Here is a 72,089-nt window from a genome sequence, read left to right on the forward strand (position 1 = left end):
AAACTTCCAGGTTACAGTAGTGATTCCACAATTGTCACAACAGGGGATGAAAGGACACTTGAAAATCATTGCTTCTCAGTCAGAGAATGTAAGGAATTTTTGCCAGTATTTCCTTCTGTGGCTTTCTTCCTCCTTCCCTCCCTCCTTCCCTTCCTTCCCTCTCTTCCCTCCCTCCTTCCTTCCTTCTTTTCCTCCCTCTCTCCATCCTTCCCTCCTCCCTCTTTCCCCCTCCCCTCCTCCTCCTCCTCTTTCTTCTTCTTTTTGTTCTTCTTCTTCTCCTTCTTCTCTCTCTCTCTCGTTCTCTCTCTCATCTGTCAATCACATACTTTCAAATTTTAATTAATTAATTAATTAACTTACTTAATTTTAAGGTTTACTGACTGGGCAACAGCCATTTCGGTTCTCAACTACATTTCCAGTTACTTTCTAGGTCAATGCAGCCCCTGGTCTTGAACCAGGACCACAAACCCTATAGCAGAGGCTGGCCTAGTTTTGAGAAGTAGAGCACTACCCCTGATGGAAATGACTGCTCCCTCCCCTGATCCTGGAGCTCAGGTCTCATCCCTCACTTAATGTTGACAGCCTGGCCTGGTGGATTTCCCTCAAGACATTCATGTCTTCACAACTAAATTCCAAGCCATTGAAGAGCACAGATCCTGTCTTTCTAACCTCACCAGCATTGCCTGGCCCAATGTCTTGCATATACTAGGGCTCACTACCCAGAGGTTTGGCTTAGATCAGGACTCTTGGTCATCCTTGCCACAGAGACAGGACCAAAGACACCTCAAGGCAGAACCATGACAGTGTTGCACTTTCATAACCAGCTACCCCTGGAAAAACTCTTCCTCAGTAGAACAGAAGTCTTTATCCCACCTTTGCAGGGGCAACCATTCTGTCTGGTGAGGAAACGTACAACGTACTTCCTATCCACTTCTGCTGATCCCGAAAAACAATACAGTATTTACAATAATGTACATTAATAGAAAAAATTCTTTATGTGTCCCTCCATCCTTCAGGATGATCACATTAAAAACATTTTTTTCTAGTTTTATTGTGAAATAGTTGACATACATCACTGTATGAGCTTAAGGTGTACAGCATGATGATTTGACTTATATATGTTGTGAAATGATTATCACAATAGGTTTAGTTAACATCCATTATCTCATATAGATATAATAAAAAGAAAAAAAATTCTCCTTGTGGTGAGGACTCTTAGGACCTACTCTCTTAACCGTTTCCCCATATATCATACAGCACGTTAACTATCGTCATCATGTTGTGCATTACATATCTAGTACTTACTTGTCTTGTAACTGGAAGTTTGTACATTTTGAGCACCTTCTTCCAATTCCTCCACCCACAGGTTGTTCACAGTTTAACTGTGAAAAAGCCCCTGTTAAATTCAGACAAACGAATGGAGTGATAATTATGGGAATTTCAGGTATCAGCGATGTTTTTCTTTTGGGGATGGTGGTGTGTGGGTGTAATGTGGGAGAGACAGCTACAGAGGGTGGCTAGGGAAGGGGATCTTTCTGCAATTTTTGAATTTATACCTGTAGGTGACCACTTTCTTGGACAAGATACCTAGAGGAGTTTCCCTTTTGGATCATGTTTTGGCTTTCCTATGGCACTCTTATCCATTACAATTAAAATTCTTGACCTTTTCCTGGCTAAGTAAGGAACTGAATGGAAAATATGGGGTGGAGAGTTTTTTTTGTTGTTGTTGTTTTTGCTTTTGGTATCTGTGATTATTTTTTCTTTCCTGGGATACTAAAGAAAGGCTTCACCCTTTGTTTCCCATTCAATCCCCTTCCTTAGCCAGCTATCTTCAGCTTTTGGCTGCCTTGTCCTTTATGGGATCATGATGTTTCCTGGGGCAGGTTGAAGAGCACTTGATTAGGTCTAAGATAGCACCCTAAGCATAGTAAATTTATTTTAGAGTTTGAGTTATTTTGTTACCTACTCTGAGCTCTGTCTTCTGGAGGGAGTTCACGATCTCTATTCGCTGACTTGACATTTCCCTGCCCTTTCCTCATTCCCAGCTCTTCATTACTCTGATTCCAGAGTGACCTACTTGTGTTTGGGCTTTTATTCTTGCACGCTTTACAGTGACATCTTTTATTTTGCTATATAGAATCATCTGTCTTTAAAGAATTTCTCTAGTGTTCCTGTCTCTTCTGTGGAATGTAATTGTCCAGGCCACTTCTTTCCCTCTCTCCACTCAGTCTTCTCATAGAGCCTCTCTCATGATGCTTTCAGGAACCCTTTGCATTTCCCTGACTGCTCATCACCTTTCCACCTTATTACCTGATCCATCTCATCTTTCCTTTCTCAATGGGAACCATGCTTACTGCCATTCTGAATTACTGGAGATTCCCTGGAAACACCACACCCTTACATAACTCTGAACAGGTAATCTATATGCCTGGAATAACTTCTAGGTCCCCTTCTTCAAGAACTTTCTTCTGCAGACACAACTTCCCTCCTTACCTGATCCCACTAGGGTATTGCCCGACTCTGTGAATTCCTCTGCAACCTGCAAGTGTTAGATAGCTCTCTCCTCTGATCTTTCTTTTTGACCATCTTCTTATATCCTACTGTTTCCTTCACACTTAGTCCCTGGTAGACTATATATACTATCACTTATCCCAGGATATCTTAATGACTTATGTGCCTGTCTGCTTATTGAGCAAAGACCTTGTCTTTTTCAACTTTGTACCTGGTCCATTTAAATCCCTGAATAAATAAATGAATGAACTAAGGTGATACACCAGCTATATCTGACTATCTTGATGACTTCTTAGTGATGGAGTGAGAATTGTTAAGGAAGAAGGAAGCCTTGAGTCCTGGACAAACTCCCATTAATTCCATGTTAGTTTTTCTCTAGGGCTAGAAGCAAAAGACTGTGGCTATCCCTAAGCAGACAATTTGGTAAAAAATGGACTAGTTGAAAACGTATTGGACAAAGTAACTAATTGGTTAAGACTGACCATGGGGACAACAAAATGAAAATTTCATTTCATTGGAATTTTTGTATTTTGACAAAATTTTGCGCTCCAAGTAGATGATATTACAATATCATACATACTTTTAAGCATTATTATCCATATTCAGGAATTTTAAGGGGTTGTGGTTCAGTTTTGTGAACTTTGAAGAATCCTTATAACTTTGTGTTATGGCGTTACAGTCCTTTTTGGGTGCAGTAAAACTACCAATATACCATCTAGTAGTTGGTAACATTGGAACCATTCATTTGCCCTATTTCTGTCAAGAAATTAAATTTGAGCAATAGTCAATAGTTACATAATCAAAACATTTCCAAACCAGTAGGGATATATTTGACTGAAAATTAGTTAGAAATTTTTAAATGTCCAATTTTGAGAAATGAACAAAATGCTAAAAAAGGATGGGAAAAACTTGGGCCCTAATTGGGCCTCCTTCCTCTCACTCCTGAGGCAGACCCTGGGGCATTCCTATGGAACTCAAGGGCTCTGAGCAACCTAGTTTGAAAACCAGTGACCAAGCCCAACCTTCTCATTTTACAGATGCAGAAAGTAGAATCCAAAGAAGGCAAGTGAGCCACAGTGCAAACCTAGGATTTCATATTTCCAGGCCAGTGATAGAAGGAAGAAACCTGCCTTGAATCCACACTCACTTTTTCTGAGAGGAAATATGTGGTATCTTTACTTCACTAGATGTGAGTAGAGTTGTCTACCCAGAGACTGTTCTTTAGGCCCATTTAAAGCACGTTGAGTAAGGGGTCACTCTGTACAGGATGCATGACCTCACTCTGTGCAGGGAAATGCCCCAGTCATTGGTAGAACACATCTGTGGGAGTCCACACACATGACTTTGGTTTTTACCCATGTTCTTAGCACACCTGTGAAGTCATGTGTGTCATGTCCCCTGTCTGAGCCTCAGGCTTTTATTTTTAAGATAAAGGGTTGGGAGATATCATTTCTGGGGTCCCTTTGGTTTTGGGATTCTGTGATGTTAGGAGACATGAGACAGTTTTGTAGCTGAGTACTCTCTTTATGAGGGGTCCCATTCCATTTTCCTAGCACAGAGGGATGCATAACCAATCTTCTCAGTTTAGACTGTCTTACACAAAGGTAAAAATTCATTTTGTTATAAAGAAAATTAAGAAAATTTGATTTGTAAAGGAAACATGGGTTTAATCTTTTCATCTTAGGCTTGCTATGGGATTCTCTGGGACTTGAATGATGCTTTCATTTATTAATGTATCTTGAGTGGATGATCATGCTAGGCTCTGGGCCAGGGACTAGGGGCTAAAGAGGTGAAGAAGACTTGATCCTGACCTTAAGAAGCCCACATTCTTGTGGGAGAAAGATTCTTATAAACAAATATTAATTCTTAGAACCAAGGTAGGATATTCATAGGACAGTGATAAAAATGACCAAGTACTTTATATGCATTCTTCTACAAGTCCTCTCAACTATTAAACCCATTTAATAGATGAGATATATAAGGAAACTAAGGCTCAGAGAGGTTAGAGACTTTCCCAAGGTCACCACTATTAAGAATGGATTAAATGGGATAGACTTTAGGCCTTGATTTCCTAGTAAGGAAATTACTGCAAAGGTGTAGGTAGGTAATGGTGTGGTTTTGAATTCAACAGAGGCCATGAGCATGATGGTAGGACAAGCCTCAATATGCTACCTTGCTTATATTTTCCTTTTGTAGGATTCCAGCTACAACCCTCTTTCACATAAAGCATCAAGTTGATACAGATAGTTATCTGTTAGATCAAGAATAGATGCTTAACATTTGTGACAGCATGGATGAACCTAGAGGACATGCAGAGTGAAATAGGCTAGACATAGAAGGACAAGTACTACATGATACTGCTTATAAGAGGAATCTAAAATAGTCAAACTGAGAGAAGCAGAGTAGAATGGTGGTTATTAGGTGTTGGGGGAAGTGGGAAATGGGGAGTTATTAGTCAAAGGGTATAAAGTTTCAGTCATGCCAGATGAAAAGGTCCTAGAGATCTACTGTACAGCATAGTGCCTATAGTTAATAATATTGTATTGTATACTTAAACATTTGGTAGGAGAGTAGATCTTATGTTAAATGTTCTTACCACATACACAAATAATAATAATAAAGAAGGTGAGAGGACACTTTTCGTGGTGATGGGTATGTTTATGGCATAGATTGTGGTGATGGTTTCATGGATGTATACATATTTCTGATCTCATCAAGTGGTATTAATTAAATAAGTACTTTTTTATATGTTAATCATACCTCAATCAAGTGATTAAAAAAAAGAATGGGTGCTTAATCTAAGAATAGCCTGTCTATAGACTTGGCTAATAGTCAGTGGGATAGTCTGGCACAAAAACCATGACCAATGGTGGCAGTAGAATTAGACCTTGTGACTTGAGGAACTTGAGAAATAGAGAAAGAATTAGATAGAAGTCATAGTGAAAGTTGAGAGGACATAGAAAGAAGCAGAATCACTGTGTGGTGGAACAGTAGGGCTGTGATCAATAAATTCTTGATGGCTAGATACCTTGGTTTCTAGAAGCATATTGGATCCTGAATGAACTTCACATTCCCCAAGCAAGTTCTGACCACTTTGAACCTTGCTTTGAGCCAAATCTCCATGGTCAAGATTCTCATCATCTTCATTTCTACATGTTATCCCCCAAATCCTCTTTGCCTGAAGTAAACCAAATTATATTCTGGTCCTTGCAACTGAGAAAGCTCATTTAAAATTGGGGTTGAGAGTAGGAACAAAATTCAGGAAATTTTCTAAAGGAAAAAAGCTGATGGGATTTGATAACCAATTTTTATCATTATTGATTATTCTCGAAAGCTAGAGGTATTAGAAGAGAGGAGGCCACTGCATTTTTACAACAAACCACACAGAAACAAATCTGATGCGTGTGGTTTCAAACCATTCAGAGTCTGAATTTCCAGCCAAATTCAGGAGGCAATAGACTAAAGAAATATCAGAGAACATAACAACCAGCAGTAACATAAAATGGAAAATGCATCACAAGAAATTAAAAGAACTGGTATGGCTTGGAGCGACCACGATTGAACTCTGCAGGAGCTGCCTTTGTTTCTCCGCCTTAAAGTGTATTTGTTACTGCAGATTAATAGCCTCCGTTTGGGGAAGAAATGACCCTGGATCACTCTTCCATTTTAGGAACCACAGGTGTTGTTGTACACATTCTGTTTATAATCTTAGGGGTGAGTGTAAAACGACACCTAACCAAGAAAACAGTGACCATGGACCAGAATGAGCTTTGCAACATTTCCTTCCTGATCATTCCTACACAATCAGATGCATGATAATGAACACAAAGTTCCACTGTCTACATGGAATGCGAATTTTAAATAAAAATGAGGGCATGAGTGTGTGTGTGTGCATGTGTATGTGAAAAAGAATTTAAAATAATTTAGTGTGACTAATCTACTCATGTCTTGCATATTAAGTAACATTAAGACTTCACCTCATTGAAGGGGCCACTAATTTTGAAGAATGTAGATTAATAAGGCTCCTTGCTTAAAAAATGAGCTTCAATATTTGTGTGAATCATAGAGTCAAAAGAAAAAATCGATGGGCTATCGACTACTGGGGATGATCACATTCATTTTGCCCTTTGTGGTTGGTGAAATCCATGCTGCAATTACAGAGACAGGCTGGCAGCAAAGAGCCTCAGTCGGGCTTTCAGCTCCACATTAATCCAAAACTCCCTATTTTAATGCAGATATAGATTGCCACCAGTCAATAGCTGACTACTTGAATTGTGGAGTAGCACTCCATGCAGCTCAGGCAGGCCTGAGCTTACAGTATTTGGGAATTTCAAAGCTTTGCTGTGTGAACCAGCATAGCTAAGGCTGGAGGGGAGGTGTGGTTGTGCTGATGCTGTTGAAAAGATCTGTCTTTGGGATCTAAAACACAGATAATAGCAAATTCAAGGTGGGCGGGTCATAGAATCATAGGATTGTAGAGCTGGAAGGGCTCTCAGAGGTCGCCTGGTCCAGCTCCTTACTTAAAGATGAGGAAATTGAGGTCCTCAGAGGTTAACTAACTTGCATGTGGTTACACAGCTAGTCGGCAGAGAACCCCATACTAGAAAAAAAAGAGGTGTCCTCTTGGGCTTTTTGCTACTGTACATGGGTTATGAAAAACCAAATTTGCTTTATTTACTGGGTCATACGTGTGTGTGCATGCAATAGGTGCATAACTGAATAGCTTTTATTTAATCTATTTTTAGTATTCAACGATCTATGAAATGGGGTAGTGAGGAAATCCTTCTCACCACTGGGAGTAAGTATGCAGCAATGCCAACATTAAAAACTGTTACAACTGAGGGAAGGGTGGGATCCTGTGTTTGAGGCATTAAGTGGGACATGATTTAAAAAAATGCTTTGTAAGTGGTAAGGCACTATACCCATGTTAGAGTTAAGGATTATTTTAAGGCATACATTTTTAGGGGCAGATTTCTATTTCATGCAGTATTTCGATTGTTACTTACATCAAACTACACTGCTAATGCATTGAGAATGAGGAACAGCGTCTTGCCTCTGTCATCAGCAAATAGCATAATGCTTCGCATGTGGTAGGCGCTCAGTAAATATTTGCTGAATGTTGAATGTTGTCTATCTAAATCCTTGTAGTAAGCACCTTGTACTTAAAGTGTGGTTTTGTGGTCCAGGAGCATCCACATTGCCTGGGAGTTTGTTAGAAATGCAGAAACCTGGGTCCCATGCCAGACCTACTAAAGCAGAACCTGCACTTTAACAAGATCCCTAGGTGCTTAGCTGATTCATGAAAGTTTGAGACACCTTGCAATAAGCTGTTCTGAGCCAGGTTTCTAATCACTCAAACCCTATTACAATGAGTTTAGGTATAGAGTCTGCACAGGAGGTGACAATGGTAGGTGGTCAAAATTTTCCCAAATGAATGGCCCTAAAATCGTCCACACACCACTATAGGATGGTTTTGTGTGTGTGTGTGTGTGTGTGTGTGTGTGTGTGTGTGTGTGTGTGGTCCCCTAGTCAATGGAGGGAACAGTGAGTTTACATCTCCCATCTCATTCCTAATAGGAGTGTGTTTTCAAGCAGAATGCACCACTAAATGATGGTTTCTCTCTCCCTAACTCATATAATGTAATTTGAGTTAAATGCATTTATGATGAGCCTTTACTGTCCACGGGAAATATTTCTTTTAAGAATAATGATGTGCTTCTTAGTGTTATGACTTGAATATATTTGCCCAGTTGAACATGTTCAGTTATAATAGCTAGTCACATTGAAATCCATGGTTTTCACCCAGCTATGTTGCACATAACTGGAGAATTATAGCTATCTTCTTTCAATTGGAATTTTGAAACAAGGTGATGGGGCATGAATCATCAGTCTCTCACAATGCCCTTCATACCAGTGGGCTTTGTAGGTTATTTATTGCCTGAGTAGCTCCCTGGATGCCACACATATCTTGAAAGAGTCAGAGAGTGGCCTTGCCTGAAGAGCTCTGAATATGAATCCCATGCTCCTTCTGTACGTATCTGTGGGACCCGAGCTGATGCTTGAATGACCAGACCTGGGCTCCAGCAAAGAGCTTTATCATCAAGTTTTTCTGTCTTCTTACATGATCCAACAACAGAAAATCTGATTTGAGCCGAGGCTGAGCCAAGGCTGACATAGGGTGAGAGTGTCTCCCTGCCCTGTTCTTGCCCTGGGTCCTCTTTGTCTTCCACTCTGTTGGCGTTAGCTTTGCGACCTGTACTGAAATACTTTGAGAAGGCAGGTACATGGTTGACGAAGTGAGGGTCATCTGTCTCAGTGATAGGATGATCAGAATGTAGCCACTTAAATGGGACGTCCTAGCAACAACCATGAACTTACTTTCACTAGCTTTCTAAATAACTCCAGGACTCTCTGGGCGTCCATGGAGAGGAGTGAGTTTGCCCTGCAGAGAAAGCACAGGGAGAATTGATCAGGAATAAAACAGTTTGTCTAAGGGCACGTCTGATCTCTGCAACTGCTGCCCCCACGTTTCATCCCCGCCCTAATCTTCCATCTCTGCCCTGCACTCTGCTGTGCCTTTTTCTTTTTCAGGCTCAGTCACTTTTGTAAAGTCTCCCTCTTGTCTTCCCTCTCATGCCTGCCTCTTTAATTCTCTAATAAAAAATTGATGCAGTCTGGGCTGAGCATGCTCACTAGTTGTAGGCAGGTTGTGTTTGTAAGTGGGTAGCTACAGCAGTATCTCTCTATGGTGTTTCTCTTGTTTACATGAGAGTAATTCACCAGATCAGCAAACAGATCAGCTGGAAACCTCTTGCCTTATGACAGAACAGATCAGTTCAAACCTCACAGTTTACTGGAACGTATTGCCAGGCGGCCTAGCTTGGCTGCAAAGAAAGCCTCTTCTGTTTCCACTGGTGCTGACCAGTTCATCTCAACAGCTTGCTTTTAGATACCAGTGTATATCCTGAAAAAAGAATAAAAATTGGAGTTGGCCTACACTGTGCTGACTTATAACCAACCATGACCCTGTGAGTGGACAGCTTGCTTTAGGGAAATAATTTGCCCCAAGCAGAATTTAGACATTGTTTTGATTGAAGCAAAGGCAATGCTGCATAATGACATAGCCACAATCAACTTTTTTGGCTGTAGTTCCTATAAACAAGATCAATATCAATGTCATTATTTGTCTCTTTTTCCACTTACACGCTTGTAAGATTATGGTTAAAAACCAAGATGTTTAAGATGAATCTGTTATTTAATTCCTCCAGTCCCAAATTTCCATGGAAATGGATGAACGAATCTGGAAATGGCAGTGTGTGTGAAGTAAGGGAAAGGCTGGAGACTTTAAGGAGTTTCTTCAAGCCAGGCTGGGATTACTGAATCGAGGGGAAAGAGAATTAATCTGTGATTGGCCTGGGAAACAACTGGAAGGAACCCTTCAGTAGATGCCACTGGAACATGTATCTCACAGTGGTAGAGACTGCGGGCCTTGAAGCAGTTGTTAAGGGTCTCGATCATAAGAGCACCTTGGGGAAAGGCATGATGTGCTAGGGTCCAAACAGAGTGAAGTACTGTGGACTGGACTATGTACATTCAGTTCTAATTGGCCCTGCTGGAGTGGGAAGGAATGCCAGTGGAGAGTGGGGACTCTGTATTAACAACCTTCGAACTATCTTAACAAACAGAGAAGACTCTTTTACCTAGTGCTGGAGTATAGCTGTCTCCTTTCTACTGGCAACTGGACTGGTGATCTAGCAAAGTAAAAATGATAGGATTTCTAAAGTTTTCCCTCATTCCTTCATCTCGTGTGAAACATGCAAATAGAAGCCAGCAGCATGTCTGCCAGACTCCATCTCAACTCCCAAGACAAGCATATGTTCTTATGTCTAAAGAATGAACAAATTGAGGAAATAATTGTATACATCAAAGGATCTAGTAATAAATAGCTAACACTTATTGAGCACTAGCTGTGTGCCAAGCCCTTGACATAAATTGACTCTTCTAATCCTTAAAACAATCCTAAAATCTGGGAATTATACATAGATCACACTAAAGTGAACAGAGTTCCCTCTGAGGTTAAAGAACTTGTTCAAGTAAGTAGCAGAACAGAGATTTGAACCTAGTTTTAACTCCAAAGCCAATAAATGATTGGGAACAGAGCAATTACCCCTCAGTGAACAAAGCTATAGAAAGAAAAAAAAATAAGAGAAAACTTTAGAAAATCTCTAATTTTTATTATCAGTGAAATTTAACAATGATATTTTCAAAAGGTGATAATAGTCAATCAGAGAAGATTGCTTTAAGACAATTAAAAAACCCGTAAGTGACAAAATGAAAATACAAAGGAAGATGTGAAGTGAAGATTTGTTATAATTAACAATAAGATACATAATGAGTGAAGATGAAAGGTAAGTCCAAAAAATTTTCCAAGAATTTGGTGAAAGGATACGATTAAATAGGGACATAGAATAGATAACCACATGAAGAATGAATCCCAGCGTTTCTATATACATGTAATAGAGACTCTAGATAAATGGAACAGAACAGATGGAGGAAATGCACTGAAAATTAGTAGAAGAAAATTATGTGTTGAAAAAAGACATGAATGTTTGGATTAAGTATGCTTCCCAACTACCAGGCAAAATTTATGAAGAGAACCCCTGTGAGATATATCCTGGTGAAGTTTTTTAATTTAAAGGAAGTAAAATGTTTCTATAAGAACATAGGAATTAAAAACAGGCTGTCTAGTAAGGCAAGTCTGGCATCAGGTTTTCCCAAAGAAATGGAGGAATGTCTACTAAGTTTTGGGTGAAAAAGACATTGATCCCAGAATTCTATATCCAGCCATGCTCACATTCACATGCGAAGGCAATGGAAAGACATTTCAGACACCCAAGTTCTCAGAAGTATGGGGACCTTGCAACCTTTTTGATATAATCCCTTGAAGAAATACTTGAGTTGAATGAGAAAAAGAAAAAAAAAACAAAACAAAAAACAACCAAGATCTGAGGAATGTGACATACAAAAATGTATCTTAATCTGTGAAACCTCTAAAATTTGGCACTGTTCACGTAACATTCATTTATGTCAATAAAATTTTGTGAAAACATCAGAAATAATTTTCCCAAACTGTGCTTTCCAGTAGAACTTTTCTAAGATAAATATCCTCTGTGCTATTAGGGCAGCTACTATCCATATGTGACTGTTGAGCACTTTCAAAACAAAAAGTCAATAATTACTGTGTAAAGTTGAAATGCAATAAAAAACAAGCTATGATGGCTCCAAACCCTTAAAACTGTAGATGATTCTTTAGAAGGTGATGAAGAAATGTTTAACTGAGTCTAGCAATTTCCTTGATTTCATTTCAGGTTCTTTTTCTTTGATTAAAGTCAGGTACAATTTATCTATCTCTCATCTGTTTCTGTTTGTGTATTAATGGCTATAATAATTTTCACTCAAGTTTAATGGAAAATAGATATATCTTGGTGGTAAGATGTTAGGTAAATTTTAAATGTTTTCCAATATAGCTTGATTTAAAAAAATAATGAGTCAACATCATTTTTTAAAAGGTCATTATATTAAAAAACACAAAATGAAACAAAATGAAAATAACTTCTACGGAGTAGGAGATGTTCTTAGGATTGTGATCCTTTCTTATTTAATCCTCATAGGGTTTAGCTGTATGTCTTAAGAGATTCTGTGTTGCTTTGTATGGCACTTGGTCTTTATAAAATTATCTAATTTTCTACTGCTAGATCTTGAGCTCTTTGAGAAGGAGCTACATCTTATTCACAGGACATAGGAGGCCCTAATTCATACATATGGTAGGTGTACTTCTTGTGTTACTTAGTCCTGTGCTTTGAGGATTACAGACAACACATTAGATATCAAGTTTAATTGACAGACTCTTTTGGAAATTAAGCTGATTTTTCAATAACCCTCAAGGTCAGAAATCTTCTCAATGTTGACCAGCTGTAAATAACTCATAATTTAGGGATCCTGACTTATTTTTAGAGTATATAAACAATACTTATTTTAGCTACATATCTTTGGGTAAATTACGTAATCAAAGCCTTAGTTTCTTCATTTGTAAAGTGGGGACAGTAACAGACCCTAAGTCTTATTGTAGAGGATGAAAAGAGCAGCTATGTAGTTATTGGTGTATAGTATGTCCTCAGTAATTGTTAGCTGTTGTTTTTCTTTGCAGAAGAGGACCGGGAGTATAGCATAAAGAGCATTAGTCTAGAGGTCTGGGTTCTAAACCCAGCTCTGCCTATCAGTAACTGGGTAACTGTTGGGAAACCACTTTTCTTTTCTGGGTTTAATTTCATCTTGTAAAATGAAAAGAAGGGAGTAAATTATCCCAGATGGCTTTTCTGAATCAGTCACTCTGTGAATTTGTGATCAGGATAGTTAGTCCAGTTAGCCGAATAAAAGAAATTCAGGTTGAAAAATGATTGATTTAAATTATCTTGATTGTGTCTATTACCCACAATAATGGATGTCCCAGAATAATTGTTCTCCCTTATTTATTTTGACGTATAAACTTGACCTAAAAATATGTATTTTTTTTCTCTGTTCCTTTTATCCTTCCTTAACCCCCATCAGATTTCCTGACTGGTTCATTTCATGTTCTGATCTTCTGAATTAGGATGAAATTTTGTCACTTTAAACCTGTCTCATTCCAATATTATTTACAACAGAATCCAGCACTTTGAACAATCTCCGATTGGAATAAGAAGATCCTCATAAACCCTGCCTTCTTACAGTGTGTACATGGGACCTCATTCTGTAGCTTTTCATTACTCCTTGTTGTGATTTTCTTTTTATTATTAGTTTTTAACAAAACAGAAGGAGAAAGAGAAAATTGTTATAATCCCCTCGGGCATTTCTTAGTTACAGGAATGGAAGTTTAACTATTGGTGGAGACTCCATGGGAATTTGAAATAGTTTTAGTATTTATCCAAACTACCTCTTATCGAAAAAGGTAACCTTTGCCACCGATTTAATAACAGTTGTTTAACTCAATTATGTAAACACTTGGCACTTTTGATCTTTCTGGAGTATTATTGAATTAAAAAAAATACCCTTTAGCATACTAAGGATAAAATTTATCCTGTCTGTGTATCTGGAAGCATAATGTAATATGAAAGTAAGAAATGTTTGAAAAAGACCTTTCTTTTAGATATGTAAACAATCTAATTTTTAAAAATTTTGATTTTATTTTATTTTTTAATTAATTAATTTTTTAGCTGCGTTGGGTCTTTGTTGCTGTGCACAGGCTTTCTCTAGTTGCGGTGAGCGGGGGCTACTCTTTGTTGCAGTGCATGGGCTTCTCATTGTGGTGGCTTCCCTTGTTGTGGAGCACAGTCTCTAGGTGCGTGGGCTTCAGTACTTGGGGTTCCCGGGCTCTAGAGCGCAGGCTCAGTAGTCGTGGCGCACAGGCTTAGTTGCCATGTGGCATGTGGGATCTTCCCAGACCAGGGCTCGAACCCGTGTCCCCTGCATTGGCAGGTGTATTCTTAACAACTGCACCACCAGGGAAGTCCTAAACAATCTAATTTTCACCTTCAGTTATCAATTGCATGTAATTGTGTAAAAAATGAAGTTAGCTGAAGTCTGCTAAGCTATCGTATACTTTGGCTATAATAGCTGTTATTTGTAAAATTTGCTATGTGTTGTTTTAGTGGATGGGGGTCTAACTGCACAGGAGTGAATTAAATACCCACTGTGGTTATCTGGCACCAGGTGAACTGTGGTATCTGTTCTTGAGCTAAAATATATTGATGTCCTTTAGTCCAGATAAGGAGAAGGAGGGCCAAATCACATGGTCTATTCATCTTCATTATACAAAAATATTAATTTCTTATATACTTAGAAACCCTGCAAAACAAGAGTCCCAAAAGTGAATGCTCCCTTTTAAATTTATCTCTGATCATTTTTTCACTCTGAAGAATGAATATCATCTTAGGTTTTCCTCCATTTCTGAAGGAAGGTTGTCCAGTTTGTTTCCAGTGGTCAGGAGTGTCCTACATTCCTCTTCCTTGTTCTTTTCTTTTTTTTTAATATTTATTTTTGGCTGTGTTGGGTGTTTGTTGCTGCTCACAGGCTTTCTCTAGTTGCAGCGAGCAGGGGCTATTCTTCGTTGGGGTTCATGGGCTTCTCATTGCGGTGGCTTCTCTTGTTGCGGAGCGCAGGCTCTAAGCGTGCAGGCTTCATTAGTTGTGGCACGCGGGCTCAGTAGTTGTGGCTCATGAGCTCTAGAGTGCAGGCTCAGTAGTTGTGGTGCACGGGCTTAGTTGCTCCGCGGCATGTGGGATCTTCCTGGACCAGGACTTAAGCCCGTGTCCCCTGCATTGGCGGGCGGATTCTTAACCACTGTGCCACCAGGGAAGCCCCCTCTTCCTTGTTCTTGAGGATTCAAACTGTTTTAATTCTTCTTCCATGAGCCTTGACATTAACTCAGACTTGAAGAAGAGAAATTAAGAGCATCTTGGTTTGTCTCTCCTTTTCAGTGACTTTCAATTGCCCTTCTCAAAACATAGATGGCTTACCCTGGATTGGCTTTCTCCTTTGCTGCCTGGGTCTGAATTTACCCACTCTTGTTTCTTGATGCCTGATTTCTCTGTTTTACAATCTGTATTCTTAAAAGGGCTTGGACATTATTATTATTATTACTATTAGTTGGAGTTTATAAAGTTGCAGTGTAGGTTTGCTACCTGGCTATGCAGGTTTTCTTTCTTTCTTTTTTTTTTTTTTTTTTAACTTTGCAGACATTCTCAGCCATGAGGACATATGTTAAATTGTAAAATCCTCTTGGATTTTACTTTTAATTTTCTTTCTTGTGACTTTTAAATTTGTGGTTCCCAGTAGGGTTGCGTAACAGAATCACACACACAGATTTTCAAAAATACAAACAGTAAGAATTTCCCGTAGAAGTACTGAATCGGAAACTCTAGTCTTGAGGATACAGCCCCAGCATAACAAGTGAGTTGGAATAGTAAAATTCTTGCTCTTGGGAATGTGATCCAGAAAACATGGACACTGCGGCAGAGCTATGACAAATATTGAAATAAGGGATTTATCATAGGAACTGGATCTCACACAAGTGTGGGAGGGACTGAGAAAGTGCAGTCTGGAAGGGGAAAACAGTCACTAAACAGTCCTCTGAAGCACTGGTAAGGGCAGACAAGTCAAGACTTTCAGGGAAATCAGAGAGAATAAGCACATCTGGCTGTAGAGTGGGCTATACAGGGCAGTTTGTGGAGAGGTCTATGGAAAAGCCACTCTGGGGAAGTTTGTGGCCCCTCAGCCAAGTTCATGGTAGGAGGACTCTCTGGACTGCTGTTGGTCAGCAGGATCAGCAGTTGGGAATATGAACTAGATGTGTTGCAGAGGAGATCAAGAGCATGCTGGATCCCACCAGCACCCCTGCACGATGTCTGGCTGTGATGGGCCCCCAAGAGCAATGGATTCTATTTCACTGCTTCCTTCCGACTCTTATACAGGTTCTTCTTTTGATCAGTTCTCAATCAGACCCACACATGAAAAGAGGTTTTGAGAAATGCAGCTCCTAGTCTTAGCAAAGTTGATGTCTTGCAATGTAGCATGGTGGTCACACAGAAAAGTTGTGAGGGAGCAAGAACAATGAGTGGGGAGGGGAGCTGGGCCAACAGAGAGAGGGGGAATGCATCACATTTATGAAGAAGCAGAGGCTCATGTTTCCAGAAAGAGATGGTAAAAATGGCTGGTCCTCAAAGCCACCCTGGTTTTCAAAAAATTATCAGTTTCAGATTCTGTATATCAGAGTTAATCTCCATTTTTCTGAAGTATTTGAGTGCGTTATCCTGGAAACAAAAGAACCTATTTATCTAAAACCTGTCTCTAAAATAAAACTGGACAAGCAGTAAAGGGCTTTTAGTTTATTGCTCAAAGTTTTGTCCTAACTGACTAAAAAATGTATAGTCAGTGTCTAGTATAGCATATATTGGCATATTGTTAGTACTCAAAGAGTATTTGTAGAATGAATGAATAAATGAACTAATGAATGAATATAGGCCATTGGATGTTCTGGCAGTTTTTGTACACAAATCAATAAAACTGTGTATCAGAACACAGTGTGTTAGACCCTCCATCAAGCTAAGCAGGGGCTATGAGTCAGTTTGTCAGGAACAGTAATTACCTTTGTTGAGTCTTCTTTGATATTCCTTGGTGTCCAGTGTCATGCTTTAGATAAGAAGGCTCGTCAGAGTTAGGTGAGCTGTGTGGAACCCAGAACATTCTGAAGACTGTAGGCAGATACGGCAGCTAGATCAAAGGCGTTAGTTTCATTACCTTACTACTTGGAATAGTTGAGCTAACCAGTTCTAGAGGCTTTGTCTAGAATATTATTAACTTTGAAATGCCTTACTCAAGCATTTTGTTGAAATGGCCTTTTAACTCTAGGGTGATCAGTTTTTCTTTTATGTGAAATTTTATTGCATACTTGGGCATATAGAATGTGAAACCATGTGAGTAACACACCTTCTTCTTTATGCATTTCCCATATTATAATTATCTGAAAGGAACAGACTTTGAGCCTTTATAATTCACATCTTCCCCTTTGTTACTGTGGTATATGGGAAGGTGAGAGGAGTGAGAAACATACATGGGATGGTGCAGAGAAAGAGCTGCTAGCTTCCCTTTCTTCATTAAAAACTTGGCGAAAGCTGTCTGGACTTGTTGTAGAGAAATATGATCCCAAATATAAGTCTGAAATTCAAATAGATTAAATTCTTCAATATTAGACCAAAACCAAGTTTGGAGCCATGAGGGTTCAGAGCAAAACCAACTTTTCTCACTCAGCTCTTGGCTTGAGAGTACAATAGTGCATGGTTTGTAAAAAGTCACATTGAACTATACACATCAGAGCTGGTGAAGGGAATTTACCAAATAGACCTCAGCTACTACACTGCATGGTATATATTCCTTCCAGAGAAAGTTCTTAAAATGTCTTCTCTGAATTTTTGCTTGTATTTTGGTGCCTCTTCATACAATTAAAAATGTTTTGAACTTGCTTTCATAAATATTTACTCATTTGGATCTTACAGAATTAAAACATAAAGGACATTTAATTACAATTATTTTCCCCAAAACCAAATAAAAAGTTTACAAAATTTCCTTGTGAATACAATAAATTCATGCAATCATGTAATGTCCTATTCATTTCTCCCCCATCCTATTAAGGGTTTGTATCTTGTGCCATAGTTGTGTATTCCAAAGAATAATGGAGGAAGGCTGGAGGGAGTTCCAGAAATAATGTGTCTATGAAGATTCTTCTCAGGTGGAACAAGACTTGGGCTCCATGAGGCAGGGCTGGACTTGTAGGGATGGATATCCTGTGTCTCTTAATTTCTCCTTATTTTAGTTCTCCAGTTTCCTTTTATTCTGGAAGTCCTTTCTCCTCCGGATTTACCATGGCTTGCTACTGTTTGTCCTAGGGTGAGGTGTCCACATGGGACACAATATTCTAGATGTGTCTTGGTGTAGAAACCAGAGGAACTTGTAGCAACTTTGATGTATCTCCTTCAATTCTAAATATGCATTAGGCATTTAAAATTCTTTTCCATGCCAGAATTACGGCCTACATTGCACTTACAGTTACCTCAGCTCTCAGAAAGAATATTTTTCAAGGAGAGGGAAGACTGTAAAATTTTGTAGGTGAGAGTCCATGGTATGCTCAAGGAACACTATGGTTACTGCACTGACTGAATTGACAATTCCTTTCAGTATGTTACAGATTTGTTGAGTAAATCTAACATGAATATTTGTTGAATATGTCTAAAATGTCTTCATCAATTTTGCTGACAAAAACATGGATTACAATAGGTCTAGGCCCTACGGCATATCACTACAAATGCCTTTTCTTGTTGATTTTGATTCTGATCAACACTTTAAAAGAAAAGATATTTGTTCAGATATAAGTTTTCCTAACTGTATTGTCATGATCCCTAACTTCTCTGTCTTTATCACAGGATGTATGAAAATCCATCATATATTATGCTAAAATCAGGATAGTAATACCCTATAACTACCCTGGGGCTCAGCAATTCCACTCCTAGGTATTTCTCCAATAGAAATGAAAAAACATGTCTATTAAAAGATGTATAAGAATATTCATAGAAGGTTTAATCATAGTAGTCCCAGACTGGAAATGACCCTCATGTCCATTAATTAGAGAATGGATAAATAAAATGTGGTATATACATACAATGGAATACTACTCAGCAATAAAAAGGAACGAACTAATAATATATGCAACATGATAAATCTCAAAAACACTAAATGAAAGAAGCCTTATACAAAAGAGTACCTACTATATGAGTCCATCCATTGGAGTTCTAGAACAGCTGAAACTAATCTATGGTGCAAAAAAATCAGAGCAGTGATTGCCTCTGGTGTGGGTAGGATCAGGTATTGACTGGAAAGGGCACAAGGAACTTTCTGGGGTGATGGTCATGTTCTCTATCTTCACAGTGGTTCGGGTTAGACAGGTATATGTGTAAACACATCAAGGTAACCACCCTGATGGTAGTTTCACCCTGATCAGGAAATGAAATATCACAGTGTGCCTGAAGGATCTCCTTGTGCTTGCTTCCAGTTACTACCTCCCAAGATAAACATTGTCCTGATTTTTAACACCATCAGTAATAAGACTTGCCTGTTTTTGAACTTCATAGTGCCTGGCAAGTATGGCTATTTAAATATTAGATCTATTCTCTTAGCCTTTTCTTCTTCCTAGTCACAACACCTGAAGAAGGTACTGCAATACTTAATGTATCAAGTGGTTTAATGAAGCAAATTCTGTCTACCTGACCTCCATGAAAAGTCAACAGTCCAGCTCACTGACCAACTGATCTTCCACACATCTGGGTCTTTGAGCTGAAAGCTAAAATAGCTGTTTGCCTGATTGAAATGTCCACGTTCCATTCAGATATTTAGACTTTGATTAGGCACTCACTAAATGAGGCATGTGAGTGCAAAAGCATTCCAAACTGAGCAGATACAAAGAAATATTATCCTTTAGAACATATTTGATCCTTTTTTATAACCCAAGAAAACATAAATTTGACTGTAAATATTATCTAAGTATGTCCTTTAAAAGCCAAAGGAATGTCAGATACAATTTATTTTCCATCAGAGCAAGCTGAGACATTAAGTGGCAATTCTACTTCCATTAGCTAAATCTGGCAAATATGCAACTGTTTAAAGGCATTGTCGATAGCCATTGCACAATTAAGTATTTGTACGGATGCCTTATTAAATTACACTTTTCAAGTAGGCATAATAAACTAGGAGTTCACTGTACAGATTTTCATGGGGAAAGTCAGATCAGTATGGGATTTATTTAGAGTGAATTTAGTGCACTGACTAATGAAGTAAATGTCATATGTTTTGACCAAATCTTAATTTCCTTAAAACTTTTTTTTATGGTCAAGAAACAGCAAAACAAAATCCCTGCAAATATAATTGCCATGATTTATAACATTACTGAAACCATTTTATAATTGTGATTGTCTTTGTAATAACAAAACCTATTTTGTTTTAAACAGAGCATTGCTCTACACAGAGGTTTCTAATCTTCCTGTAACAAGCTGATACTTCTTCCAAACTCTAAGATCCCTACAGGGGCTGAATGATAGATGGGTGAATGGAGAGGGGGATGATGGAGGAAGGTGATGGAGGAAGAATTAGGAAAGGAGGCTGTGGAGGAAATTGTTAAGCACTAGCTAAAGAAGGCTTTGAGATCTACTGGGGGATCCTAATCTTTTGGATGGACCCTTCTGCATCTTGTCTGCAAAGCAATGTTAACTAGAAAGTTTTTTATTTAGTGATACATTGGTCCCTCTTTTCCTTTCATCATTGGATATGGTTCTCGTCACATAATTCTTAAGCAATGGTTATGTCTTTCTGGGTCTGGTATCACATTAGTTTCTATATAAAAATAATTCACCCTTGTCCTCTTTCCCCATCTACTCAACAAACTTAAAAGTATTTGGTTCCTGATAGGCCTTTAATTGCCGAGTCTTCCAAATAACAAAGTTTCTAGCTCTATGGTTTGTTCTTAGAACACTTAGTGATTATTTCTAATTCAGTCTGAATGAAATAAGTGAATTTTTGAATTCTCTTAAAATATTAGATGATGGTATATTGTATAGTAACTGTTTGGATACATAGCTGAATTTCTATAATTTTCATCTGGCTGTTTGATGTTATATAAGGACAGTTTCTATGCCTTTCTTGTTGCTAAAATTTCCAAGAAGAATAGTTTTGCTTTCCAGTTTGCCATAATGTAAAACATAATCTTGGGAATAGTTGCTGTAAAGGAACATTTCTATAAGATAGATTGTATTTGGGATCTTTTAGGGGAGGTTCTTCAGGGAATTATGGTAAATCTTTTTGTAATGGAAAGAATCACTTCAGTTTTCCTCTCCTGAATACCTTTCATTTTCATTTGTTGAAGGTGAGAGTATGTTTGTACTTTGAAGTTTTTGAATGCTGATTATAATATTTAATTGTTTTTACTGTGTTTGTCTGGGGTGATGACAGATAAGGAATGGATTTTTTTAAAGTGACCTCCTATACAGGTAGAACTAGGATTAGATATCAAGACTACTAGTTTTAGATACCAAATAGACACCTGTATTACTTCTGTGTTACAGTTCTAAAAAAGTTGTGATTCTTTGAATCATGTAAAAATCTGCCCAGGCTTTTTCAGAATTTTCTAATTTTTTAATAAATGGTGTCTTTTTATATACAAATATACAGGTTTTATTATTCTTACCACCTATTGTCGTATTCAAAATACCTGAGGAAAGGAAGGTGGTAAGTGGCAGAGGAAAGAACTAGGTGGGAGGTATGTGTTGTAGTCGAAGACCCACCACTAACTTTGAAAACCTGAGCAAATCATTTGCTTTCTCTGATCTCAGCTTCCTCAGGGTGGTTGAAGTAGGTAATGTGTTAAGAACAAGTAGAGTTAAAATTTTGTTGTTTTATCTTTTCAGTCTGTTCTGGGCCCAGGGACACAGACTAATCAGTCAGGGGCCAATGTTGAAGTAGAAACCAGGAAAAACCACATAGAAGTCTTTCCGGAAGTATAATCAGTGACTACCTTTTAAACAATACAAATCCCTGCATTCTATCATTTGGAGACAGAATTTTCTAGAAGGGGATGAAAGTGAGGTTGGTCTATAATTCTAAAAAGACATCAAGGGATTCCAATGCTCATTGAAATTTAAGAACCACTTTTATGAGATAAACGTTCTGTTTTCCTGAAGACACTCTTAAAAATCACATACAAAAATTAGTGTTTCTTACAGAAAACATGGGATATAACCCTTAGCTCCTTTTACAGTAATAATGGTTAGGGGGTGCCCAGTAGGTATCATGAGGCCATGCTGGCCATTGTGAACAGGGACACCATGGACCTTTGAGTCTTTTGAGGAGGGTTCTGATCAAATAACAAGAGAAAGGAGCTTGCTTAGAAGGTGATGGGCCTGAGACCTGGCTCTAGGAGATGGTCGTTGAAGCGAGTGCAGTATCTTAGTACAGAGTTAACATGGAGAGTTAAGATGAGCACCAGCATCAAGTGGTAGGCTGGGGAAGACAGACCCTAGGCCAGGGTCATGGAAAAGAGAGGGCAGAGCAATACCAGTGACAGCTCAGTTCCTCCCTGCAGTTAGAGCTGGCAATGTGTCCTATAAGTAAGTCCTTGGGATCTTTGGGGACCCTGAAACTAGCCAGCTGAAATGAGATTCTGCCTGTAGCTTCCATGGCTGGAGCACTACAGAGCCCAGCAAGGACACACTGTCACAAGACTTCCTGGGTCTACATCATGTGTGGTTTGGTTTCTCCTCTTCTCACCTTTATATGTACAGAACTGACCCTAAGTATTGTTTTAGATCTTCTCAACTAAGTCTTTTCATGGCTTTTACAACATTCAGAGTGAGAGAGATCCTTCAGGTAGTACAGATTAATATCTGCACTAGGTGATCCTCAAAAAAAAAAAAGTCACTACAGGAGCATCCAAATTGGGGCAGTTTCACAGTTGGCTTCCAGATAGAAACTTCCTGCCAAAAACTGCACATATCAACCCAGAGCTTCTTATACTGTGACACTGTAAGAGGTGGCTGCGGGGTTGAGAGTCTAGGCTTTGGAGCCAGACTTCTTGGGGTTCACAATTCTGCCCAAAACTTCCAAGCTGTGGAACCCTGAGCAGTTTCTCCATCTGTAAAGTGGAAATAAAGGTAGAACCTAATCTGTAGAGTTGTTATGGTGACTTAGAAGAGTAATATGTATCAAGTGTTTAGAACACTGTTAGCAAATATTGCTATGGTTAGCCCTCCTTTGTCCAGAGTAAAACAGGGAACTGTCTGTGATACAGAGCTTGAAGGCTTCCCAAGCCTCATTCCTATTGAGCAACAATGGGGCCTGAATGACTACTCTTGATGCTCTGGGTTAAGATAGCAACAATTCTAAAATTGTTGAATATGATTCAGGAGGAGTACATGTAAAGCCATCACGCTGTGATGCACTTTGACTTTGTCAGATGAGATAGCCAGGCTCAGAGGGAATTGCCCTTCGACTAGCACAAGTGGGAGCAAGTCAAGAAAGTTTCAGCAGGACATACTGAGGTGAGGACCTCTATGAACAGCACAAGGATGCATAAGGCAAGAGGTAAGGCAGGGAGCATGCTCTCTATTTTACCTCCTCCAGCCAGCCTTGCCTAGGAAAGAAATCAAAGAACAGTGACAGAGGTATTCTGCCACTTAACCAGAATCTAGGTGGGTTTGTGTCTCAGGTGAATAAAATACTTATAGTTTTTCTCCCGTAGTTATAGAAGACTGCATCCCTCTGTCTTTATTAGCAGCTCTGTACAGCACTAGGCTGAAGTCCTCTGTTGATCTCCAGGTAGCACAGCCCGGCTCCCAGCTGCCCTGACAGTCAGGCCCTAAGAGCTGGCGAACATTGTTGCCTTGGTATTCACTGGGAAGACCTCTTGCTCCCATGGACACTGTCCAATCCTGTGCAACGTGAAGCAAAAAAAAGGAAAAGGCTCCTGAACAAGAGCTTACAATTGTAGGAGGAGCGATGGAGGGAGTAACGGCAGCCGTCTTATCCAAGTAAATGAATTTAGGGTTTCTTTGAACCACTTAGTCCACCTCTCGTCTACATGATATTCTGTCACGTTGAAAGAAACCAGTGCTTATTAATTCCACTAATGCTCAGGATCTTGACTTTAAATCAGAGAATCCACAGGACCTCTTTTCATCTATTTAGTATCTTTATTGTTTCAGATAACATACTCTTGGCTGTTGTAAGATTCATATCCATAACTTGTATAGTTATCTATTTAAAATTATAATTTGGTATATTTAGCTGGTTTATTTTATGTGCAGCATTTAAGTGGAATTCATTTCATTGACATACTATAATGCCTCCCTAATATTCTTGTTATTGATTTCAGTATTTCAGAAGTATTATTCATAGTGACACCTTACTGGGAAGCAAATTTCAGTTCTATCAATAGACATTATTATAATATAGAAAACATTAATATTTGATGGTGACATACGTATGACACAAAGGCAATAAACTCATTAATAAACACACACGTGTCATTAATAAAACATCCCAAGATGGCAACAAAGAATTTTCATCTCTTGTTCTTAAAGTTCCCCATTCATTTACCAAGTGTATATTGCACGTTGCCCATTGTTCACAAAAGTTATTCTCAATTAATGACACTGGCTCTCTTTTAAAGAAATACAGAGATTGAAAATAATTATAATGATAATATCAGTATGAAATTCACAAATTTTCTTAAAAAAAAGAGATTTATCGAAACATAACAATGCTTCCCTCCCTTTTTCTTTTCTTTTCTTGTGTGTGTGTGTGTGTGTGCGCGTGTGTGTGTGTGTGTGTGTGTTGCTTGGCAACCAACATTGATCTGTCCAAAAAAAAAAAAAATCACATGACTTAAGATTGCTAGTGGCAATATTACTCTGTCATTTTTCTTTCTCATACCAAGCTGATGAACGTACTACTGACTGGAACACCTATTAATTGTTTCTTCTTTCTCTGAAGTTTAATTTCCATGTATTTATCATGCACTGGGAATGGTTCTGCTAAAGACAATGACCTAGAAGGGATGGTCTGAGAGAGAAATGAGTGGGAAAGACTTCTTTGAGATAAAAGAGAGCATTATCACATTCAGTTTTTTATTCATGATTCATCAGGTCAATCTTGCTTTCCCAAAATACCAATCATGGCAGAATCTCAAGTCAGGCAGCCTCTATTTCCTCTCACTTGTATTTGGAAACTGTACCCAGGAAACCTGCTAATTGCCTCCATGAGGCTAATGGGTGTTTGTGTTCAATGCATTTATTAGAACTGTCTTCCTGATCTGCTCCAGCAAAAATGCACACTGCTTTGGATCTTCCCATCAGTCTGGTGTGTCCCACTCCTGCCTATTCAGTTCAGTTCCCTGCTTAATACTGTCTTCCCTTGGATGGGGTACTCTGCTCTCACATAAAATGTTTGGTGTGCAGCCCTTTTTTGTTTTCTAAAAGATGCTGACAAAGCATTCAATATTTTTGGGCCACCCTTCCATTGTTGTCAGAGTCTCCTGTCAGAATTAAATAAAACTCAAGGACATGGACAATGGAAATCTTGCTGAACCCCATAAATTACTTTTATAAAGCATTTTTCCTTAAAAAACTCAGCTTGGAAGAAACTGTGCCTTGCCTGCAGGTAGAAGGCAAGTGACAACACCGGCATGCCAATCAAATGGTCAAAACTATGTCACAAATAAATAGAAGATATTTTCCCTTCCAAATCCTCTGTCTTTTATTTATAGTTACTTGTTTATTTTGAAAGGCTTTGAAACATATTTCCCATTTGGAGTATATCCAGTTTCACATTCTCCCTGTATTACATTCTCATGTTTATGAGAATTGATGCTATTTGCTCATACTGCTTTTGTGACTTCCTCCACCCCACACTGTGTAAGAGTCTAACAATGCAGAAGCTTCAGAGACTCTTTACTGGCTAATACCTGACCCCTTTCTCTCACATTACAGCTCCGAGTGACCATTTTCAAGGCAAAAGGTCATCCCCATCCCCATCCCTTTGGAACCGATGTGCATCAACCTTCTAACCTCTGCCTCAGAGAGATGATGGCTGTTTGGGCTGCAATCCCTTCATTACAGATGGTCCATATTTTATATTTAGTGTGGAAGGTCAAATTTAGGAAAGCAATTTCTCTTAAAACTAAGAGTTGCAATAATCCAACGTCTTCTATTGGCTTATGGGTGAGTGGGCAGTAATGGGTTTATGGGAAGCGCCCGCTAGTCTGTCTTTTCCAGGGAGGGGATTATTCCTGTCAATCTAAATTTTTAGAATTGGTGGGCTCCCATTGTTTATTATTCAGCAAGCTTTTATTAGATTGTCTCTAAGCACAATGCAGCGAGTGGGGCATCCTTCTGAGCAGGCTAGCAGGCTGGATCAATATCTCTAGGCATTTAAAATCTTGGATAAAATAATGCTACATTTTCATCTCAGCTTCAGGAAAGAGTCCTGCATGTAGTTCTGTTACAGAGAGAACATACAGAAAGATGCACGATGACATTAGCATGAACAATAATTGTCTAACAATAATAGAATCTATGGGTAAGATGATGAATTTTTCAGGTGAATGTACATTTAACATATTTCACTCTTTTATGACAGTTTAGCCTAAATCTACAAAGAAACAGTGTGACTGCACTACACAAATGCATTTATTGTGCTGACTTCAAATAAAATGCCAGAGAGAAATGGCATTCATTTAAAAATTAACAGTGTAAATGAATTTGTATCTATTACGACATATATGTATGGAGTGAGACAGAGACTAGATTAACTCACTCCTGTGTAGCAGATGAATCAAATCAAGCACAGTGACTTGGGACCTAAGAGAAGCCATGTGATCCCAAGGCCTTTGGTTGTGCAAGCCCCAGAAGGCCAAACTATCCTAAGGAAATGTAGGTGGGGGAAGATGGGTCAAAATCTCCCTGTCTACATTGAGCATTCTCATTCTTAATAAACTCTAGAAGCAAAGCAAAGAAAAACTCTAGGCTTTTGTGTTCAGACATCAGGCTTAAAAATTCCTTGTCCTGATTTTCCAATTTACCTGATAAGAAACTAGGCTGGGAGTTGAACTGACACTAGGAAGGAAAATCTCTGAGACTTTAAGTGGTGTTGAGATAAACGTGACCCCATCATCTGCCTGCCCATTCCCTGCACTCTGGCATAAAGACATGTGGAGACACACGCCTGTCACAGACAAAACTGAATCAGGTCATCAGGTTTTTGTGCCTTGCAGGAATTTTAATAAAAAAAATAATAGGTTATAATAGTGATGGTAGTTGCTAGCATTATCATTTTTATCATTGTTGAACATTTACTGTGTTTCAGATATTTCAACGATGTTTTCTCAAAAGTTCCTTTTAGACAAAACATTTTTATTACCTAGTTACTTTACAATTAAGAAACTGAAGGGAAGGAAGGAAATGAATGTTTATTGAATAGCTCTTATGTGTCAGGCAATATGATTGTAACATTCATATATATTCTTTAATTTTATTCTTAAAACTCTTTTAGGTGCATATTAACTATAATTACATAGGTAAGAAATCTGAGACTCAGAAAGGTTAAATAATTTGCTCAAAGTCACAGAGCTAGTGTGTAGTGGAGTTGGGTTAAAGGTGAGAAGATTTGCTTTGTTCCTAAGGGCATGCTGTTTTAACTTGACTATGTTGCCTGTGAGAAAGAGCAAAGACCAAGTATATCTAGGTCCTTTGTCTTACCCTTCAGAGGTGTTTGTCTCACCACTGCCTTATGTGCAGTCAGCACTCAAGGTATTTGACCCCGAAAGTATTGGGCAGACAGAGATGTGAGGACCCATGAGTTGAAGCCCCATGTTATCACCTTCTGGCTCATAGAGGGCCGTGATGTTTGGGAGTCTCCAAAAATGATTTAGTGGAACCAAGATGATGGAATCAGGAGAGAGGAACGAGCAAAACATGTAAACTAACTCATTCTTTAAAGTCTGTGCTATTAATTCATGTTTCTAAAGTTCTTATTCAACACTAAGTTAAATTCACTTCGTTTTTGTAGAACATTTCAAAGAGTTTGTTTTGAAGTCCTGACTGCAATCTTTTAATGGGACTTAGGCAGTTGCAAAAATCCACCTAGGGGTTGAAAATGAAGCTGTACCTTGAGGACACAGAAGAGGCAGATCTAACATCAGTGTGGATCTTGGATTCACCACTTCCCCTGCTTGAACAGCCTGAGAAATCATCACTACCATGACCCCTGTGGGTCCCTCTGTGCCTCAGTTCTTCACATGCAAAATAGGATGATGACAGGGCTGTCCCATGACCTTGATGATTAAAGAATAACCTGCAAACAAAGCAGTCAGGAAACGACCAGGTGTGTACAGAGAAATACTGTCCTCTTTGTTCAAATGCTCTTTAAAATGTTCAGGAAAAAAGACAAACAGGGTGCTAGTGAAATAAGGTGGTGAAATGCTGAAGCTGCAGCACTTGGGCAACATCTGGGCAGGAACCTGTACTAGGTACTAAGTTTACCTGTCAGGATGCACAGGCAGAGAAGCCCAAACTGGGAGAGTGCAGTGGAGAATCTGGCCTCAGGAACACAGTCCTTTGTCTCTGCAGTTTTTCTCTGCCTCTATGCTGTCCACAAGAGAGGATGCAGGAGACACGCAGGTAAAACTGGTGACTAAATCCCAGAATGTCTTTCTTTGAAAGAGCATGAAAGAAGCCTCTCTCTGCTTCTGATGTGTGTGAAGGAGACCATGAGAATAACAAAAGACAGCAGTTCAGCGGGAAGTGGACAGTTAATTAGCTGAAGTACCTTACTCTCTCATTAGCTCTAAGTAGGTAGTCAAAGAAGGAATTGGAATCTAGCCTCTTGGAGGACTTTGTTGGGTAAACAGTTTACATGAACACAGAGGCAGCCAAGGTGTGGGAGACTCTTGGCTTCATTGCTAAGACTCTCTAGATGTATGTGCTGTATGAGAGCAGCACATACATCTAGAGAGTCATAGCAATGAAGATGTGCCTCCCAGTGGCTATGGCATAAATCCTGGGGCCAGATGACCTGGTCTGGAATCTTGGCTCTGCCACTTACCTGAGTGAGTTATGTAACTTCTCTAAGTTTCAGGTTCCTCAGTAATCATTCCCACCTTATAAGGTTTGAGGATTAAATGAAGAACTGCACTTAGCACAGTCCTGAAACATATTAAAAACTCCTACAAGATAGCTATAATAATTATTATTATTCACTCTAAGAAAAGATTTGGGGAGCAGTTAGGTTAAACTTAATGAACAAAAGTTGATGGTGGTCAGAGAATTTTTGTAGTGCCTAAGAGTTTGTTTCTTTTTAAGGTATTGAAGGGTTTGTTCTGTAAGTGTTCTATAAATGAGAGATTCATTATATTTTATAATATAATTTATAGAAAAAAAACATTAAAATGACTTTGGCATCACTCACTCTTGCTTTTTCCATTACTGATGTTTGGTAGTTTAGTAGGAAAGATCGGGCATTCAGATTATAAGACAGCATTTCCTAAAATGTATTTTCGGAATGTAAGTCCCAAAAAGAAATCCTTGTGAGATTCACAGTGCATGCTATCATGTTAAAGGCTCTGAGAAGTCCACGATTAAATTAATTTGTTTTACTTTGTTAAACTTTGTATTTTCCAAACTTATTTGACCACAGGTTCTGAATTTCACACATTACCTGTTAAGATTCTCAAAACACTTTGGGAAAAGATCTAAGATAACATTTTCCTCCTGGGGGGGATCTTACTAGCATTGTAGACATAGAACCCAGGAGGAAATGCTGAGTTTTTATAAATCTAAAAACCTCAACCTTAAATTGCTATGAAAAATCTTTGCTAATAACTCTGAAAGAATGCTATGCCAGTTTTTTTTTTCTTTTGTATTGAGCAGAAATGAGCACATCACAGCATCATTTAGTGAGTACCTACATACTTACAAAATGTTCGTACTTGATGAATATTTCTGGGTACAAAGAGTCAAAATTTGACAGAGCCATAGAATTACTTGCTAAATATTGGTGATTCATTTTGCTAAGAGTTAATTATGATTCTGCAAAGAAGAAGTTAAAGGGCAGTGAAGAGTGGGCTAGTGTGAGAGGAAAAGGGAAACAGCTCCACCCAGCAGCCTGCTATATTTTCCCTCTGCCTAGATGTAAGATGTGCTTATGAGGAACAAGGAATGTGATTATTTTGTCATTGAAAAAAGCAGCAAAGGCCTTACCTTTCCTTTAGGGGTCCAGAATTTGAAGCTACAGCAAGCTAATTCTAACTCAGTGTGCTTTTATTAATCCTAATTCATACACAAATTGTCTTACAAATCAGAATTTTTTCCTCCACAAAACAATGTTTTAAAAAGTGATTGGTTCCTAAGCTAGACTGCAGAAGCCTGTTTCAACTATATTTTTTTCTAAACTGTCAGAACCTCTCTGGCCTAACCCTGGTAGTAGAAGTGACAAATTTTACTATTTAGCCAGTCGACAAAGTCATATTTCATGATGTGCAATGTACTGGGATGCAAAGATAACACTATCGTGCCCTTGCCCTCAAGCTGCTTATCTCATTGGTGATATAAGACATAAACAAATAATTAGTAGGCAAAGGAGTTTTAGATAAGTGAAATGGAAATAAAGTACACTGGAAGCATTTCTGGTTGGGACGATCAAGGCTCTGTGGAGGTGATTAGCCTCCACATTTCAGCTTAGCCTCACAGTATGGGTAGGAATTTAGCAGGCAGAGGAAAAAAGGTGGGCGCTTAAAGCAGAATGCTTTGAAATCACTTTGAAAAATCCAGCAGTAGACTGGCAAATGAACTTACTTCTCATGCGCCATGGATTCCTCATGCCAAGATCTACAAAGATGAGACACTTTCTGAGAGTCTGACACAGCAGCTCTCTCCCTCACTAGGGCATGAGTAGCAGAATTTCAGTTAACAAGTCTTTGTGGTCCCAGAGAGAAATTGATATTTGCTGATTGCATGGTGCTGAAGTAAAATTACAAGAGTGCATTAAAAATCCTTTGTAAAGAAGGCTGAAGACATTACAAAAATGCATGGGCATCTTGGGCATTAATATTTGATTCAATATCTTTTAGTTGCATATGGCATATTTTGATGGAAGAGACATGCGTAGATATAAATACAAATTGGAGAACCACCAGGGCCAGTGCCAGTCAGTAAGACTCCTGGCTGGCGGGATACACTCAGCCTCACCCCATATATGGATTTTTGAGGCCATATCCTCGAGTAAAAAGAATCAGGGGAAGTTTTTTGTGTCTACTCTATTGTCTGCTAAAAGAGGAACAGGGAACTTCTTGTAACCAACAAACATAAACACCCAATTAGGATTGCTAACGAACCTACTATGCCCAAAACACTGTCCTAAGACACTGACACAGGTGGAAAAAGAAAAACACAATTTCTTTTCTTAAGGAGCTCAGAGTCTTTTGGAGGGACAGACACATACATAGCCAGTGAATGTGAAAACAGCAAAAATAAGTGCTTGGGGAGGATAAGAGGGAAGGATGAGATTCTGCAAGTGCCCATCAGATGGCAAATTCGGCTGCATTTCATTGAAAATGCTCTTTCTTTATTTCCACTCATAAACCCCCCGCTTGGGACTTTGTGGGTCATCACAGGCACATTTTCTTTTTCTCTGTATCTCTTGTCCAGCTCAGTCCTGCTAGGACAGCTTACTTTGCTGGTGTCGAAGAGGCTTTCCTCACTGCTTTTCTATCAGCCAGAGTTCAATTGCAGTCCACAAAGCCCACTCAAGTTAGATTAAGCAGAAAAGGATTTATCACAGGATGTTATTAGGTAGCTTATAGATCTTTGGGGGCAGTTTGAGAACCAAGCTTGCATGCCACATAGCAGAAGTGAGCAGCCAAGAAGAACGCTCAGTCACTGCATGAGACTGTTTCTGCAGGAAGTCCACTGCTGTTGCCACCTGTGACTCAACACTCATGAAACCACAGCCTGAAGAGCAGAAGCTCTTCTATGGCTGCTGCACATGAACTCAACACCTTCATTACCATGCTTGCTGGAAGGGGCTTGTGGACTCATAGAGTTTGCCTTGCTCCTCCAAGTCTCACACAGTGAGGCTGCTCAGTTGAAGCTGGTCACAGGCAAGAGATGATTGAGGTGGAAGTTTGGGGAAATGCATAATCCACATAGCAGAAAATTACCAAAAGCGGGAGATGGGTTAACAAAATCATTGCCAGCTGCAAATGACAGAGGTCTATTGCGTCATCCCTCAGACTTTTTCCCTTAGAAAATTTAATCACAGGTTTTAAAATTTAATGATATTCTCAGATTGGCCTGATACAGAATAACATTTCAACATCTTACCAGGGATAGCAGTGCAGCCTGGTCTTTCTTGGAATGTGTTGAAGAGAAGCAAAGATGGTCAGTACCTGAGGTCCCCATTTGCTTTACTTCTGATTGTCCCCTGTGCCCCTGTATTCAGAGGCCCTGTGCCACACATTATATTCCTGAGTGACTTATAATTGTGTGCACATTATTCTCTGCAGATATGTGATGGGGTAGTCTCCATCATGTTCAGAGAGTACATTACCCTTCTTTGAATGAACCAGGTAGGACTGAGACCAAAATTAAATATTTTAGGGATTATATCTCCATATAGTTGTTTTAATTAGAAATTTTCTGTCAGGGAGCACATATAGTCTCTAACAGGCCTAAGCTTACAGGAATTTTGATTGTAATGATACCAAGATGCTTCATTGAATGCCCAGCCCTCCAAGAAGGTAAGATTAGGGCAGCAAAAATCTGTGGACTTGCCACCAATGATATAACTCCACTGCATGTTTATTTGTTTCAGTTTTGCTACCACTTATTTCCAGGACAGGAATCTAATTGGCCCAGCTGGCCTTTTTGTTCCAAGCTCCAGGTTGCTAACCAGCCTTGGGAAGCCCCTTTTTCAGGTCAGGTGTTCACCCTTGTGCTGATCAACTGTGTCATCAGTTGGAAAGTGAGCAGTTGGCATGATCTACTGCCCACTTATCAAAGACGATGGGTGGCATCAGATACCCTGAGAAGGGGACAAAGGGCAGTCTGTCAAAGCCTGTCTGATGTAGAGTAAAACTCCCCAAGGCTCTTGAGTTGGCCCTTGCATGTCTGGCAGGCTGACAGGGAAGGGCAGCTGGAGGTCTGTTTGCATGAGGACCTGAAAGGCCATCAGAGAGGGAACTTATCTTAAAGTAAGAGAGAACCAAGCATGTGGCACCTGACCAATTGTGATTGTTGGAGGGGCAAATCGTGTGGTAACTGTCACTTAGTCTTTCAGCCTGGCTTATTGCCAGGTCTGGGTCCACTGGAGAATACAGAGGTGAAGTTTGAAATACCTGTTTGAAACTTAAGCAGCCATGTTTTGAATTCTCTCTAAGATAGCATAATACATAGAGGGGAGACAGATATTCTCTTCCCTACAGCTCAGAACACAGTGGCTCTTTGGTCTTCATGGGCATCATTATTGCCAGCAGAAGAGGTCTGATTAGGCTAATAGATCTACTGATTGCTCATATTCTTAGGAGAATCCCTGGGATTCCAGCCAGGCTTTGGAAGTGCTTGTTAGGAGGCTGGGTCTTTTTGACATGTTGGGAGCAAGAGTCCATGGTGTATGTGCATTATCATTAATGTGATCCTATTTGTATGTGTAGACTAATAGGCTAGTGATATATGAGGAGATAACGAATGCCAATTTAGTTCAGTCAGGTTATAATTATTTATAAACAATTAAAATCACTTGTTTGTTTCAAATGAGGTTATTTAATCATTTCTATCTATTTGCCATCAGATAATATGCCTGAATTGAGTGAGTTTGCATATTCTTAAGTATTTTAGAAGCTCAATTTCATTAAAGCTTAGGAATGATGTTCTCATAAAAACTATATATATGAACTTGCTAAAGATATGGTTAGATAGTTAGGATTTCTTTGTTAGTAGTCATCTGTATTTATCCAGACTCCTTAAGGGATTCACTGATAGCTGTCTACAGCCATTGTCCAGCACTTCCAAATACCATTCACGTCAGGTCCCTTTGATCACAGCCTCCCATCCTAACATCAGTTAAGAGCAATGGACTAAGCTCCAAATTCTTTATCCATAGCACTGAAAATTAAAATAATGACTGGAAAACAAACAACCAAACAAATGACAAATGATTCAGATGAGCAAAGCCCTCTGTGCTTTCAGCCTTTTCCTAACAATTGCCAGTCAGCTCCTCAGAGTAAATATTTTCAGTGGGATTGGTTGATTTCTGATCAATGAACATATCAGAATCTGATTCATATTTTCTCTCTCAAAATTCCTTGTATATGTAAATTTGTCAACTCAAGTCTTTTTGGGGTGGCATGTGATAGGGTTTCAGGATTTTGCCACAAAATTCTCATCTTTGAGTTTAGGATTAGGACAAATGCATTTCGTACTTGGAATCAAGATCTAAATTTCTTCCTAACCATCTCCCCTTTTGTTCTTGCGTTTTCTCTTTTCATATTTTATTTTCTTTATCTATCTTCTTCCATTTTCTTTCCCTCTTTCTTTCCCTCTTCCTTTCCTACCTGCTCCTTTTCTTCTGTATTTTTCTTTTCTTCCCCAGCAGTTCTTCTGGGGAGTGGTGGTGGAGGGTGGTCTTTTAAATCAATGGTTCTCAACTGGAAGTGATTTTGCCTTCAGGGGACATTTGGCAATGTTTGGAGACCTTTTTGGTTATTACAACAGGAGGGGGAGGGGCATGGGGTATGGTGCTTCAGCATCTCCAAGTAGGGGACATTGGACAAGGGGCAGCGATACAGCTAAACATTCTGCAATGCACATGACAGTCCCCCACAGTAAAAAATTGACCAGTCCCAAATATCAAGAGTGCTGAGGTTGAGAAAACCTGCTTTATATAAATATGACTTTGTGTTCATTAAGAACACAGAGGTTAGGAGGAGTGGAGAGGGGGCTTTGTAGGGTTCTGCTCCTTTCTTTTTATTCACAGTTGCTGGCTGGCCCTTTAACTTAACTCTTCATCTACCACAGCACGTATAAAGTTTATGTACATACACCCACCTCTGCTGGCAGCATTGATTATAGCTTCAACCAAACAAACAGAAAAAACCATTAAAGCTGTGTATCTGGGAAATGTGAAAGACAAACTTTTCTCTTGATTTATTTTTTCAAAATATGTATGTGGCACAGGATATGCTAGGAAAAATAGATGTGTTTAAATATAATTATGGTGGAAATTTTCATTTAGGCATTTTGCAGGGTGGGGGAGAATACATATTCTCTGGGTTACTGTGACAATTGTGACAGATAGGTTTAAAGGATTAAATATCAAATTAATAAAGAGGACAAGGAAGTCTATAAAGATCTGGTCTTATTGTAATTGAGATGGTTAACCATAAAACAATGAAAGAAAACCCATGGAAAACATTTGGTTCACAAGTGGCAAAAGTAGTTAAAACTTACTTCAGTATAGTTAGGGAAATTTAGATGATGAATATCAATACTTAGAACAGTTTCAATAACTCTATTTAATTGTGGACCAAATACCTAAATGCCATTGCATATATAATGTGAATATTAGTGGCCCAATTGGTTACTTGTCCATATGCAGGCAGTAGATGAAGGGAAATTGCCATCTAAAATTTATTTCCTTCCCAGATTACAAAACAGAACTACTAGCCAGGTTGTAACCTAACTAAATTGGTCAGTAAAACCAATCACAGCTTTAGAAAGTCTACAGTAAAGCCTGGAAAGATAAACTACAACTCAGCAGAAAATTTACCAACATGCCAGAGTTAAATAAAAAAAAAAAAAATTGCGTGATACTTACTGGTAACAGCTAACCTTAATAAAATTGGACACAGCTGTTGAGGTGCCCAGGCTACTGGGCCAGATATTACCAGGGGCTCTTGGGCAGTTTCTGCATGGGGCTTTAGAGCAGGGAGCAGCTGCAGGACTGGGCCCAACCCTCTGGCCCTTGGCCTTTTCTGGACCCTAACAGCATTACCCAGAAACTGGAATACTTGAGTCTAGTAGATTAAATCCAAGTCCAAGATCTTGGACATCATAGATATGCTGACTCTCTATTAATAATCTTCTCTGTACTTTGCCTCCACGTTTCTCTCGGGATTCCTCTCCTTTAATTCCTATCTGCACCCCAGATCTTCCTTTCTATCATTTCCACTGTGTCTCTGGTACTTTGGCCTCTTCTCATAACACTCCTATCTCTGACCCTAACCGTGACCTACTTCTCATCTGGAGACACCACTTGTCTTGTGTCCCTCTAGATGAGTCTGCACTTCTCCCCCTGCATGGTATTTCTTACTCCCAGCAGCTTCTTTGATGCCATTTCTGAAATACTCTCCCTGTTTTGAAACTCACACTGAGCTTGCATATACTTCTATGCCCTGTTGCTGTAAACTTCTCCCCCTCAGGTCCTCCCCTTGTGAGTGACATGTAGACTTTTCTCCTCTCCAACTTCTGTCATCACCTGAGTGAATTCTTATGTCATGTAGGCAATGCATTTAGCACCCTTTTTCCAGTTCCTTGATCTCTTCAATGCCAATGGTCTTCATCTCTACTTCACACCAACAGTTCTCATCTACAGCAACACATTGCCATCAAGCAGACTGTTCCATACCTGAAATCTCAAGCTCAATGAATTTTCTCTGTGATAGCAATTTCCCATATTTCCTGCTCTGTCATTCCAACAGTATCTACTTCCTCAAGCATCCTGGTTTGTCAGTCTTCTGAGTTCTCTTCATTCTGCACCAGCCTTAAATTGATGCTGTTCATTGTAACTATTCTTTTACTGATACCTTTATATCCCTCTTCTGCTTATGTTTTTGACACATATAACACTTCTAGCTGCACAGCAAGTCTGTTGAATACTGTTGGAAAAAGTCACAAATTGTGCATATTTGTATCAATACAAATTCATGCCTTCTAAAATCCTTTTGGCCTCAAGATCCTATACCAGTTACCTTTCTTTTTTTTCTGGTCAGCACTTCCATTTCTTTTAACAGCTCTGTCCCCTCTCCTATGCCGGTCCTAAACCCTCTCAGTGGATGGACAACCCTTCTTGCAACCTTAAATCATATATGGAACATAATGGTGTTTAAATAAATAGCCTTGGTTTCTACTTATAAGAAGTTTGAGATTATTAATCAGGAAATCTTTAAATTATTGTCTCCTCTTTGTCTGCAGTATTATTTACTTCCATATCCATTCTCTAGACCCAAAGAAGGAATTATCCTCCCTGTTCTGTTCTTCTTGTCTCATCTGGAATCTTGCTCTATCAATGATCTCCCATTTCTACTATGTCTTCAGCTTCTTTCTTTCTTTCTTTTTTTTTTACGGTACGCGGGCCTCTCACTGTTGTGGTCTCTCCCGTTGCGGAGCACAGGCTCCGGACGCGCAGGCTCAGCGGCCACGGCTCGCGGGCCCAGCCGCTCCGCGGCATGTGGGATCTTCCCGGACCAGGGCACGAACCCACGTCCCCTGCATCGGCAGGCGGACTCTCAACAACTGCGCCACCAGGGAAGCCCTCTTTCTTTTTTTTTTAACATCTTTATTGGAGTATAATTGCTTTACAATGGTATGTTAGTTTCTGCTTTATAACAAAGTGGATCAGTTATACATATACATATGTTCCCATATCTCTTCCCTCTTGCATCTCTCACCGTCCCACCCTCCCTATCCCACCCCTCCAGGCGGTCACAAAGCACCGAGCTGATCTCCTTGTGCTATGCTGCTGCTTCCCACTAGCTATCTACCTTATGATTGGTAGTGTATATATGTCTATGCCTCTCTCTCGCTTTGTCACAGCTTACCCTTCCCCCTCCCCATATCCTCAAGTCCGTTCTCTAGTAGGTCTGTGTCTTTATTCCTGTCTTACCCCTAGGTTCTTCATGACATTTTTTTTTCTTAAATTCCATATATATGTGTTAGCATACGGTATTTGTCTTTCTCTTTCTGTTACTTCACTCTGTATGACAGACTCTGGGTCTATCCACCTCATTACAAATAGCTCAATTTCATTTCTTTTTATGGCTGAGTAATATTCCATTGTATATATGTGCCCACAGCTTTTTTTTTTTTTTTAGAGTTACTCTTTTTTTTTTTTTTTGACATCTTTATTGGGGTATAATTGCTTTACAATGGTGTGTTAGTTTCTGCTTTATAACAAAGTGAGTCAGTTATACATATACATGTGTTCCCATATCTCTTCCCTCTTGTGTCTCCCTCCCTCCCACCCTCCCTATCCCACCGCTCCAGGCGGTCACAAAGCACCGAGCCGATATCCCTGTGCCACGCGGCTGCTTCCCACTAGCTATCTACCTTACGTTTGTTAGTGTATATATGTCCATTGCCTCTCTCTCGCCCTGTCACAGCTCACCCTTCCCCCTCCCCATATCCAGAAGTCCGTTCTCTACTAGGTCTGTATCTTTATTTCCGTCTTACCCCTAGGTTCTTCATGACATTTTTTTTTCTTAAATTCCATATATATGTGTTAGCATACAGTATTTGTCTTTCTCTTTCTGTTACTTCACTCTGTACTTGACTCTAGGTCTATCCACCTCACTACAAATAGCTCAATTTCGTTTCTTTTTATGGCTGAGTAATATTTCATTGTATATATCTGCCACATCCTCTTTATCCATTCATCTGATGATGGACACTTAGGTTGTTTCCATCTCCGGGCTATTGTACATAGAGCTGCAGAAAACCATAATTCAAAAAGAGTCATGTACCAAAATGTTCATTGCAGCTTCTTTCTTTTTCTGTTCCTTCCCTTAGCCTAACCTGTGATCAAGTTCTCCCATTCTAGCAAAACCAGAACAAAACCTTCCTTTTATTCTATGATGCTTTTGAGTTTTTAGACAATCTTGATTTTTCCCACCATGGCTCATTCTTTTTTATACCTCAATGTCTTATTTACTAAACGCACCCTAACCTGATGCTGTTCAGACCAAGGTCACTGGTAACTTCCACATCACCAGATACTCTGGGGAATATTCTGTCCTTGTCTTATGTCAGCTTTTCTGCAGTACTTAATATTTGGGACCCACTGCTATTTTTAAGGCTCCCACATCCACTTCTTCACATCTGTGGCATGAAGTAGTATGAGGAGTTGAATACGCCAAATGATAACACACAACTCTGCCTTGCACATACCATTCCCTCTTCTTGGGATGTCTTTTTCTCCATTCCCCTCTGCCTTCTCTGCCTGGAAAAATCTCATTCATCCCTCAAATTCCAGCTTAGCCATCACCTCTTCTGAGCTGCTTTGGCAGTTTTAGTTTCTTAGCATGAATCTCTAAGTTTGTCTGAGTTGAACACCTCTTTCTACAAGTTAGGCTTCCAAAAAACATCTTTCAGTCATAAAATCTCCTATTTTAAATCAGAAATAGAAAATTAAGAGGAAAACTTAAGTCTTTATTGTTAATAAAATCTTGTTATGCATATCTTTTTATTTGCATATGGTGGCAGTGTTGACTTAGTATAACTAGTAATTCCTCTCTCTACCTTCTCTATCTTCTTTATCTTTTCCCTTCATTTTAATGCATTTTTAATTAGCATTGACTCTGGCTTATTAGCATTGACTTCTAGCACTGAAGCTGGCATAGTAGCAGTATTTATTGTTTGTTTCAAAACTTAAACTCTTAATTTTTTTCAACCTGAGTTCTAAGTCTTTGGTTCTTTCCTTAACAAATAGAATGATTTTAAAAAGACATGGTTTGGGCTTCCCTGGTAGCGCAGTGGTTGAGTCCGCCTGCCGATGCAGGGGACACGGGTTCGTGCCCCTGTCCAGGAAGATCCCACATGCCGCAGAGCAGCTGGGCCCGTGAGCCATGGCCGCTGAGCCTGCGCATCCGGAGCCTGTGCTCCGCAACGGGAGAGGCTACAACAGTGAGAGGCCCGCGTACTGGGAAAAAAAAAAAAAAAAAAGAAGACATGGTTTTCCTTATAGCAAGGTACATATCTGTGTTTTGTAGAAGCATAGGTTGTGGGTTTAGGTTCAAATATAAACATGTAATTATATTAGGCAAAAAAAGAACAATATTGTTATCATGAAGGCCAACAATTAACTCTCAAATATAAATTACTATTCAACACAAGTGAATGACATTTCATCAAGCACCTTATGTTAGGTTTTAGTTGATTGTTTTTCAGGAAAAAGTGTTAAGTATCAACATAGATTATGATGACCTAAGGTCCTGTCTATACTTGGGCTGAAAAGATCTCTCCAGCTGTGCTCTGGGTTGGCTCTTGTCTCTTCTGTTGCTTATGTGTTAATGGCATGGGTGTCACTGATACTTCTGGGCCCCATCACCATGCAGATTGATGGCAAAAACCATTCTGGCCAATATGGCTTTTAGATGTCACCTGTCTAGACACAGTCAGGATTACTGGAAACCTGTCTTGTTACTTTATTTCATGGATACTTTACCCTTTTGCACTTAAATCTCAGTCTCTAAGGGGACAGCCATATCTTTTCAGCTTGGATATTTCACAGGGATGATGGGTTTTGTTTTATGATTTTATTTGGCCCTACTCTCCTCCCCATATCCTTCTGAGTTAGTGGAATAGGTTTACCCAGGTGGCTCTGAAGGATACCCTGAGTTTTTTGCATATTGTCATGTGTAATAGGTATAATACTTTTGAAATGACCCTCTTTTATGCTTTTTAAATCAGATTTCTTTCTCCCTACACCCCACCACCACTACGATTGGGGCAGGGGTGTGTAATTTAAATGCTATAGGCGAAGGAGGAGAGCGGGACATGGAGGAGTTCTATGCCAACAGGAAGAGTGAGGAGAAAGCCCATTGCTCCTGGCTTCAGGGGGTTTGTGGGGCGAATGATTGGGTCAGAGGTAGAGTGGAAGAGTCAACATGTTCTTGAGGGGCTCTTGCAGTGAAGGACACCCAGGGTGGGTGGTTAAAGGATGCTGTGTGGAAAGCTGCCATCTCCTCTCTGTAGTTAGGTCTTCCTATATACCTAAATGCCATTTTGAAGAAGAATAGGAGGAAATCTGAAATACTGAGTCTTTGAATCAAATGAGATGACTGGGTTACCTCAAGTAACTGTTTAAACTATAATGGTTCTTCTGAGCTCACTGGATTGAACCAAATTTAACTACTCTCAACTCTGCTGCCCTGGATGTTGTGGTCTTGAGAGACAGATTAGTTCAAATATGAAAACAAAGAAATTGCATTTTTCTTTGCATATATGAGTATATAAGTACATATGAGACCCTGTTGTATATAGATACGAAGCATGCTTTTCTCTCCCTAAAGCATTGAGTCAATGGTTATAATGTATGTTAGGGGTATGGGACGGGAAGACCTTTCCCAAGATAAAATTGGTTAACACAAGCTGAAAATGGAAAATAGCTCTATACACAGTAAGGGTGAGAAAAGTATTTTCTGTCTGGGGACTGACCCTTGCTAGGGAAGGGTATGAGAGCTTCCTCAGCTATTTTCCCTTTCAGGTTGAATGGACATTGTGATTGAGTCCTCCACTTCCATTAATTATTAGAGACGTTTACATTATTTTCAGTCTCATTGCTAGTAATTTGTTGAGGAATGGATAAGCTTACACTTATTGGAGCCAATGAAAGTCAAGGAAAATATTTCTGGGACCTTCTTGGAAAGAAGTTCTGCCCTAAACAGAGAGAATTGACACATTAGCCTAATGATCTGGATGGCAAAGTGGAGAAATGATGAAACAGGGTCTCAAATGGCAGGGTTGAACTGTTGGATCAATTGCCGTGAAGCCTGCCTCACTTCTGGTGCCTCAAAGATGAGCTAATATAATTCTTTAGAGTTTAAATCACTTGGAGATGAGATTGAGTTATTTGTGGTGCCAACCATAGGTGATTACTATTTTTCTCCATGGCAGAGAATGCAATTATTCAGAGAGACAAACCAGTTTGCTCACTGCTTTGATGCCAAGTGTATATTCCACGGGGCACTTTCTAAATCTATTTGTAATGCTTCCAAATAGATGAGAAATTTATTAGCTTGGGAGTCTGAACATCTGATTCCATTCCTGATTCTTCTAGTAACTAGGTGGACAAATATCAATTTCTCTAAGTTTCTGTTTCTCAGTTGTGGCATGAAGGTGTTAGACATGAATCTCATTGGTTCTTACAGCTTAGAGTACATTTTTTTTTTAAAGTGTGGGAAGAGTGCTTAAAATGCAGATCCTTGGGGCCCTCTTTAAAGATGATGATTAATTTTTAGCATGTACAGTACCAGAGATAATTCTAATGCAAGATGGTTCAAGGACCACTTTGAGGAAATCTGAATTAGAGGCACAGTAAGATCCTTCAAAGATACCTTGTAGTCTAGCTGGTCTTACCCGTCAGCAATTCTTACCTGTGCCGTTCCTGTATTTTATTATTTTTGGTTGTGAAGAAACCATGGATTCTAACAATGAAGCTTTATTGGGATGGATGACCAAACGTAGGGGGTTATAGAATCATGAGGCAGGAAGGAACCACAAGAGGTCAATGCAATTTACCTCCTTACTTACGGGCTGAACTCCATGAAAAGTGCCCAGAGAAATGGGTGTCTGCTTCTGTTCAGAGGGATCTCAAGAAAGTGATGCCACATCTACCCTGGGTTGTCACTTCATGTGAATTCTTTCTGAACAGACAGGTCAGGGAATCATACAGTCTGACTAATCCTATATTCTCATTTGAGGATTTTCATGTTAGCTCAAGATGGATGTTTGTCAAAGAATTGGGAAAAGAAAAACCCCAAACGCTTGAAACTAAAATTATCCTGAGTATCACTTGATCATTGGAGATTTGAAAGAGGATTCTTGACCTCATTATGAATAATGCTTGAACTGGCAATGTAAGGAAGGCTGGTTAAATTGAAGTCCACAACTGAGAGTGTGTGAACTAATGGAAGTTCTTCCTTATAGTTGGCTTAATTTCCTCCTACTGCGATTTCAAGCAGGTTTTCTCTAACATTCTTCTCTGTGAGTGGGAATAAACTCTGGTTATCATTTTCTCCATAATTCTTCATTTTTTTGAAGAGTTATTAACTTCTCTTCAGAATTCTCTTTATAAGGCTAAAAAAGTTTCACTTCTCTTAAGCTTTCCTCATATGTTCCATTTTTCAAACATTAATAATTTTCATTATATGTCTCTGCACTCGCTTCAAATTTTCCACATCTTTAAGTGGTGGTGTTGTAAATAGTACTAAAATAACAGCTCTGACCATTGTAGGGTGCAGTTTCTATGCACTTTTTGTGTGTAGAGAGTACAATGTAGTAGGATGGAACATGGACTCATCTGGCTGCCTGGTTTTGAATCCTGGGCCTGACACTTTGACAGTTTATTTAACCCCTGACCTTGGTTTTCTTGTCTGTGAAATGTATATAATAATAGTGCCTGTCTCACCCTCAGAATGGGAGAAAATATTTGCAAGTGAAGCAACTGACAAAGGATTAATCTCCAAAATTTACAAGCAGCTCATGCAGCTCAATAACAAAAAGCAAACAACCCAATCCAAAAATGGGCAGAAGACCTAAATAGACATTTCTGCAAAGAAGATATACAGATTGCCAACAAACACATGAAAGAATGCTCAACATCATTAATCATTAGAGAAATGCAAATCAAAACTACAATGAGATATCATCTCACACTGGTCAGAATGGCCGTCATCAAAAAATCTAGAAACAATAAATGCTGGAGAGGGTGTGGAGAAAAGGGAACCCTCTTGCACTGTTGGTGGGAATGTAAATTGATACAGACACTATAGAGAACAGTATGGAGGTTCATTAAAAAACTACAAATAGAACTACCATATGACCCAGCAATCCCACTACTGGGCATATACCCTGAGAAAACCATAATTCAAAAAGAGTCATGTACCAAAATGTTCATTGCAGCTCTATTTACAATAGCCAGGACATGGAAGCAACCTAAGTGTCCATCATTGGATGAATGGATAAAGAAGATGTGGCACATATATACAATGGAATATTACTCAGCCATAAAAAGAAACGAAATTGAGTTATTTGTAGTGAGGTGGATGGACCTAGAGTCTGTCATACAGAGTGAAGTAAGTCAGAAAGAGAAAAAGAAATGCCATATGCTAACACATATATATGGAATCTAAGAAAAAAAGAAAAGGTCATGAAGAACCTAGGGGCAAGATGGGAATAAAGATGCAGACCTACTAGAGAATGGACTTGAGGATATGGGGAGGGGGAAGGGTAAGCTGTGACAAGGTGAGAGAATAGCATTGACATATATACGCTAACAAAAGTAAAATAGATAGCTAGTGAGAAGCAGCCGCATAGCACAGGGAGATCAGCTCGGTGCTTCATGACCACCTAGAGGGGTGGGATAGGGAGGGTGGGAGGGAGGGAGATGCAAGAGGGAAGAGATATGGGAACATGTGTATATGTATAACTAATTCACTTTGTTATAAAGCAGAAACTAACACATCATTGTAAAGCAATTATACTCCAATAAAGATGTTAAAAAAAATAGAGCCTGTCTCATAGGTTATTCAGAGTATTCAGTGAGTCTGTGTGCATAAAGAACTCACATCTATGCCTGGCATGTAGCTATTATCATAGAGAGGTAAGACAAGGAAAAAGCAAGAAGAAAGAAGGAATATTAGTCTTCTAAAGTAAAGCTAGTTGTATTCCTACAGAGGCTACATTATATGTAAATGGTATAAGTATCACCAGCTATGGAACAAGAATATTCACTGTTTGGAGTGAAAACCTTTAATGTTGCATATGCTGCTGGCTCTCAGGAACAGTTTGCAAGATAACTGTGTTCAGGCTCTTCTCTGTTACTTATTAGCTATGTGATTTAAGGAGGTTCCCTTAAATGTCTTGGGACTCAGTGGATGCACCCATAAAATAGGAATAACAACTCATCCTCCTGAAATACATAAAGCTTTCAGTTTCTTTTGGGAGTGTAGTATGTGGGTTTCTAATACTAAGATTTGGTTAACAGGTGGTGGGAGGTTGGGAGAAGAAAGCCACAAATCAAGACATGTAGCAATCTACTGAAAAACAGAGGGAGAAAAGATGAAAATAAATGAGTATTATTTAAATACTAATAAACGAGTATTATTTAAATACTAAAATGCAATAGCAGGGCCTGAATCTAGGTTGCTTTTAAAAGCATAGTTTTCCATCTTATTTAGAGATACTGGGGTGCGGTGGCTTAGTGTGTAGTTACTGGCATTGACTTGAATTTAGACTCTGACTCTGGGATACTAGTTAGGTTAATTATCCTCCTTGGGCCTCAAATGACTTATTTGTATAATGGGAATCTTCATGCCTACCTTAAAGGGTTGTTTTTAACAACAAAAATGAGATAATATGTGTAAAGCACTTAGCAGAGTGATGGCACATTGTAAGTGCTCAACATATGGTACCTGGTATGATAGTTCTCTATTATGGGGGGTACCAGAATTCAAAATAATGAACTTTTCTTAGTGTTTCTATACACGTTTCTGTCTGAATGCCGTGCCTGGAGTTTACCTGTGAGAGCCTGAGTTTTTGAAAAATGGGAATTCAAGCGGTGAAGTAGGGGCAGGGAATGGGATAGCAATGTTTCCTCTACAAATCGGCACACATTTGCTCCAGTGCAGTGTTGTTGGGGATGAAGGGCAGCCCAGAGGAGAGCTGAGGTGGGGGAGTCAGTATGGGAAGCCACATAGGATAATGCAAACCGCATTTCCTGGCTCAACCACTTAGTTCTTTCCCCTGGGAAATTTTTACTGGTATTTTGCCTTACTGTGAGTCTTTGCACTTCCTGTTATGAACTGGTTAAGAAGATAATTATAACATGGTTATGGGAAATGGTAATGAAATATACCTCAGTATACAGCAAGAGAACAAGACCTCTGCCATTTGGAAGAGACAGGAAAAGCCAGCTCTGTTTTTTAAAAAAGTAGGATTTACTACTTTTTAAATTATAAAGTAATATTGTCTTATTTTAGAAATTTTTGAAAAATAGAAATATAAGGATTGTTAAAATGGCAAATGTGCCCACCATTCAGTAATAATTACTGTTCACATTTTGTCAATTTTTTCTTTTCCTTTTACTTAATCTCTCTGTGACTGTATATATATTTATGTGTATATTACAACATATGATATTTAAACATTTTATATAATATTTACACAAAATTGGAGTCGAAATATACATATATAAAATATACATACCTACATACATATCCACATATAATTTTTCATCCTGCTTTTAGTAGTATTGTATAGTAGTTTCTTCATATTATTACATGTTTTTCAAAAGTGCATAATATTTTGTTTTGTGTTTGTAACATAATTTACATAGCCAGGTTGACATTTAGGTTATTTCCATTTTTTTTTATGTTATATAAATGAAGCTGCAATAAACATCCTTCCACAAAAATTCTTATGCATATCTTTGGTTATTTCTTTGGGATAAATGTCTCCCCAAATATATTAAAATTCCCTACATATTTCCAAGTTAACTTCTAGTAAGATGGTGACATGTTACAGTTTGCTAGCAAAATTTTAAAGTTCTTATTTTACTTCACCATCACCAAATTAACATAATTTAAAAAAATCTTTGTTAGTTTGCTATGTAATAAGTAGTTTCTCATTGTTTTTGTAATGTGTATATATGTGTGTATGTGTTGGGTTTTGAAAAACAGGTGAATTTGGAAGGATTTTTGCCTATTTGTATTTCTTTAATTTGTTAATTACTATTAATGTACTTTGACCATAAATGGGATATTTTAATTTTCTTATGAGTATACACTTGTATGTGTGTTTGTGCTTATATGTCTATTATATTGCCTATCATGAATCTTATATTTTCTCCTAGTTTCTCCATTTGTTTTTGCATTTTGTTTATGCTATTTGATATGACTTTTTCAAATTTAGTATATTATACTCTATACTTGGTGTTTTTTATTGCTTATAAATTCTCAAGATCAATGTATTGCTTTTTTAAAAAAATCCATTTTTATGGCTTACTTTTATTTGTAAAATAAAGCCATTTAATCCATCTAGAATTTATTCTGGTGTAGCGTATCAGATATTGTGCAAATTAACAATCTCCTCCTTTTGCATAAACCTGAAGGTTTTTTTTTTTTTTTTTCTCTTTTCTTTTGGTAAGAAACAAAGATTTCCCTAAACCAAGCAATGACTGCAGGAGCAATGCAGTCTGTCTCCGAGCTGCTGCAGGCCGTGCGAGGCTGGACAGAAAGGGTCAGTCACTGGCCCCCGCCTCTGAGGGAGTCTTAAAACATGGGCCAATGTTGCTATAGCTGAGCTTGCCTGTTTCTGTATTAAGAGAGAGGCATTTAGGCACTTACGCTCTCAAGGTTCCTAGTAAAGTCATAGAGGCAACAATCTTCTGCTGATTGAATTTTAACTTAATTTAATTTAATTTCCTTGGGAATCACAGATGGTGTCATCCAGCAGCTAGAGGCTAAAAAGGAGCATTCTACAAAGCGAATGAACATATATTGAGTTATAATCAGAAGCACAAGCAAATAGAAGCAAAAGTGTGACTGTCAACAGTGATTCGCAACGTGGATTCTCAGTTCAGCAAAGGGCCAGACTGGTCTCCACCAAGGGCTTTGTGCAAGTTTCAACAGCAACAGACATGTCACCTAAGAAGACTCTTCTCGGAGTTACAATCTACAAGGGCAGGTTCAAAAGCGTTAAACAAAAATTGATGAAGGAAAAGTTTTAAAGTATTCATAAACGAGTAAAATCAATACAGTTAAAATGACATTTGATTGGAAACAGAAAAATTTTTAGCTAAGAGTAGAATTTTATCTCAGTCGAAAGCAGCGAGTGACAAACATTTTGGCTTCGATTGTGCTTTGGTTTTGTCACATTAAAATATTTATTGCAAAAAAGTGACCATTTTTTTGATGTTTGGTATTTCATGTTGCCCCAGATTACAAGGCTCTTTGTTTCTGATGAAAAGATAAGGGTGGGCAGTAAGTGTCTCATGCGGGGAGAAGGCCCTCACCCCACTGAGTTATGCAGAAGAGCCAATGAAGCGGGGGCTCTGAATCATCTTAGGGACTCTGCCTCTAGATGTGTTCTTCATTCCCCCAGTTAACAGCCATTTCCTGCAATCAGTAAAAGCTGATCAATCGTCCCAGATGAAGATGGAGCCAAGAGGTTTCTGGCCAGAGAAAGGTCCATGTCGCTTCTAATCTACCCACACAACGGATCGGAAGGGAAGCACCTACAATCCCCTGTGCTGGAAAACAACACTGAACCTCACCCTGACTGTTGTGGTCCTCCTTATTGCAGGTGTCGAAGCTCAAGCCTGGACCATTTTCTGATGCCACACAGATATGATGATACTCTCTGTCAGTCTTTGCTGTAGATTTGTGTGTTTCAAGCCATATTCACTGGGATATGAACTTACCATTGTTCATTTTTTTCCAATTTTGGCAAATAAATGGTATGCTTTCACAAAAATTTGTTAAAACGCAACCCAGATAAGCAAGTGGATCTAAAGGTAGCTGTCAAATATCCCCCCTTTTAAATAGAAAACCGGCACTTTGAAATGCTCAAATTGTACCATTTTCTATACCCTTGTAACAGGTCAGGTGCCAAAGCTTGATGAACGAGATAGAATCGCACAATGGGATCAAAGGGACAGCCAGCCCAGTTTATTTCCAGAGGAAAAGCTTACCAATACACAAAGGAGAAAAAAAGGGCTCGGCTTGAAACCAATTCTTTCCTGAAGTACAAATGTAAGAGAAAGGACATCATGTGCAGCAGTTATCACTATGGTTATAGTAGTTTTGTAAGCCAGCCCTGCTCATGTAGAAGTAAATTATTTGATGAATCAGGAAAATATAAGCAGTCCATTTGGATGAAAAAGAAACCTTCATCCAAACTATGTCTTTAAAATTTATCTGGATAATTCAGGTGAAAGCAGTCTTTTTTTTTTCTCTTCTGAATTATTTAGGTAATTGATTATGTCCATCTGCTCTTCTTCAGAGAAATCCAGGACCAAATGCTTCTTTTGGCATCTCCATTTCTATTCTTCCCTTTTATGTGACTAACCCCTGTCTGAATCAGGAGTTTCTATGGATAATCGCCCACCAGCTGTCACCTGTTCCATTTGCAAATCTGAGCAATCTGAACCTGCTCAGTTAACATTCCCCAACTGGCTGAGAGTACCTAAGTAATTCTTCAGCTGGGAGATTATCCTGTCATTGGCCACTTTAAAAGTTGTGATTAGTCTGCCTTTTGATAGGTGCAATCTAATTGGTGGTGCAGATAGAATTTTATTTCCTGGAGAGAGCTTATTATAGGACTGCTTGTCTTGACACATGGAAATTCAGGTGCTTTTTGTGTAAATCTCCATGTATGGTGATTCTGGTGAGAACAGTCATCTGTTTTCAAGCAGTTGTTTTCCCCACAGTTGTTTTTTGCCTGTTGGCTTTGGTCCTATCCTGTGTGACAGTGGAGTACCTCAAACTCACTCAAGAGAGCAAAAAGAAAAGGGACAAGATCTGGCTCCTGGAAAGGGCCTGCTCCCTGACAGGGTGCCCCCATCAGCTGAGTGCTCAGAACCCAGTGCAAGTATGCAAGCCAACTCATATTCTGTATAGCCTTTGTGGAATGAATAATCCCCAGCTGGAATACATACGTGGATGTAGGGTTGAAATGAAATTTACCCCAATTATAATTAAGCTATGTGATATATAAATGGAAGGTCTCTAAACTTGAAACCCAAACCCTGAGTTCAGGTCCCCCCTCTGCTAATTATTAGGTTCATGGCCTTGGGTAAACCACATGAGTTCTCTGAGCTGTGGTTCTCCATCTGTAAAATGGGGATAATGGTACCTGCTGGACCTCCCTGGGTTGTCATGAGATTTGAATGAGTACCTGAAAACACTTAATGAGCTGTAAGTAAGCTGTGTAACTATATGACAGTGGGGTGGCTGGTTTAGAATAATAACAACATGCATTGAGCACCTATGTGTCAGGTATTGTTCTTACTATTTTATATCTAGGCACTCATTTAGTTGTCAACACAACTCCTGTGGGACATGTACTATTATTATTTGTTTCACTTTTCAGATGGAGACACTAAGGCACAGAGAGAGGTTAAGTTACTTGTCTCAGGTAACTCAGCAGAGAATCAGCCTAGTTCTGAAATCTGAGCTTTTAACTTCTCTATCTATACTGCCTCTCTAGGAGCAGTGTGCTTTGGTAAGTGGGTGTGGGTCTCTGAGAAGTGCCAGTCTGGCCCTTGTTTTGGCTAAATTGGCTGACAGGCTGGTCTAAGCAATAGAGGTGTTCTCCGTCAGGGGATGCCTGAGGTCTTGATCATGTGGGACCACTGTGCATGGTAGCTGCTTCTGTGATCAGTGTAGCCATCTGCGTTCCCTCTCGGCCTCCCTCCCAGCTTCTCACCCACTCTTCTGGCAGTGCCAGGAAACTACTGTGCAACAAAGGTAGGCTGTGTGGGAGATAGAAAGAATAGTCATGGACCCTGGGGCCACTTTACAGTTCCTCCTTGAAATAATTCTTCTTCCTGATTTTCAGGAGTCAGCCATGAATACTGCCCCCTGAGGAAGCCAAATCAGCACACTGTCCTGTACCACTTCCCTTTTGTCTTTAGGAGTTCTGTAGTGATTTTTCCTGATCAAATCATGCCTGCCTATTATAAGCTTATTACAAGTCCAGGAGGCCCAATTGACTCTCCCTGGTCCATCTTTCTCAGAGGGAATAAACAAATCATCAGGAATTTTGAACACACGTCTCTTAAACCCACGTTACCTTGCTACTTGCTATGCATGATGAAATTTCACATGATAAATCATGAGATCCTGGCAGGATTTTGCTTGTTTGCCAATGAATTTTGATTTGGCTTTAGAGCAGTAGGAAGTGCAAATACAATTAGGTTTGAAAATTATTCAAGAGTCATTTTAATGCTCCCAGAAGATTGTTCTGCTAACCCACATGGATTTCTTCTCCCTGTCAGAATTTAACCACTTCAGGGTAGTTTTTGATTAGAAAGAAGATGTAAAATCTTTTAGATTGAGACTATTTGTGAACTGATTAAAATTATTGAACAGTTGCTTACATTTGCTTAATGCTTTGGAAAGATATAAAAGGGTATTTGAGATTTTAAATTTCAAATAATGTGACATCTGAAAACTTATTTTGGTTTTCTTTATGAAAGACTTTTACCTCATTATAAAAATAATAATTAATAATAACTACCTTCTCTATTTTTGAGCCACCTCCTCTGTGTTAGACAGTTTATACAATCCCTGCTATTCCTCCCAGCCGTCTTTGCAAAGTATAGATTATAATTTTTTTTCGCATATGGTAGAAGTTTATGTGTACTGTCATAGAGGTTAAGTAACTTTCCCAGAGACACAGAGTGGGTTATCAGTAGAGCTGGAATTCGAATCCTAGACATTGTATCTCCAAACTCACATCATCTCAGACCTGCTGGTCCTCAGAAGGAAGGGGAAGGCACAGAACTGGAGTCCCACCCCTTCTCTGACATCACTAATTGTTAACTCTAAAATCGTAGCCTCAGCCTGTGATTGGCCAAGTGCAGCTAGGATCAGCCAATAATCTTAAAAGAGCCTCAAGCAAGAATTCCATAATAGGCTCCTTTCTGGATTAGTAAATAAGCAGGTCATTGGTCCATTTGAAAGGTGGGATAGAAGAGCATTACAGTTACAAGCTCAGATTCTAAGAGCTCAAGTTTGGAGTTACCCAGACTTGGTTCTAATCCCAGCCATACCAATCTGGTCAGGTTTCTTACCTACTTTGAATTTCAGTTCTTTAGTTGTAAATGGAGCATAATAATTGTATATAGTTTATGTGGATTAAACAAGAGATTGTAGGTAAAGCATTCAACATAAATGTCTGATGTGGTAGGCATCACACATGCAATACAATGTGTATTGTCATTTATTATTATTGTTCTATATAGCTCTGGGAGAAAAAGCTCACAGTTGTCAGAGGTCATCTCCATTGCTCACATTATAACTTTATTCACATCTTTTCCTTGTTTCTCCTATGCACCAAAGCCTCTTAAATAGTTAACACCAGAGAGCTGTGTACGTTTGAAGAAGAGAAAGGTGGGTTTTAGCTCATATTTGGTATTTTTACCAAATATTCTCAAATACATCATGCATATACCATTTCATGTAATTTGCACAATGATATTGGATGATCTATGAGCAGGTATCATGTTCCCATTTTCATAGATGTGGAAGCCTGGGATCAGTCCAAATCAGTCATTTAAGGCGACAGCATTAACTAATGAATCAAGACTTGATTCCAGGTCTTCAGACTCTTATTTCCAGGATTCTCTTTAGCAACAAAGTCAGGATTTGTGGAGACTTCTAGGTGTCTGGTGATACCACCAGTATAATGATAACAAACATTCATGTTTACTTACTGTACTAAGCACTTTACTCACATCCTCTGATTTAGTTCTCAGCACAGCCTAGGCAGTAGATACTGCTCTACAGGTGAGGAAACAGGCTTGGAGAGGTTAGGTAGGCTCCGGTTGTACATTACAAGACTGTGGAGCTGTCTATCTGTCTTCAATACTGAGGTCTTACTGTGCTATACCTTCTCTGTTATAATTCCTTCTGGAATCAATAAGCCTATAGATCTGGGTAAGGAATGACCACTGAAGTGGCCATGAGACCTCTGAGTCTGTCTCATGCAGGCTGTTGGGGGGTGTGGCTCCTTCCTTGGAGTAGGGACTAGCTCCCTGTCTCAAACAGGAGGACATGAAGCCCTGGGGGCATGGCCTGTGGTCTAGGGGCTCAGAGAATTACATCGAAATGTGGGGAAGCCTGTTCTTTTTATATTAAAACCAGTGTGGGAATAGTATTAAGATGCCAATTTACATGAATATTGAAGAATAAACAGGAGACTTCGACTAAATTTTGGGCCTTCTGGTTCAGTTTCTGAACCCTGTAGGGACACGATCTTACTGGCTACTGCTATCAGGGGCACTTTGGTAGAAAAGTTTTGGAAATCCTGACTCAGCCAGTGCATAAAGTCCACTCCCTGCTCTGGCAAATGATGGACACACAGATCACTGAGCTATGACTGCTTCTGCAACTCATTGCAGCAGCAAGCTGTTGGCCACTGATTAGCAATGGGCACATTTTTCACCAAAGGCTTTGCCCTCCCCTTGCTCTGTTAATCCTGTTTGCAAGCATTTCCCTACAGAGATCGCTACTTCCTAATAATGAATAAGCTCGCACTTGTGAGTTCAAACTGGCAAATTGCCACCAGCCATTTATTAGCTCTGGATTAATGGATCAAGACTCAAACTTTCTAGTTAAAAGAAGAAGACAAGCCCTCAGGATTCAAGACTCTTTTAAAAAAAATCCCCATTCACTTGGCATTACGATTTCTTTCAGTCTGGGGAGTTAGTTTTTTTATTTTTTCTTCTTCTCCTCCCTTGTAGAGTTTGATTTATAAGAAAAGCCATGAGGAGGACTTATTTTTCAACCATTTTGGAGCAGGACAGACTGTCAGCCCTGGAAAATGTTCACGTTGTAGTCCTGGGAATTTTGAATGGGGCCAGTGTTCTGGCAGAAGTTTCTGCTTATTGTGTAGGATACTGGAAGGTGTTAGGAGTCTAAGATGGCCATTATGTGGTGGTGGGTTTAAAGGCAGGTGGAGTCAAGGCGGTCAGCCTGGAGAAGAAAAGACTCTAGTGGCTGTGTGAGTTGTCTGAGGATTGCTGGCAGGCTTACCTGGGGGGGAGAAGGTCATTCTTATTCTTAGTGCTCCAGACAGCTGAGCAGTATGCACCGGATGGGAGGCTCTGGGAGACAGATTTTGATTGAGAAAGAGGGTGGATTTTCTAGACTAGTCAAAGAGGCTGAAAGTTAGAATGATGTCTTCAGGAAGCATGAGCTCCTTATTCCTAGAGGGAAAGGGGAGGGGAGAAGAGCTTACTTTAGCAACTCATACTATGGGCTGAGACATCCCTAAATTATCTCTTTTCATCTTCTCGACACCACTGCAAACTTTATCACTCTCATTGTATAAAGAATGGAAAGACTCTCTAAGAGCTGTGGTGGCAATGACCAATGAGAGAGACAAGCAGGTTCACTGAGAGAGAGGGGGATGACTACATGGTGGGGTGAGGGGGAGACCATGTGACATTTTGGGCTTTTGAAAAGTACAGGTTAGTTAGTAGGGTTAAGTGATGATGTTTAGATTTGCCTATTGGTAGATTAAATGACACAGAATTGACGTTGGTTCAAATGGGAGTAATCAAATTGCTGTGAGCCAGGGTCACCTATGTGGATGCTGAAGCCATCAAGAAAGATGCAGAGAATTATGAGAACAGAGCTAGAATCATAAGGAAGAAGATACAGTCACCATCCTGAAGCTTCCAGGATGGAGAGAGAGAAGGGGATAGTGCTGGCTTTAGAAGAAGAGAAGTTACTGATATTTGGCAGAGAAACAATAATCTGGAAGCTGCCTCAGGAGTTCGGTAATAAGCTGTCTCCCTCCCACCAATATCCTAAACATTAATTGTCTGAATGTACAGAACTATTACACCTAGAGATAGTGGGGACAAAGAAGGAGCAAAGAGTATAGCTTCCATTTTCAAGGGTTCTGCATTCTGATTGATTAGAAAAGACGTGTACTCACTCAGCAAAGGATTTAGAAGAGCCTTCTGTGCTTTTGAGTTTGGGCCTTGAGGGAGTTAGCCGAGGATGAGGCAGATGGGCCCTGAAGTTAAGGCTCCTCAAAGATTCCATCAGAGAGATGTTGCTTCAGTAATACCATTGAGGGGGTGATCGGCCAGATATGCTCAGAGGGTCAGCGAGTTTCCTGGAGCAGAGGGGACTGAGTTGGTGAGTAACACGCTCTGGAGGAGGCCCTTGAATCCTACTCAAATGAAGCTGAGAAGTTGAATTTAACCCTGATTCTATGGTAATTGTTCCCAAATGAGGGAGAAAAAGATGGAAAGATCTTAGTCAAAGGATAATTGCTCATTTGGGTGCAATTGAAAAGAAAATTCATCTTCTCTCAGTGTTTCAGCTACTACTTTCTGGCAGATGATGTTCAAATCTGCATTGTTAATGCCCACATTTCTCTCTCAGTCTTCACTAGCTATTCCAGTGATGCACACTTAGCAAGTCAAATGCCGACATTGTTGTTATTCTTCCCCATAAACACCCTTCTACTCTGTATTATCCTCATTGGCCCTATGGGAATCATCTGAGGTAATTCCCAAACTCCCTTCCTTCCTACTGTTGACATATAATGGTTGATTATTCTGTGTCAAGCACTGTGCTGGGGAAACCAAGTTGAATAAGTCTTGGTACCTTCCCTAGAGGAGCTCACGAGAAACACAGAAATAATGAGGAATGTACACGTGGTTATGGTGACAGGAGGCCTCTGGGGAGTAGCACCTGGCAGCCTAGGATGAGGGAGGAAGGAAAGGCCACCTAAAGGTGATACCCAGAGCTGAGGGTGAAGAGTTGAGTAGGGGCTAAAGGGGGAAGGGAGGGGAAACATGCATACAAAACACATAGATGAGAATGGCGACTGTATTTTTGGAGCATCAGAGGAGGCAGGGAGTGTTCACAAATGAGGCCGGCCAGGTATTTCTCATCCAGTGATTCTAGCCTGATAATATCTATCTATTCTCCCAGATATTATCTTGACAGAGCTGGATTTTCTTATTACTGAGGCCTCCCAGAAACACACGTTTGACCAATTTATATGTCTATAGCTCATTCTAATCTTCAGTTCTTGCAACGCCAAATAATGTCACTGAAAAGAGTCCCTTAAATTATGTTCCTCAGTATCCATGGGGGACTGGTTCCAGGACTCCACGCAGATACCAAAATCTGCAGATGCTCAAGTTCCTTATATAAAATGGCTTGGTACAGTCAACCCTCTATATCCAAGGGTTCATCTGACTGTACATGTAAATTCTCATTGTTTCAAGACCCTTTGCTGAAAATGCCTCCTTTCCCCACTCAGTATGTTATCTAGCTGTTAGCATGATCCAGCTGGGGGGACCTCGATGGGGCCACCTTCTTGTGCCTGATAGTACACCAGCAGCACTCAGCACCCAGCTCTCACCCAGGGCATTGACTGTCTCTCCCTGAGGCAAACCTTGTCCATCGCTTCCTTCCAATCCCACAGAGGCTCCTGTCTTTCACCAACTGCTTCTGCCTAGAATTAACTGGTACTGCTCTTGGATTTTATTTTATTGAGGATTGATTAAAAATCCAAAGGAAAGACTATTTCTGTGTTCTTTTTAAAGAAGATGTTGGGGGTAGGAGTTTATTAATTTATTTATTTTTGCTGTGTTGGGTCTTTGTTTCTGTGCGAGGGCTTTCTCTAGTTGTGGCAAGCGGGGGCCACTCTTCATCGCGGTGCACGGGCCTCTCACTATCGCGGCCTCTCTTGTTGCGGGGCACAGGCTCCAGACGCGCGCATGCTCAGTAGTTGTGGCTCACGGGCCTAGTTGCTCCGCAGCATGTGGGATCCTCCCAGACCAGGGCTCAAACCCGTGTTCCCTGCTAGCAGGCAGATTCTCAACCACTGCGCCACCAGGGAAGCCCCTATTTCTGTGTTTTTTAAATGACAAGAAAATACCGTATTATTCAGTGTTATGCAATATGCACATAGAAGACTCCTCCAGGAAAATGTATTTTTCGATCCAGTGGTATACTTTCTTTCATCAGATGATGAGAACTGTTTGTCCTTTTCCTTTTAGTTTCCTTCTGGAAGCTCAGAGCTAACTTTCATGTCTAACTATAGTAACTATATTAGCCAAAGATTTTGGTATAAATATTTACTCCCTCTATGCAACGTATTAAAAAAGGTAATCTCCCTATTTTGTACTTTTTATAGTGAGATGCCTCAGCTTGCTTCATTCATTCATTCATTCAAAAAGTGTTTGTTCTTTCATATCTATGTCCAGGTCCTGCGGAACCACACTTGGTTTCTATACAACAGGAATAATATAATAATTGCTACCTTTTATGTTGCATTTATTTTGTAACAAACCTAATACTAGGTAATTTGCTTATGATATTTCATTAATTAAGCAAATAAGTGAGACTAAAGTATAGTTAGAAGACAGGGAAAAGTGCTACTAGCCACTGGAAAAGCCTTCATTGCAAAGAAGTCATTTGGACTGAGGCTTACAGGATGAGTAGGTGTTTGTCATGGAGGGAAACAGGGATGACATATGCAATGGTGTGGATTCACTCAAGGGTCTGGTATGGCACAAGGAGAAGTTCAGTGTTGTTGTGTAGAGGTTGTGTTGAGGTGACTGGCAAGAGATGGCACTGGAGAAGAAAGTTGGAGTTAGGTAGTCAAATAATTTGTAAGCCAAGCTAAAGAATTTACCTGTAAGTAGTCATTGGAAGTCTTTTATTTTTATTTTTAAATTTTTAAATTGAAGTATAGTTGATATACAATATTATATTAATGTCAGGTGTACAACATAGTGATTCAATATTTTTATAGATTATACTCCATTTAAAGTTATTACAGAATAATGGCTATATTTCTCTGTGCTGTACATTATATCTGTGTTGCTTATTTATTTTATACATAGTAGTTTTTAATCTCTTAATCCCCTACCGTTATCTTGCTCCTCCCCTCTTTCCTCTCCCCACTGGTAACCACTACTTTGTTCTTTGTATCCGTGAGTCTATTTCTGCTTTGTTATATATGTTCATTTATTTCATTGTTTAGATTCCACAAATAAGTGATAACACAGTGTCTCTGTCTGACTTATTTCACTAAGATTAATACTCTCTAGGTCCATCGATGTTGTTGCAAATGGCAGAATTTCATTCTTTTTTATTAGAAGTTTCTTAAAAGGAGATGATTATTACGTTTTTTTAGGATTACACTTCAGACAGCAATGAGGAGCAGAGGTTGGAGCAGGAGAGGATAGTGTCAGGGACTGGATGATATAGACCTGCAGAGAAATGATACTGTGGCATTGGGCATGGCAAGAAGGGGACAAATTTAAATCACTGATTGGGATAAGGAGGGCAGAATTTGGTGTCTGATTAGATATAGAAGCTAAGGGAGAGGGAAAGGTTAAGGAGAACTTCAAGTTTCCCATATGCCTTGAAGGTGTTTGACTCATAATAGTGACTCAATAGGTGCTTGTTGAATAAGCACATGAGATTGACTTCATTCACTGGGAAGAGATGTTTTGGACCAGCCAAGTTCAAGATGTCTTATAGATATCTAGTGGGGAGGTCTAGATGGTAGACATTTATGACAATGATTCCAAAAGTGGTTTGTTCTTATTAACATGTCCTTTAAATATTATCTGTATTTTCTCATTTTTTTTCTCTTTCCCTCAAAAGCAGTCACATTTCATGTGAATGGAGATCATGCTTAAATTTCTCTTCTCTCTCCCAGTGACAGCCAGGACAGTGGCTTCTTTGTATGCTAGCAAACATTTATTGAGGCTTTGATATGTTCCCAGCATTGTTCTAAGGGCTTTATATGTAGTAACTCATTTAGTCTTCCCAACAGATCTTTGCAGCAGGTGCTGTGATTATCTCCATTTTAACTGAAGAAATGGGGCCAGAGAAGTTAAATAGTTTGCCTGAATTCTCCCTTTCTTCCAAGCTGGAACTGGATTTGAAGCCAGGCAGTCTGGCTTCTGGAGTCCTTGTGCTTTTTCCACCAAGCCAAACTGCCTCTGCTACCCAGAACATGTGGACAAGTTGGTTGAGATGTCTGCTGGGGCCCATACTGAAATTCTCTTGACTGAACCTCACCGGCAAATTTCTGTGAATGCTGCCAGAGATATTTTTGCAGTGAGTCAGATGTGAAAAATAAAAGAGAGTGCCAAAACTTCAGAAGTGGGAGAATATGTAACTTCTTTTTGAAATTATATATAGAGAGATTAAAAATAATTGCTGATTGAACTATTAAGCTGGCTGAGGATAAAGTTTATTTGCATATTATTTAGAATGATAAGGTTCTAGAGTTAGAAGACCCCTAATTGTTATAGACATCATTACCAAGTGGTTAAGAAAGAGAAGATGTGGAAAGAGGGTGTGTGAAGGAAAATATCTCTGTGAGGAAAGGAGCCCCAAATGAACTGCCTGTCTAAACAGTTTACTTGTGAGCAGAGAGAAAAGGTGTTAGCTCATTAAGTACAAGCATTGAGTTGGTTCCTGCTCCAGTGAGGGGCGCAGGTAACGTTAACCTGGTGTAAAATGGGTACAAAGCCTGGAACATACTAATATACAATAAACATCTTCTGAATCCCAAAGCATTTATGAACAAGGAGGACATAATAATTGTTTTTTTTAATTAATTAATTAATTATTTTTGTCTGCATTGGGTCTTCGTTGCTGCACGCGGGCTTTCTTTTTTCTAGTTGCAGCGAGCGGGGGCTACTCTTCCTTGTGGTGCGCAGGCCTCTCATTGCGGGGCGCAAGCTTCATTAGTTGTGGCACATGGGCTCAGTAGTTGTGGCTCACGGGCTCTAGAGCGCAGGCTCAGTAGTTGCGGCGCACGAGCTTAGTTGCTCCGCTGCATGTGGGATCTTCCCGGAGCAGGGCTCGAACCCGTGTCCCCTGCATTGGCAGGCGGACTCTTAACCACTGCACCACCAGGGAAGCCCTAGGACAGAACAATTATTATGCTCAAAACCGGCAGGCAGATAACAGAGGTTTTAAAAAAAAGTTATTTGGAAACTTATGTGGAAGAGGACGTTTGTATTTTCCAGTGCTGAAAGAGCCAACTTTAGGATGAATGTTTGGACATAATGGGAAACTGGCTTTTTAGTCCAATATTGTATATAGAACTTAGTAACACATGATGCAGTTCAGTAAAGAAGCAGACTACCTCAAGTAATGAACTTCCTGTCTCTAGAACTGTGCAAACTGGCTTGGAGAACCACATGTCAGAAATTTTTAATACCAACCTTTAAATTCGAATGCTTCCAATGGAAGGTCCAGAGAGGTTAAGTGACAGCTGTAGTGGTAAGCAGTGGAGTGGAGATTTAAGCCCATGCAATATGGGTACACAGGCCTTTCTTTTAACTTCTGTGTCATGCTGCTTTTCCAGGTGATTAAAGAAAAGGATCCAAAGTATTAATGAGATGAAATAAAACTACAGAAAGTAATTGTGTACCTGGGTGTATATTTGAGTAAAAATTTAAAAATGTACTATAATTCCCACCTTCTATTCTGTGTAATTCATGCTGTGGATCAAGTACCAATCTTGTAAAATGCTTCCTAGGACCGTATTTAGAGTATCTATATCATAAGTGGAATGTTCTGCTTTTGCAGAAAAATGAGAAAGTCGGCTGGCTACTGTCTACAATAGTTATGAGTCAGATTCTAAAATTGGTTCATAAGTCAAGGCATGAGACTGCACTTCCCAAATTAATCATCCAATTAGCTCAGCAAATATTTATGGAGAACTTTCTATGTGCCAGACAGTGTTCCAGGCATTAGGAATATAGCAGTGAACAAAACCAACAAGTACCTTTGCCTGAACGGAGATTAGACCTCAGGGAGACAGGCAATAAATACTTGAGGGGGTGTGGGAGTTAGGTGGCCATGTGGACATCTGGGTAAGGAGCATGCCAGGCGGAAGGAACAGCCAGTGCAAAGGCCCTGGGCGGGGAGGCATGCCTCCTATGTTTAGGAAATAGCAAGGAGACCCGTGTGGCTATAGCGGAGTGAATGGATGGGGCTGTAGTAGGAGATGAAGTCAGAGGAATAACTGGGCCCAAGTCATTCAGGGTCTTGTAAACCATTTTAAAGACAGTTTTTACTCTGAGTGAAATAAGGAGTCATTAGAGGGTTTTGAGCAGACTAGTGACATGATCTTTTTCTGGTTGCTGTGTTGAGAATAGACTGTTGGGGACAAGAATAGAAGCAGTTAGAGGGTTATTACAGTAATTCAGGAAAGATGATAGTGTCCCCTAAGGTGAGGTGTTAGGAGTAACCATATTCTGGATATGCTGTGAAGCCAACAGAATTTTCTGACAAACTGGATGTGGGGTGTGAGAGAAGGAGAGGGGTCCAGCATGAAGCCAAGGAGTGAATGCAGTAGACACTGATTAAGGTGGAAGAGGACTTATCAATAATTGTTTTTAGACGATTTGATTTTGAAATATCTGTTAGCTCCAACAGGCGCTGATCACTGAGTGTGGAATTCAGAGGAGGTCTGGCAGTTGTAGGCAAATAGTGTGTAAAGACGTGGGAGCTGATGATACAACAAGGAAGTGAGGCGGATAAAGAGTAGAAAAGAACAGGGTCACTTTAGCATTACAATATTGGGGAGAACTAAAAAGGAGCCACCAGTGAGTAGGAGGAAAACCAAGAATGTAGTATTCTGGAAACCAACGGTATCGAGGGTCAAGCAAGGCTATTTTATTTAACCCTTAATGAATTTGCAATGTTATGCTACTTACAACCATATTTCTTATGGAACATATGCTTAGCAATACAACGAACAGTATTTATTAACCATCCACTCTGTGTTCACTGTTCTGTGGAGCACTGCTGAGGGGGTTCAGGGGTTGTGTCTTATACCGCACTGTGCAATGGAGACCAAAGAGGAGGCATGACTTAGTTGTTGAAAATGGAAAGCTACACTTCCATGTATCATGGAATGTGATCAGTTATCAGCGTGGAGAAGAAAAGAACTCAGCCTCAGCAGCTCCAGGTGTGAACAGCAGTATACCCAGGAAGCTGTGGAAGCCTAAAGATGTGTTTCTCATGTTCTTGTTATGTGCTTGTCCTTCCAGGTAGATGTGTTTGATCAGTGAGGGGACAAGCTTAATAAGTATGTGGCCTCATGGAGGTCTCCTTGGTTGTGTAAGTAAGTCACAACCAGTCTGATTCTTTTTTCCTGATGTGACTAAGTTCATGGCTAAGGGTGGAGCAGTGGTGGAGAGGCCAGAAGAAGCCAGGCTAGGACAGGGAAGCAGGGCAGAATTACAATGGATGCAGAGGCCCATGTAGTTTCTCAGTAGGAGAGATTCTAGGAGAAAGTCCAGGCAGGCATTTTAGGCCATGTCAGGAAACTCTGTTATCAGGCAAAAGCAAGTATTTCTGAAAAACTGAAGGGATAATAGTAGCACATTGAGCACTTATTATGTACCTGGCACTATACTAAGTATTTCAATCTTTTAATGTATTTATAATCACATCATTAATCCTGAGAAGTAGGTATTATTAATATTTCCCATTTTTAGATGAGAAAACTAAAGTTTCAAATGACTTGTCCAAGTTCACAGGAGTATTAGGGTAGAGTCACAATTCAAACCTAGGTGATTTGATTTCAGGTGATTGGCAGTCTTACCACCATACCATCTGCCTCCCAAGAGGCTGCCTGTGCTTTGGCCAAAATACCAACAAAATATTGCAACATTATTTAAATATTCTAACATATCTCTTTTTTGCAAAAGAGGAAATAATGGTCAAATGGTCTCAGGTCACACACCAGCTAAGGAGGCAGAGTAGACATTTGAGCCAATATCTGTCTAGTTCCAAAGCCTGTGAAGGACTTTGTATGACAGTGGGCTGCTGCAAGCAGGCAAAGAACTGATATTAGAATTTCAGGCAGGGACAGGCCTACAGATGGTCCTGTCTATAGAGACGGGGGCGGGGGGCAGGTGTGACTGACAGACCCTTTAGAATCAGACTGACCTGTGCACGAGTCCCTGAGATGCTGCTCAACTGCCTTGGGCACTTTAACCTCACTGAGTTTCCAGGAACTCCTCTGGAAAATGAGAATAAAATATCCACATCATAAAGTTTTTGTACAGAGTAAATGAGTATAGTGAAAATGTGCAGAGTAAAAGTTTCCTGAATCATGGTGCATGTTCTTATTTTATAGACAAACTGTCATGGTATTACTGTAGAGGTTACTATATCATCCAAGTTCCAGACAATACTAGAGTTTCAGAATAAAACGCACATAATTCTCTGGAACATACTTCTTTATAACTGAACTTGAGGTAGCAATCACTGCACTTTCTTCTGTTCAATAATTTCAAATTTTAAATGCTAAGAATGGAAATAAACACCACATTCTCTGAAATAGGAAGAAGGAAAAAAGCTTATTAGTTGTTTTGCTTTTTTAAAGGCCTGTTGTACATTTCAAAATACTATAGCAAATCATTTGCTGTGGGAGACTCCAAAGTGAAATTGAAATGATTACTGACTCAGTGAGTTAAACATCAATTGATTGTTTTCATAACAAGCCTCTAATTGATCAGAAATTACGGGTTTCAATATCAGAAGAGAATGTGATCTCCCTAGCACTAAGCAGTGTTAATTTGGTCCATGTGGGAGACTAGGGAATTGATAATTCCATGGAGAAAGTCTGCTTCAGGAAGCCAAAATGTAGTTGCCCTGGAGTTAGTATGGACAAACAAGGGATTTAGGGAAGGAGATAATATTAGTTTTTTAAAGAGCAAAAGGGAAGACTGTGTTCTCCTATTGTCACAATATTTACTAGAAGATTCTGTTGTGTTGCTCTCAATACAAAATTTTGGATCAAAGCCATAGGATAAAGATTAGTAGTGGGAAAGTTTGCATGCAAGATAGCTTTATGAGCTTGGGAAAGTCACTTTACTTCTGAGAACTTCAGTTTCCTCATATGTGAAAGTGATTTCATAACACACTAATAGCCAATATCTAACAGTTGCTTATGCTGTGCCGGGAACTGTGCTAAACACTTTATATGTATTATTTGTTTAAGCCTTATAATAACCCAATGAGATAGATGCATTTTTCATCCTTATTTTAGTCGTTTCAATCCCAAATTTAATATTCTTCCATGTAGCATTTTTAACTTCAAGGAGATCTGTGGGAAACAGAATTGCTTAATGCAGAAAGGATTCTAGGGACTACAAGAAATAATGTTCTCCCATTAAGAAGTGCTATACTTACTATACCTAAGTACACAAGTTACTTTTCCATGTTTCTTGTCCCTTCTCCTGATCTTCCTCTTTGGACTTTCATAGAGACAAAGCCATGTGTTCATATAGGAAGGCTATGTGTTCTCTTGCTTTGAGTGAGGTTGTGTGACTGTATTCTGCCTGATGGAATATGGGTGTGTATGATGTGCACCATTCCCAGGCAGGGCCTCTAAAACTCCACCAGATCTCTCCCATTCTCCTTCTTTTGAATGTAGAGCATCCATCACAGAATCCTGAGGTCTAGACTGAAGGAGCCTGGATCTCTGACTAACTACATGAAGCACCCTTCCCTTACCCATCCAACTGAACTGCAATGGACTAGGCATGAAAGAGACATTATCTATTATTATTTTAAACCGTTGAAATTTGGGGATTATTACAGCAGCTACTATTACTTACTCTGATTAATACCCTTAATGTGGAATCTAGGAGCGTAGGAAGGCAAGTCTGTCCTATGATTTTGAATGAAGCTGTCTAGACCCCAACTGTGGCCAGGGTGGCTGGATATCAGCATTCTTAAGGTAGCAGTCAGCTTAACATGGCCCAGCAAAGAGCACCTGTCTTATTACCTCAGATTCCTAACTTAGGGAATGCGTGCAACTGAGGATTTTCCAAATGCCCTACCTATTGGTATAAAATTTTTCAGATAAAATAACAACAGCAGCAACAACAATAGCAACAACAACGAAAAATCTTATCAAAAGCTTTTCCCTTTTTCACCATTCTGTCCTGTCTTCCCAAATTAGATCTTTTTCTTTCCAAACTGTTTATGATGCTGGAAAATTCTCTGTGGCTTTCCTGGATGGCTCCAATATCTAAAGATGTCCCTCACCACTGGATTTATTACTGGGCCTCTCTTGAGTGGGGTCAGAGGGCATCCCAAGCTCTATATTCTGAACCTCCTTCTTCTCTTATGTGCTCCATAACTCTCCTTTGCCATTTATTGACATTTGAGACACTTGATCTATGACTGCCTTTCTTTCCCTCCCCCCTGTATCCATGCCTTGGTTTTCAGGGGCAGCCGGAATATATTATTTCAAGAGTGAAGACAGGGCCAACTTATCTAGGCTCTGTGAACATATTATGGGTAGAATTTTGCTTAAGTTGACGTTGCATTTAAGACTTAAGATTCAGTATAGCCTTAAACACATTATTTAGATTCTAGATCCAGCAACCTAAGACTGGAATCAGAAATGAGTTGAAGATCCCCATGGTGCTGTCCTCTACCTCTCAGCTTGCCTGGTCATTGTCTCAGTGGCCCTGTGAGGTAGGTCTCATCTCCATGTTAGGAGGGACCAAGAGTCAGAGACTGATTGATTGCAATGGTGGCAGAATTGGAAATAAAGCCAGGGGTTCTGGCTTTTTCCCGTGCACCATGACAAGCTACTTCTTTTATTTTATTTCTAAAAAATTCGCATTTACAAAGAGCATAAATTAGGAAATACTTTGAAAAGCAGATTGTATCTGAAATTTCTCAGTTTCTTAGAAAATCAATTGACCTTCCTGTCAGGAGACTCTGTAGGCAGTACTGCTCAGGGTGGGGGTTAGGGGGACCTCTGTTGGATGCTGGCCCTGCTCCTCAGACATCACAACCCTGGTCAGCCACATGCTGGACAAGAAGGGGCTGCTGTGGGCTCGTGCACATGGAAAGCTTTGGTTTCTTTATTCTTATTTCAAATGAACCTTTAATTTTACAAAATGCTTTAGAATATTGACTTTAAAAATCCTCAGCTCCTAGGCTCTAGGGAGCTGTGTTGATACCTGGAACAGAATAGCCTAGCTCTGTGGTTGCTAAACTCTGACGTTTGGAGGGGTGTCAGTCTAAGATGGATCTTCCACTGATGCAGATAAAATGAGAAAAATAAGGACAAATAGGAGAAAAATAAAATTTAAAAAATGAGAAAAATAAAAATGAGAATAAATAAGGAATTTTCTTAATAAAGCTTCTTTCATTCCATTTAAAGGCTTGCCCTTTATTCCAAGACTACATTTTTTTTTCTATATTTTGATGGTAAAATGATTGTGAGGATAGATTTTTCTTTTAAATTCTTAATCGGTAAAATAAAAAGTTAGAAACCCTATATCCTTTCCTAAATATATATATATTTAGGAAACTACTCGTTTAGCAGGTATTTTTCCAGGCGTAGTAATCTCTGTCATGGGGGGAGGGGATGTCTGTTTGATATGTTATCAGTTTTGGGCAATCAGTCTGTATTTTATCTGAGCAAAGTAAAAAATTTATCTTCACCTTCATATCAATCAATTCATATGTGAAAGAGCTTTGGTCTCCTTTGGCTATAGGGACTAAGATTCTCTCTCTCTCTCTCTCTCTCTCTCTCTCTCTCTCTGTGTGTTTTGGGGGACCAGAGTTGACCTTTTAAGGCTAGGCCAGAAGAAGTGACTTAGGGCAGTTTAGGCTTTGACACTCAGGAATAAATTAATTTACTTACTGTCAGCTACATTGATATTGGATCAATTTTATTTTTATACCTAATGCAATATTTTTAGTAAAATAATTGAATAGATTATTATGAGACAAGAAAGCAGGGTTTAGTGTCTTTATTACATTTTGTAAAACGTTGATAGTTAATACTCCATTAATAAATACCCTTCATTAATAAATTATATGGAGTTAAATTATATTTACTTTTACATTATTTAAAAAATTATTATCTATTTAAAAAATTAGGACTACTTGTAAAGAATTGGTAATGTCCCAGCAAGGAAGTCACCGATATGTTCTCTATTGATTGTTGCAAATCTGAATATATAATAGAGTTAGGGAGCTGGATTCCACAATCACTAGCTGTTGTTCAAATAAAACATCACTAACATGCATTTCTTTAAGGCTCACCATGGTCCTTCTTTGTGACATACAGGGACAATCGGGAGCATTTTGGTCTTTATTTATTGCGGCTGCATAATCTAATTATCTCTCATTAGTCCAGAGCTGATTATTTCATTTATCTTTGTAAATGTGACAACAAAAGGCTCACTTTAATTAAGCAGATCAGCAATTAGCTCTTGTTTTATAGGAGTTTTAAACATCCTTGTACTAATAGCAGGCAGCATGATTATAATCAGAAGCCCAGGGAAGAATAGTGGCAGAGGACAGTTTGATTTAGAGCCCCATTTAAGTGAAAGCTATGTAGGCAAAATAGCTTTCCAACAACAAAGGTCCAGAAAAGGCTGGCCAAACCAGAGGACAGACTTGAGGGGCCCAGGCCAAGACCTTCTCACCTCCATTTATGATACAGGCAGTGACTTAATTCCGTTTTACAAAAAATTTTATTCACTTGTAATAGTAATTGTTATTATTTATCAGTCACTTACTATGCCTCAGTCTTTGCATCTGTTACTTTCGTTATATTTATCCTTTTAAAACTTCAGAGTAGCCCTTAAGGTGCATATTACTAACCTATCACCATTTTACAGATGAGGCAACTGAGGCTTAGATTAAGTCACTTGTCCATGTTTACTCAGCTAAGGATTAGAACACTTATCTGATTTTGCTACTCTACAAGTTGGTTTCTTCTCCTCTGTCTCTCTCCTTGCTCCTTCTTTCTTTTTCTCTCCCCCATTCTTTCCTTTTCCCTCTCTTCTCTCACTCATTTCCTTGTGATATGCCAGGCCACTGTACACTGGGCTGGAGACAGTAGGTTGAGTAAGACTTGGCAGGACCTTTGAGAAGCTGACAGTGTAATGTAGACAGAGACATAAACTAACTATTACAATGCCTGAGACAATGCTAGGACAAAGCTAGACAGAAAGGGCTCAAACTATCATGACTGGAACTTCTGGGTTAACTTCTGGGTTAATAAATCAATATTTATTAGATTGAATTAGCATGGCCCCTTTCATTATTAAGGTTAAAATTTCTCTTCTTTCCTAAGGAGGAGCTGCTTCTAGCTGCTCAGAACTCTTCTCATTACCCATATTGATTACATGTTAATGTTTAATGTAAATAGAACTTACTTTAGGGCAGAAGTCTGGCATGGTCTGTTGTATGCTACCTTGCAGTTTCATTTAGCTTTTCTGGAATAGTTGGAGGAGGAATAAGGTAAATATGTATTTTTCAGAAGATGAGAGAAGAAAATGGGAAATGAAAGGATGCATGGAAGAAAAACGGGGAGCTCTGTCTGCTTGGTAAGTCCAAGGGAAAGAGTGAAATAGAGTGACTGGAAGGTGGGTTTCTGCCTTCCTTGGGGATGGGCTGGTGACTAGCAGTACAGAGGAACAAACCAGTTAGGGCCAGGGCTGGGCCAGCTGGGTGGTCAGGCTGATGGGCTCTGGTCCCTTGCAAGATCCTTGCAAGGTCTGACCACATCTCTTTGGAGACCTGGACAGTGCTGCCACCTGTACCCCATACCTGTCACTGATAACCATGCTAAGATTATCAGAACTTCTGCAAATAATTTGTAAGTTTTTGAGTATCATTTTTGTACTAGGCGCTATGCAAAGCACTTTATATGAGTGATCTAATTTTATCTTTTAATTATATTGTGAACTAGGTATTGTTCTCTTCATTCTTCAGATGAGGAAACTGAGGTACATATAGGCAAATTAACTTAACTGGATTCCTATAGTTGTGGAGCCTAGACTTGAATCTATGATCTAACCACTATGTAATAACTGCCACCCTTCTTTAGACTTTATGACCCACAAGGCACTGGGCCTTATAAATTATGAAAATAATTTAATTTAGTTATTGTTTCTGAAAACCCTTCTTTATGTTCTTCATGAGCCACAGGTTGGGGACTCTTGCTGTTGGCAGTGGGGAGCCATTGAAGGATCTAAACTGAGGTATCACATCATGAAAGCAGTGTTTTAAGATGTGTGGAGGGAGATTTGAAAAGAAACAACACAGACGTTAGGAATGTTGGCTAGGAGGATATGTTGGTTATGAGAGTATCTCTAGCAGAAGGTAATGCAAGCCTGATGGCAATTGGAATGGGGAAAAAAGGTCCAGGTGTGAGAAAAATTATAAAGAATGATTAATAGGTCCATAATCATAGGAGGAAAAGATGGAGGACAACTAAAAGCTTACTGTGTTTTTGAGTCTTCATGACTAACAAATATGGAAGTCCTGTGCAGTTGAGTACATGAACCACAGAAAAAAATGTTGAACATAGTAATAGGTCTTTAGTGACCTAAGAATTATGGTTTCCATAAGGATAGAGCCGATTTGGAGGAGATTAAGGGGAGACTGGTTGGTGAGGAAGCTGATAGAGAGCATGCAGGATGATTTTCAGGCCAGGGAGACACATCTCTTTCAAGGTAGAGAGTGCTTGGGTCCCCCCTCAACCCATCCCTGCCCCAGGAAGGACCTCTGAGATAGCAACCATCACCTCTCCCATCCTGCTCAAGGGGCTCAGATGCAACGTAAAAGTAGGAACCTGATTTGTTTTTATCATCTCTGCATTCCCAGCACCTAAAACTGTGCCTTGTGTAGAGTAGGTGCTCAGCAAATAATTATGGACTGACTGAATAATGATTGAGTGAAAAACTAAGGCCAGAACTGCTGGCTCTATAATGACGTTTGGTGGCAGGAGCCAGAAGCAAGGGAGTCCAGATGATCACTTAGGGCAGATGGGGATGGGAAAAACCAGGAGACTGAGGTTAAGGGTCACAATGAGAGGGGTTGAATTTTATCGTTAAATCTTAAGGGTAAGAATTGCAAAGAGGAACCAGTAGGGATTAAAATTCTGTGCCATCACAACCTGGAAGAAACGGACAAATTCTTAGAAAAGCACAACATTGTGAGACAGAACTAGGAAGAAACAGAAAACATAAACAGACCAATCACAAGCACTGAAATTGAGACTGTGATTAAAAATCTTCCAACAAACTACAGCCCAGGACCAGATGGCTTCACAGGCAAATTCTATCAAACATTTAGAGAAGAGCTAACACCTGTCCTTCTCAAACTCTTCCAAAATATAGCAGAGGGAGGAACACTCCCAAACACATTCTACAAGGCCACCATCACCCTGATACCAAAACCAGACAAAGATGTCACAAAAAAAGAAAACTACAGACCAATATCACTGATGAACATAGATGCAAAAATCCTCAACAAAATACTAGCAGACAGAATCCAACAGCACATTAAAAGTATCATACACCATGATCAAGTGGGGCTTATCCCAGAAATGCAAGAACTCTTCAGTATGTGCACATCAGTCAACGTGATACACCATATTAACAAACTGAAGGAGAAAAACCATATGATCATCTCAGTAGATGCAGAAAAAGTTTTCGACAAAATTCAGCACCAATTTATGATAAAAACCCTCCAGAAAGTAGGCATAGAGGGAACTTACCTTGACATAATAAAGGCCATACATGATAAACCCACAGCCAACATCGTTCTAAGTGGTGAAAAACTGAAACTATTTCCTCTAAGATCAGGAACACGACAAGGTTGTCCACACTCACCACTATAATTCATCACAGTTTTGGAAGTTTTAGCCACAGCAATAAGAGAAGAAAAAGAAATAAAAGGAATCCAAATAGGAAAAGAAGAAGTAAAGCTGCCAATGTTTGCAAATGACATGACACTATACATAGAGAATCCTAAAGATGCTACCAGAAAACTACTAGAACTAATCAGTGAATCTGGTAAAGTAGCAGGATACAAAATTAATGCACAGAAATGTCTTGCATTCCTATACACAAATGATGAAAAATCTGTAAGAGAAATTAAGGAAACACTCCTATTTACCATTGCAACAAAAAGAATAAAATACCTAAGAATAAACCTACCTAAGTGGGCAAAAGCCCTGTATGCAGAAAACTATAAGACACTGATGAAAGAAATTAAAGATGATACAAACAGATGGAGAGATATACCATGTTCTTGGATTGGAAGAATCAACATTGTGAAAATGACTATACTACCCAAAGCAATCTACAGATTCAGTGCAATCCCTATCAAACTACCACTGGCATTTTTCACAGAACTAGAACAAATAATTTCACAATTTGTATGGGAACACAAAAGACCCTGAATAATCAAAGCAGTCTTGAAAAAGAAAAACAGAGCTGGAGGAATCAGGCTCCCTGACTTCAGACTATACTACAAAGCTACAGTAATCAAGACAGTATGGTACTGGCACACAAACAGAAATATAGATCAATGGAACAGGATAGAAAGCCCAGAGATAAACCCATGCACCTATGGTCACCTTATCTTTGATAAAGGAGGCAAGAATATACAATGGAGAAAAGACAGCCTCTTCAATAAGTGGTGCTGGGAAGACTGGACAGCTACATGTAAAACAATGAAATTAGAATACTTCTTTACACCATACACAAAAATAAACTCAAAATGGATTAAAGACCTAAATGTAAGGCCAGGCACTATAAAACTCTTAGAGCAAAATATAGGCAGAACACTCTATGACATAAATCACAGCAAGATCCTTTTTGACCCACCTCCTAGAGAAATGGAAATAAAAACAAAACTAAACAAATGAGACCTAAAGAAACTTAAAAGTTTTGAAACTTAAAAACTTTCCTTTTGCACAGCAAAGGAAACCATGAACAAGACGAAAAGTCAAACCTCAGAATGGGAGAAAATATTTGCAAATGAAGCAATTGACAAAGGATTAATCTCCAAAATTTACAAGCAGCTCATGCAGCGCAATACCACTAAAACAAACAACCCAATCCAAAAATGGGCCGAAGTCCTAAACAGACATTTCTCCAAAGAAGATATAGAGATTGGCAACAAACACATGAAAGGATGCTCAACATCACTAATCATTAGAGAAATGCAAATCAAAACTACAATAAGGTATCACCTCACACCAGTCAGAATGGCCATCATCAAAAAATCTACAAACAATAAATGCTGGAGAGAAAAGGAGTGTGGAGAAAAGGGAACCCTCTTGCACTATTGGTGGGAATGTAAATTGATACAGCCACTATGGAGAACAGTATGGAGGTTCCTTAAAAGACTTAAAATAGAACTACCATATGACCCAGAAAGCCCACTACAGGGCATATACCCTGAGAAAATCATAATTCAAAAAGAGTCATGTACCACAATGTTCATTGCAGCTCTGTTTACAATAGCCAGGACATGGAAGCAACCTAAGTGTCCATCAACAGATGAATGGATAAAGAAGATGTGGCACATATATACAATGGAATATTACTCAGCCATAAAAAAAAAGAAATTGAGTTATTTGTAGTGAGGTGGATGGACCTAGAGTCTGTCATACAGAGAGAAGTAAGTCAGAAAGAGAAAAAGAAATACCATGTTCTAAAACATATATATGGAATTAAAAAGAAATGGTTCTGAAGAACCTAGGGGCAGGACAGGAATAAAGTCGCAGATGTAGAGAATGGACTTGAGGACTTGGGGAGGAGGAAGGGTAAGCTGGGGTGAGGAGAGTGGCATGGACATATATACACTACCAAATGTAAGA

This window comes from Grampus griseus, assembly GCF_964374135.1.
Source record: "Grampus griseus genome assembly, chromosome: 2".
Classification (NCBI taxonomy): domain Eukaryota; kingdom Metazoa; phylum Chordata; class Mammalia; order Artiodactyla; family Delphinidae; genus Grampus; species Grampus griseus.